This window comes from Tetrao urogallus, assembly GCF_951394365.1.
Source record: "Tetrao urogallus genome assembly, chromosome: 11".
In the NCBI taxonomy this organism is placed as follows: Eukaryota; Metazoa; Chordata; class Aves; order Galliformes; family Phasianidae; genus Tetrao; species Tetrao urogallus.
The window spans coordinates 13,243,299-13,315,387 of record NC_136824.1 but is presented as its reverse complement, the minus strand read 5'-3'; the positions used below and the strand labels follow the sequence as shown (position 1 = coordinate 13,315,387).

Sequence of the window (72,089 nt, the reverse complement as noted above, 5' to 3'; positions counted from 1 at the left end):
AACATCACCAGTCCCAACAATCTCCTTAACCTGTTGGGACAGCATAACCCAACCAGCAGCTTAACAACACTGGCAGCCATGTTACACTAAGTCTCCTTCTAATAACATCTAGAGTAGGAAAGAGTGGGAAGGTGTTGATGTTGACAGCTTAGGCTGTGCAGAAGCATAAATTAAGCTGAAACTGGTAATGAAGATTATTCTGAAATTATTTTCTGAGGAACCTCTCAACTTGCCCAGGGTCACTGGCAACAAAGATACCTCAATATCTCCACATCTCAAAATAAAAAGAGGAAAAAAATGCATGAACATGGTCACTTTAACATAATGAGTAAAGAACGCCCACCAAAAAATGTGGTTTTGCAATTATAGCCTGCATTAGAAGCTTTGATAAGGAATACAGCACTTGCACAAAAACTGAATGAGCATGCACTTCCCAGCAGCTCCCTCATCACTGCTTTAATATCAGGATCAGATCTGGAGTTGCAAACACTGTTCCACTTGGCCCTATAGCTTTATTGCTATCTCTCTTAGATGTTTTAGTACATATAACCATCTCTTCAATGTCTGCAAGGGATACCATATTCTTAGCCCTATCATATACAGGGAAAGAATCTTTAGAAATACTTAGCTTTTAAAAAACATGTAGCATTTCTCTTCAGCGCAATTTAAGTGGTCTCTATAGATGGAATGAATTACAGCATGCTGTCAGGATTTCCAGAAAAGGTCCTTCCACTCCAGGAAAGTTCAGTTGCATTCTGTTTAATTGCTCTTGGCAAGCTTGCACTATTGTTTTTGTACAAACAGAAGTAAATTTGCTATAAATAAAAATGGAACTTTACATGAATGAAGAAAACATCAAATTCCCTAATCTTCAAAAGAAATTCTATCCCTGAATAATTAACTATGATATATTTATAAAACTAGAATAATTGAAAACAGGATTCTAAGTTGATTCATGTAGACTGCGCTGAAATATTTATTATTGCAAGTCCAGAAGATCTGTCTGGGTTTTGTCACTGGAAATGTCTAAACTCAGTGTCCAGATGTTTATTTAAGTTGCTCCCACATAGTTCTAATGTCAATTACCAGGGGTTATCAGAGAGCATCACTGTGTATCTTCCTTGACTAATATTCTCATTTCTTCTGCATCTTTGATGTTTTCTTTCATTAAAATTCCTGGCTCACAGCCACAAAAATCTGCTGTGCAGGCAAAAAAAACCTAGTCTGCAGACATGACATATGATGATGCCCTATGTCTGTGCAAGGATAATATTTATCATCAGCTATCATTCAAGCAGTACTATAATCAGTACAATGCCAATATAAAGCAGCTCAAACCAATAGATGTGAAGTCAATGAAGGAACACTTTTAACTGATACAAATCAATTGTGTCAGTAAATAAAATATTATTACTTGAAATGAAGACTTTATGAATCTGTGTTACCTTCTCCCCAGCCCCCCCCAGCCCCTTTCAGGAAAAAGCAGGGAGAAGGCCAACGATAAAGTAATTTCACACATAATTACAACTGGAATTGATGGATCTGTAGCTCTGGAAACCACAATTACACTGAGACTTTTATAGTAACCAGGAGACAATGCAGGACACTCCTAGCTGACACAAACAGAATGAGTTTATCACACAGCTTATGAAGATTTCCTACATTCAAATATAAACACTTGGTTAACAGCTCATTTTTATATAAATCTGTTGCCCAAAGCCTGTTGGTTCATCTTGATTTGTAGGCGAGTTATCAAAGAGTTATTGTTACTATTTGTAAGAAAACAGAAGAAAAAAAAATCAATACCAATTCAATAATTGGAAATAGAGACACAAGATGCCTGGAAAAAAAAAAAACAAAAAACAAAAAACAAAAAAAACCCCACCACCTCATGTTTTCATGCCAGAAGCCAAATAAACCAGGTTCCTCCCTTGGGGAAGAATGGTACTATTTTAATTCTCCCAGATCAGTACAAGTGGACACCTCACAGCATTAAAGGATAATGGTCTAAATGACTTCCAACCAAAAATCTCATTGATCTTGTAATTCATATCACACCTTCCAGAGTTGGTTTGGAAGAAATGTTTCCACCTATCAGGTAATGCCCAACACAGTTGAGTCAGTCTGTTCAATTGAGACCCCCAACAAATACTGTCATCACACCTCCAGTTGCCGTTGCAATTCCACGTGCATAATAAGAAAATCCCATGGCTTCTGCCGAAAGCAAGTTTCTTCACACAACCACACACAGCTGGCACTGCACACAGCCTGCAGGTCCCGGCCAGGTTGGGTAATGCCCTGAGCAGCCTGATCGAGTGCCTGATTTAGTGGCTGGAAACCTTGCTGCTGCAGGGCTGGAACTAAATAATCTTTGAGATCACTTCCAACCCAAGACATTCTGAAATGATTCTATGGTAGAGGTGGATGAAGGGGACCACGTTACAACCAGAGCAGACCACTTCCACTGCCATCTAACTCAGCGTAAATTAAATATACACTACGGGCAACAAATAACAATAGGGAAAACATTTTGGAAAAAAAGTTAAGAAAGACACAGACAAAACTCTGCACATGAAGTTCCTATTCAGCAGAAGCATATTAAAAAATACCTCCTACAAAGTGCTCACCTTCAGAGACTCAGTAAAAGCTCAGACTGCCACTACTTGCCATGCTATATCACTGCCTCAGTCTGATAAGTATCAACATCAATATCAGCTGTGTGGAAGTAATATGAATATGTTCATTAAGCATCACAGCTCCACTCATTTCCCTCACAACTTCAGTGAGGATGTGCCCATTGGTGCGTGATGCAGCTATGCTCCCAGTATCACAGTCAAAAGAAAAGCAGTGAGGCTGTCACAGTACAAGTTCTTCTAAATTTCCCTGTCAGAAAATCATCCTTACGCATAATGCTGGAAGACACATTCGCTCATACCTGGATGATGAAAAGTAAAATCCTTAGTTCAGCATTTCTGGCAAGTTACAAATCAATTTGCTTCCCATACACATTTCATTGTGCTTGTTTGTGTCATTGCCTCACAGTCAGTAATTGCTTAACAACTGTTATCCACATTTCCCATGAACAGAGAGATTAAACAAAACACAGAGGCAATATCCCAGCTCAACAGAGCACTTGCATATAAATGTTCCTAGAGGAATGACGCCTTCTCTTCAGTATATGCTTTTACACTTCAACAAACCAAAGGCCCACTTAGTAAAACCTTATTAACAAAATGATCAAACAGTTGCTTTAAATAAAAAATAACATCTCCAAAACTTTGCATACATACATATGCAATAGCAATTACAGTATTTACAAGGAGTCAGCGTGCATCCCATGGAAAGCCAATATGAATAAAAGATATTTGGACTATGGTCAGCCAACATTTGCTGGCCACAATGTCACCAGTGACAAAGCACTGCAGAAATGTGAGAATAAAACACAATTATCACCTTGAGAGGGGAAAAAAAAGAAACAACCACACAGAGCAAAATAAATGTTGTTTTCACACAGCTGTCCTTTCCACTTTCCCTTTCCCTACAAGAATCTGGGAGTTCATAACACTCCCCCCTCCACCCCCCCAAAAAAAAAAAAAAAAAAAAAAAAAAACCACACCAAACAGTACAAAATCAGGAACTCTCAGAGGTGATCTGATCTCCCCCTACCCCCACCCCACACACACACACACAGAAAACCCACCCAAAAAAAGAACAGAAAAGTCAAGAATTCGTTGCAATTCACCTGGCCCAGGGATACTCTACCTACAGCTCAGTCTTGACAGGATGCCCTCTGCAAGGCTGCTAAAGGCTGCCAGCTGGTGGTGTGTCCAGCACAGGAACTCCTGTGAGTTCCACACAGAAACCCCCAAACTACTGCCCAGAAGCTGCACATGGAACATGACAGCTTTTCCCATGGCTCCCACACAAGTTTCAATCAATCAGACTGTAGGGTGTGGGTGTTCTCCTAGCTGCTGATGCAGTGTCCCTGTGGCACGTTCAGGAACCAAAGCGCAGGGCTGTGCTTGTCACGTTCTGCGTTTGCAGGCCTTATTCCCTCCATACAGGGACCCAAACCAGACACTTGTACCTATCTCAAAGTCCACAGAAGCAGCCCACAAGCCATCAGACTAAAAACTGCTGAATTGAGTCTAATTATAAAAAACTGGGTAAGCCTCTAGACCCTTTCTAGCCTTTAACTATTCTTATACTCAAAAAAAGTTAACGCACAGCAGCATTTAGATCTTCAGTTCTCCCAAAAGCTATTTTTCAAGTACTTAACGTTATCTTTTAGGCTGCTAAATCCCCTAGATCACACTATCCACACAGCTGGCAAACCAGACTCCACCTTCTCTCCCTCAGGAAAGCTTCCACCTGTGAGCAGAAATTGGCCAAGAGGTACTTCTGCAGGCAGCTGGCAATCAGGGACTCCTACCACGTCCCAGGCCATGCAAAAAACAAGGGACTGCAGGTGCTGCCACACAGACACCTCTCAAGTACTGCAGCTATCAGATTTGCAGCACACCATTTAAGCACTCAGTGCTACCTTCCAGACCAACACGATCGTCCAGCTTCAGGTCTTACAGATCTTATCAATTTAAATTCCTTTTAGTTTTCTTTCCATTCATAACACCTGTTTCTTAACTCCATCTCCAGTGTCTTTCTTGCTAAGCAGCAAAAAAAAAAAAAAAAATTCTCGATTTTCCCCCAGCTTTGCCTACAAACTTCACACGGCCAAAACAACACATTATTCACACGAGGAGCTTAAAAAAAACACAATTTTGATTCTTTATTTTCTGCCAGGTTAACAGTTCACTCCCACAAAACAGAACAACCTCCTCAATTCCCAGCGTATGTTTTGAACTGTTCCAAACTGGAAAACAGTGAAATACAGAATACCACACCTAACCAGAAACTTACATATGGCTCCATCATTCCACCACTCACCCTCTTGATCAAGGGACTCTCTTTATACCTGACTCTTTAACCAACCATGAAATCTCAGCATAGAGAATACATCCGCATTCAGAATCCAGGATGATCCCCCTACAAAAGTATACACGTTTGGCAGCAATTTACGATTTAGTTCTGCATTCACACAGCTCTCCCTCCACAACACTCCCCAGCACTGTGCTGAGCAGCTGTTAGTTGGGCAATCCACTTCACCTGTTACAGCAGCAATTTTTTTCTTAAAGGCAAGGTTCACCCATTGGAGGGATTCACTTCAGCAAGTTCCAACACGTTAAGCATGATCAAAACACAGATCAAAAGCTGTTTCTGCTTCACAGTTTAGAAAGCAAAAGTAACCCTTAAGAGCCCAAAAAAGAGAATGTAGCTTTTGTTATAATCAAAAAGCAGTCAGCAGAAGCCTACATTGAACCAGACATCAGTAACCTAAACCAAGTTCTTCACTGTGTAGCTTTAATTCCTTTAGCACTGTGTAGAAATTGGACAGATCAGTACGATGGGAAAGGCATTACAACAAAAATTTGACGACGGAAGGTTCAGCATGACAGAAGGATGCTACCAAGGAAGGAAGAAGATTGCTTACCCATATCAGAAGATTCTAGGTTCACAGAGGAAAGCTTCACCAAGGAGAAATCTCCAGAAAGACACCCTTCCCCACTGGGGGCCAGCCCTTAAGTGAGACCTAAGAGAGGTGCAGCCAGGCTCCACCCCTCCCAGTCACACAGCTGAATTGCCTTCACCTGTGCTCCCAGGGCTGACCGGGTCCTTTCCCAGGTGCTCAATCAGTGGGTCAGGCCGTGACTCAACAGTTACCATAGACACTGGAAAAGCCACACGTGGTAGCATAACAGGGTGGAATAATGCAGTCAGGAACAAGAGGGACACAAACAGGCCTGGAAAGGTAACAAACTATGCTTCAAGGTTCACCTATGCTGGTGAGATGCTGTGTATAGAAGCACAGAAAAAGAAAACAAAACAAAGCACACAACAGAGAGGTAAGGATATAGGAGTGGTAAGGAGAAAGAGATACAAGGCCTGAAAGTGTCATACACCTGTACAGTATGCAGTCTGAGCTTTGCTACAAGGGTAGCTACAGCAAAAAACCACATTCATGCCCCTGCAGACATTAGAGTGAGGTATGTAGGTGTTCAGGTGCACGGCTGGTCTTTAAATCGAGTTGCAGAAAGCAAGAGGAGGCTGCAATGGCAGCAGGCTGCAAGGCATGTGGCAAAGTTAATTGCAGGCACTGGAGTATCTGATATGAACACTGGAATACATATGAAAGGGAATGGGTTGCATAGAGATGTTCTTATGAGAGTGGAGTCTCAGAGAAGGAAAAAACACACAGCTGGTGAGAAGCCAATAAATAATTGAAACAAGAAACCAGAGAGAGGAAAGGGTATGGGGATGAGGTATCACAGATGAGGAACACATTACACAATTTAAAAAAATGCCACATACAAACTTAGCAGCAGTTCTGCCTGCCAAACCACATTCCCAGGGAAAGGACTGTGCCACGCGGATTATCTGAGAGCTCACAGAGCATTAGGGAAAGAGTATCTGCCTGCTAGAAAAGTACTATTGGTGGCATTAGCTGCTTTATGCACTCAATAAGTGGCAGAGACTTTCAGCTCTCTTTCTCAACGTGAGCTTTTTGAATGACTCACATCTTGGTTGCTGGTGACATGTGCAGTATGTACACACCCAGGGAAAGCCTTGCACACGCAGCTGTCCTGTATGCACTGCTGCTGGAGCATCTCAGAAGGTAGGTTATGCCAGGCTACACAAGGGATCTGAGGTTTGTTTCTTAAAGCTAAAATAAACTCACAGCAGGATTTGAATACACTAGTCAGTAGTGGAATATCACTGAGAAACATTTCTCATTTGTGTTCTGTATATTTCAAAATTCATAATAAAAGAAGAAAATGTTACTGTAAGAAAGATTTGTTTTTTATCTTCAAAGAACAGCTAAGTCTGTAAAATACATAGGACTTATTTTCTCCAAGAAAACCAGAGGCAATCTTTTAATTTACAGTACCAGACTATGAAAAAATAGCATTCCAAAGTTTGAAAGCACTGTACAAAAATATGGAAAAACACCAAAACCTTTAATAAAAATACTGAAGCGTTCAGATTAATTTAATCTCTTGAAGTGCTTTGCAGTAGTCTCCAAATATGAAACAGCAGAATCCCTTAAAGCACAAACAGAATTAAGTTAGGTAAAAACTTCATGTTCTTTTCTATTTACAGCACAGTGGCAGAAAGTGTTACTGGAAGCTACGGGCATAGAAACAAGTTCTCATGATAGGAAGAAAATGATCACAAATTTATTGTAGTCATTTGGATGTGTACTGTCACCATATGGTAAAAGACAGATGACCTTCATAGACTATGCCTCAATAGAGGTACCTCACATTTATACAAAGAAGAGATTTCATAAATATAGTTTCCACCCAGCAGCTCATAGGCACCTTAGCTAACTTTACAGACTTGGATGATGAGGCTCTTTACACTTACATTTCCCAGCAAAAGAAACCTTCTCTTGTAGATGATTCATCATAGCTTGGAAAAGGAGCTCACTTCACTGTAGTTGAAAACTGTTGGGCTTTCCGCAAGGATTAAACGCCATAAGTGTTCCAAAACCAGTCTTCAAATAATACTGGGGTTATCACTTCATAAACCTCACAAGTACAAGCATTATTATGAACCCTTCCCATAGCTGTAATGTTAAAATGTTCAGAAACAACTAATTAGATCAATATTCACGTTTGGGTTTTAAGTAGTATTGCATAAGGATCAGTTACGTGGCTCATTCTCTGACACCCCTTCCTGAATTCAGTCGTCTGCTGAAAAATCATCTTCATCTCTCACTTCTCTGTATTGCATTGCAGCCTCCCCCTCTGGTTCAAAGCTGGTCATTTTTATATTCAACCTCTCCGCAAGCTTCTGTGCTGCAAGTTTGGCTTGCATTTCCTATTAAAAGAAAGACACAAGTCAGAAAAATTGTTTTCGTCATTTTTATCCAGGTTGCAAAAGACTCAACCAACCAAAGAAGAAACTTGACACAATAAAATACTAGTAACTCCAGACTGGATTTAATTAAAATATCTAGTAACTAATGAAAAAAAGATAAATTTATTTACATTTAACACTTAACTGCTCTGTTAGTGTGAAGTGAAGACAGCTTTGTTTTTTGAGTTGAAGACCTGAAATTCCCCCTCTGACAGTTCCCATCTCACTTTTGCCAGAACAAATCAGTCTACATATCAGCCTTGTACGTAACCAATACCAATAGCAACGCTATTCATTCAGCAACTCAGCAATTAAGCAAAAAAGTCCTTCATTTTACAAATAAATTAGCTTCCTTCAAGTGTCAAAGACAAAATTAGCAAAGTGCTTGTAAAATAGTAATTAGCAACAAACACTTTTACAGTAGCACCTAGTTTAAAACATTAGCTCTGCATCATTTGGGAAGTCAAAATGGAAATCCATTACAGAAGAATTTAGTAAGCAATTTCCTTAAAGAACTTCACAACTTGGCACAGAATAAACTAAGCCAATGGCAGCTACTTGTGTGTCTTAAGATCACTGAATACCACAAGGCCTTCATTTATGGAAGGGCCAAAAAATGAATTAAAAGCTAATAGACAAGATCCATACTTTTATTTCTAGTCAGAGATGAAAAGATCATAATGAAGTTAGCATCACTGCACAGAAGAACAACACTAGATTTTGTTTAGTGCAGGAATAGCCATTTCAGAAGAGTTTCACACATTGTTGAATCACATCATTAAGAGACTCAAATACAGTCTTCTCAAAGTCTGGCAATCTCAATTTTATTATCAAATTCAAAAGTATCAAAGGATGTCTTTATGCTTTCTTCTTGTTTTGGTGAGTTTTTTGGTAAGGGTTGTAGTAATTAAATAATTATTTTTCCAGATAAATCAGAAATTCTTACCTCATAAGCTTCTTTTTGCTGTATCTGAATTGCTATGGACTCCTCAATAGACAACAGCTTAGCAGGGGAGTGGTGAAGCGGTGGTAGCCGAGCTGCTGTGATGTCATTCAAATGTTTCTTATCTCTAAGTCTTCTTTCTTCAGCAGTAATTGGAGAGCCAGATCCCCCAGGTGACTGACTGGGTGAGGAACCACGCGATGATCCACTCTGCTCTCCTGATAACCTGCAAGTGATCAAACACAGAGGTTGTAACCAACATTTGAAACACACGGCTATAAAGAGCATCTGAAGTGTAATGATACCGTTCTCAAATAAACAAGCATAGGATCACAGAGGCTGGGAATGACCTCTAAGATCATCTAGTCCAACTGTCTGCCTATTACCAACATTGCCCACTAAGCCACGTCCCTCAGTACTACACCTACCCTTCACTGTTTCACCTCCAGAGCAAACTAAAAATATTAGCATTCTCCTCACCAAGTAGGATACAGCTTCTCTACATAGAAACAGTGTCACAATTGTTCCTCACAGCAGACAAAAAATGAACACCAATTAATAGGCAACCACAAAACAGCAATGCTTTGGGAGCCAAGAGAAACAGAAATTGTTATTATTGCCAATATTCACAACAAGAATTGCAGATTCACAAAGATGCAGGAAAAGCAAAGGGCCACTTGCTGCTGAAATCTTACAAGTTCTAGAATTAACCCAGAAGAAAGTTCTACCAAATGTCCAGTAGTTTTATAGCTTAAGCTATGAAATTTTATGAAGATTACGACTTCTTTTTTTCAAACTGGTAGATTCGGACCACCACTCAGCACTGAGATTCTGCAGTACTTAACAAAAGAGCCAATATATTAGCACAGCATGTCATGTGACTTTAAATCTCCTAATTCACCAGGAGAAAATAAACCAACCTTGCTTTTTCTGCAACATTTTCAATCTTAAACAAGTTGATTATTCCTGTCTAGAACAGATTCCTGTATTCCGTAATACTTACGCATTTGTTTTGAATTTGCTTTTTTTTATGACAGGGTTTTTTGCTCTGGACTCCAGAACTTCAATATAATGTGGTGTCCTGGGGTGCAGGCTTCCAAAAATATTGCCCTTATGTTTAGACACATTCTGCTCTTTTTCCAATACTTTTTCACTATTCTCCCCATCTCCAATGGTAACTTTTTGAAAAGCATCAACCAACGTGTCATTACAGTTGTCTAAAGCACTTTCTGTGCCACCCTCAGTATTGTTCCGAGAGATCTGCTGATCACTGTTCAGGTGACTGCTTGGGGCTGATTTGGAGATAGCTTCACAACAGAGATTCTGATCTTTTATGACAGTCCTTATTTCATCATTTTTGCTCTGAGTCCTCTGATTTTCCAAAGCCATGCTTATGGTATCTTGCCCCAAACATTCTCCCTCCTGTCCTTGGGAAGCAGTCTTAGGAACTTCTTCAGCACGAGAATTGGCACTGAGGACTGGGGGCTCCTTCTGGTGCAGCGCGTGTTCGCCCAGTGCGATGTGCTGGTTGCTGGTACGAGCCTTGTCCTGTTCTGCCTGGAACTCCAGCCTGACTGCGGACAACAGCTCTGCAGTCCGTGCCAGCTCTTCCTCTTGTGAGATGGCACGCATCAGCTTCTCTGCAAAATCGGAGATCTTCTTGCCCTTATCTGGGAGCTTATCGATGAACTTCCTAAAGTGGTAAAAAACAATTAAAAAAAAATAACAACACGAGTTGTTTAACCGTGTCTGAGCAATCCTATTTCATTCTGGCACACAAAGCTGTTCTACCAGAGCAGCTATCCCAGGCCTCAGTTCTGCCAGCAAGCATCTTCCCCTACTACGAGACTTCTGAACGCTGCTAATCCAGACGCAGAGCACCGACAGCCTCGGCCGCTCACACCGACGAGGCTCTCACCCCCTTCTTCCCACCCACGCGCTGCTGTCAGGCTCGCACCCGCCGTCTCTCAGCTTTCCCATGCGGCTGGCACGCGGACGGCTCCCAGCACCAACTCCGCACCGCGACAGCGAACGCCCGCAGCAGCAGAACCGCGCCGGCCCCGCCCCACCGGAGCGGACAGAAGGCGGAGAACAGCCGCCCCGCCGGCACCGCGGGCCGCGACCCCGGGGCCTTCGCTCAGCCCAGCGGAAACACGGGAGCGCTTTCGCCGCCGACGCCCGCGCGGAACGTGGCGCAGACGGCCCCGAGCGGAGCCGCGCTTACTGGTCCGCCAGCAGCCGCTCCTGCCGCCTCAGCATCTCCCGCAGCTCGGGGAGGCTCCGGCCCCGCAGGGAGCCCGCCGCCGCCATGCCGCTCCGGCCCCAAGCCGCCTCTCCGCGGGGCGGCCGCGCGGGCCCGGCGCCACCGGCACCGCTTCCGCAGCTCCGTGGGAGCCGCCATCTTACCGGAAGTGACGGCGGCCGGCGGGGCCCGGCGGGGGGCGCTGCGGCGGCTCGGCCGGGGCGGTGCGGTGAGCCCTGCGGGTGCGGCGATGAGCTGCTGGGGGGGCTGCTCTGCAGTCGGACTGGGTGATCTCAGCGCTCATGTCCAATCATTCTGTGATTGCCTTGGCTGAGGAGCCTCTAGCAGAGCTCAGATTCCTGTTGAGGTCTCAGCGTTCAGCTTTCCAGAGATTCTGAATGGTGCCGTTGACCTGGGAATCCCAGGCATCCATGCAGACTGGAAGGAGCGGTCTTGAGAGCAGTCCTGCAGAGAAGGACCTGGGGGTCTTGATGGATGAAAAGCTGAACATGTGTGCTCTTGCTGCTCAGAAGACAAATGGTATCCTGGGCTCCATCAGAAGAGCGGTGGCCAGCAGGGGCAGGGAGGTGATTGTCCCCCTCTGCTCTTGTGAGGCCCCACGTGCAGTACTGTGTCCAGTACTATGGAGACCCCAGTACAAGAAAGACAGGGAGCTGTTGGAGAGGGTCCAGAGGAGAGCCATGAAGAAGACTGGGGACTGGAGCAGCTCCACTACAGACAGGCTGAGTGAGCTGGGCTTGTTCAGCCTGGAGAAAAGAAGGCTGCGGGGTGACCCCATTGCAGCCTTTCAGTACCTAAAGGGAGCCTGCAAACAGGAGGGGAATCAACTCTTTTAAAGGGTAGATAACTGCAGGACAAGGGGAAATGGTTTTAAGTTCAGAGAGGGAAGATTTAGGTTGGATGTCAGGGGGAAGTTCTTTACTAGGAGAGTGGTGAGGTGCTGGAACAGGCTGCCCAGAAAGGCTGTGGATGCCCCATCCCTGGAGGTGTTCAAGGCCAGGTTGGATGGGGCCCTGGGCAGCCTGGTCTAGCATTAAATGGGGAGGTTGGTGGCCCTGCATGTGGCAGAGGGGTTGGAGGTTCATGATCCTTGAGGTCCCTTACAACCCTGGCCATTCTGTGATTCGTTACAGTTTCTCTTTTTGCACCGCGCTTATATTTACAGGTGCTGAACAGAGGCTGAATGTAGGAATGCAGACCTTAGCACAGTGTGCACACATTGCTTCAAGCCTTCATGGCCACAGAAGTGCTGAGTGCAGTGCTGAGCACTGCCCAGCAGTACAGCCTGAGCTGTGTGCTCATTGCGGGGAGCTTTGGTGCAGCCCAGTCCCTTGGTGCACATAACGGGGAAGAATTGGATTTCTCAGACTGTTAAGCTGTTGTTGTATGAGCAGGATGGCCGGCCGGCCCGCCCTGCAGGAGGAAACGTGTTGAGATGGCTGCATGCCCCTCTGTTTGTGCAGCTGGGAGGTGTGCGGAAGGGCTGAGGGCCCAGGGAAGTGAGAGGAGCCAGGTGGGCAGCTGCCATGGAAAAACAGCATGGAGGGGCGAAAAAAGCCAAGTGCCTGGCTGCAGGGACCACCTCACTGCCTGTTACGTACAGCTTGGATCATCTCCCACAGAAAATCCCACAGGAAACTTTTCTCAAGAGCTCAGGAAAAAGGAAAACACTTTTTGTTGCCAGGAGATCACTTAATGTTGTCAAACACAAGTTTTCTGAATTGTAATGCTGTCTTGTGCTGTCTAGCACTTGCAAGAAGCAAGAAGGAATGCTGTAACTCAACGTTCTCCTGTGCAGATTAAAAAAAAAAAAGGTTGGGCTTGGAAACGGATTCTGCCTCTCTGTAAGTGGCAAAGGAATAATCTCACTAGTCTGCTGCTCTGCACTTAGGTGATGATGGCTCATCTCAGTCCACCTGCTGTAACTACATATGCAGAAAAGTAATTCTGGTGAGTTTCAGCCTATCTCCTCACCTGTGCAAAAATAAAAAAATGAAACAAAAGATGAAGAGAATAAAGTATTCTAATAACAGGACTGTGGGAGTCATGACTGGTAGTTTTGCTATCCTTACTTGGAACACCATTCTGCAGTCCTCTTTTGTCCAAGGTCACTGGGAAGTTACATTGTTCATCTTTACAGTTGATGGGAGTTAAATTTTGGAATACCATAATCTGTTTTTGGATGACACACAGTTCCATAATGATGAACTGATGGCTAACATTTGACAGGTGCTAGAATGAAAGATTTCTTATTTATGAAACAAGGGGCAGCATCTAGATGCAATGCAATCTAGACCATTGATTTAGATTCAAATGCCAGGAAGGAAAAGTAGATGGATGCTTTCTCAGTCGATGAGAAGTAGAACGGAAAAATTACAAACTATAGCCTTGTTTGTCCTGGGCAAGAAGAATCCTTACTAGCCACACTCTGAATGTCAGTAATCACCATCCAGCAGTAGCTAGTACAAGATTAGCCTTAGCACTTTGCTCTTTTCCTGTGGGAAACTGATACATTGCCACTATTTGCAGTACTCAGCAATATTTTTTTTGTTTTCTCCAGACCATAAGTGGCCTTTTGATTTTAGGCTTTATTTTGTATCATTTATTCCAACAGTCGATCAACACTCATGTGAGCTATGTATATAAAAAAAACTATTATTTGTTTTTTTTTTTTAATTATTTCCTATGTAAGAGTATGCTCTTAGGACATTATTTCAAGAGCTCTCATTAGGCACTGTTTTCAGACGGTCTGTTTTCTGTCACATACTTAGAATTCAATTTATTCTACAATAGCATGCCTGTAATTAGTATGCAATTTAATGCTACGTCTATGAGAAAATTAAATCATTAGAATAGCAATGAAGAAAATCAAGTATATGAACAAAAGAATGAACTATGTGAAGAAAGCACAAAATGGGTATTCTAGTCAGACGGCATCTGAAGAGAGGTAGCCATGACTTTTTTACAGGTGGGAAGACTTCCTGTCAGAAGTACACAGGTCATAACTGGTCTTAAAGCTAACACTACCAAGAGCGTTACTTTATCTGGTAAGGGTATCATTTTCATTGTCCTTTTCTCCTATCTCCCATTTTAATAAATAGATCATTATGCTCTTCACTAAGAAATCCTAAGACTTAAGAAATTAGGCTCTGATGGGAGAAAACCTACTTTCTGTTTCCCTGCTCCTAGATGGAAATACTGGGGGCAAGCAAACTGGAATCAAGTCACACACACAAAATAAACCACTCCTGACATAACAGAAAAAAAATTGTATGAATATTTAGGACTAAAATGATTTGTTTTCATTAAAAACAATAAATCATTGTCATATGTCATTATAGTAATTTATCTTCCCATAACCTTATTTCTCTAAAGCACTGCAAACAAAACCTACGCACTTCTGTACTTTTTTTCAATCTCCAGGTCCCTTTTACTTTGGGGAGTTCTCACATACCTCAAGTTGTGGATGACTGCCACAACCTTGTCTTTTTCTGCATTTCTTCCCTGTTCTAGTGCTGAAGCTTAGGGTCAGAAGGGCCTTAGACTCATCAGGTCTCTTCTTCTTTTACAAGTGTAAATATCTCCAAGAGCTGAATAGGAAGGAAATAGGATGCAAGTGGAATGAAACTGTCAGTGTGTGTCTCCGTTCTGTGGAGTAAGTATTTTCTGTACAGAATTACACACTTCACACAATACTTCTTACCTGTTTGCTTATTTATCCACTTCTAAAAGTCTCCAGATGTCAAAATGAGGACTTAAAGCCTCTCCCAAAAACTTGAGAAAGCAACTCACAGCATCCTATTTTGTAGTACCACCACTGAGAATGATCTCAGTATGATTTTATGATGTTCTTATGTCAGTCTCTGCTGAAGAGACATACATGGGAAGATTAGTGAGATAAAAGCTTCACATTCTACAGTTGAGTACTGCAAACCACTAACACGGTAATTGTAATGTTTGAAAAAACTATTTGTAATTAGTTGACATAGAAGATAAATTGCTGTTATCAGTGAGTGGATATAAACTTTAAAAACAACAACAACAACAAAACACAGGGCCACATTCATCCCAATTTCATTCTTCTGAAAGCTGGAGGGCAACATCCCAGCTGCAGTCAGATGTTATCTGTGGGAACTGATTTTACTGATTCATTTGTAAGTGAGAATGTTATGTTGCCCACGTCTTGTTTATCCTCTGCAAGTCAATAGTTCTTTATTCTACAAAAGAGTTCATCTACTTTTGTTACTTGGCTTTGAGAAGAGTCTTTAGTCTTTAGCTAGGGAGTGTCTTCCTGTCTCAAGAGCACATCTGCCAACAGAAACACTGACAAGGATTCCAGGCTGCAGAGCAACCACTTTTGCATTCATACATGTTTTGAACAAACAAGAATATGTAGAGTAAAACTTGCAAGGTTTTAAGGTAAGTTTATTTCTGAATATTTACACAACAGAATAGAAATTTTAAATACAGTATTTATTACAGTTCATCCTTTTCAAGTCTTACATACAGGATGTTTTAAAAGCATACAGTGTAATTGCACTATTTACACAGCGTATATGAAAACTGTATCCCAAAATACTTTCCAGGAGATCTGGAATAAATCACAGAATAACACTTACCGTGGTACAAATGAAGTCATACAATTGACTTATATTTGATGTACTTTCTGGAACCTACCTATATGGCTTTTATTGATGTTTACAGAAATTTTACTAGTTTCTAATGTTATAGTACTAAGCATTCCAATCTCAATTTGACAAAACTTGTACTGAAGTGTTAAAGTCTTTTCAGCCAGATTTGTTATTATCTCTGCTAATTTACATTGCTATTGATTTGACTGGAAAGCTCTATATTTTCATGTAACACAGTTATACAAATACTGTTCCTCTCCTGCTCTTCACAGCTACCGAATTTAGACCAATAGTTCAATCAATGGTCATCCAACGCACTGAATATCAAAATACAATACAGCATAAATAGAGTTTACATGGAAAATTTGTGCGGGAAATATTTCTGCAGTCTGGGTGCAGTTTTGAGCAGGTGATCACCATTTTGCAAGTCTCAAAGCTGAAGTATTTTCAGAGATATTCTCAGAAATATGTTAGAAGCAGAATGAAGTTCCTTTTGAAGTCTGAATCAAAACCTTCTGATATTTCACCCTGCTCTCCACTTCTAAAGCCAGAGCATTTAGCTATGAGACTCTGTTTTCTGAACTCTGGCTCAAGCCAGACAGATCAATGAAGTATTTTTACTTAATTGCACTTTATGATTGATGTCTTTCTATCACAACAACTTGCATTTCCTCTTATCTATAAATAAAACCTTCATCAGTTAATCTGTTTTTGAACATAACTCACTAATCACAGTTCATAAATACAATCCTGAAACCAGATTGTTTGGGCACATAAAATGGTAACAGGCTGATAATGAACTGAGGCTGCATCCATAATGGATATTAGCATGGCCATTTGGGCATAGTCTTCAGTATTTTTCTCTTCAAACCACATTGTCCAAATAACAGCTAATAATTTTTGCTGCTATGAGCCACTAGAGGGAGATATGATTACACACATACAAACATTGTGCCTGAAATACCGGTTGGGCCATTACCTATCATCTTTTGTGCTCATCAGTAAACACTTCCATTTAAAATGTTTTTGTATTTAAAGTTCCACTTCAAGATCTTCATTGTACACAACCTAATTAATTAGGTATTGATCAAATTAACTGTTATTTGGGAACTCGATCTCCCAAACACACTCAATCATGAAAACTTCAATCAAGAACACTCTATGTGGGGTTGAGGCTACAGCTTCTGCACCTGTCAGCTGGTTTCTCATCTTTGATATTCCAGTATTTGGTATTCCTCTGCCTTGTACAATGAGGTGCTTTGCCTGAGGACCTTTTAAAGGGAGTAGAATTCTTAATTCTCAGGGACCTCCCTTTCAAGCCCTTTCCTTCTGCTCTGGGAGAAGCAACTCAAGTAAATGTGTGTTATAATTTCTATTCACTAAGGCAATAGCTATTTTTGTTCCCCTTTTGATATCTAGGAGTAATTATTCACTCCATCACATGCATACTAAACATGAGTTCCCATTTAGAGCTATTAAGTTAACTTGGTAAAACTTTGAATTTTTCTTTTTAAAAGTAATACTGAGCAACTGTTAATGTATGTGACTTTTAGTCCAATAAGGATTACAGGCTTACCTCAACAGTAGATAGATTACGTTTTTGTCAGTGGCTTTGACTGCAGTATTTCTTGAATTCTACACATAAAATAATCCACAAGACTGCATCTGACTTTTTAGGAAGAATGACCATTCTAAGTTCTCAAGAGTTGACCAGGTCATAAAGAAAAAAAAAATAGCTTACATGCAGATGGATGATGATCCAAGCATAAAAGCTGGAGAAGTTAGAGTTTCCCGTTTTATTTTGCTTTTGCTTTAATTACACCAAGCAATTTACGTTTCTGTGAGGTACTTGTACTGCATCAAGACATCCTCCACTCCATGCTCCAGTACAGACTTCTTTACTTAGTAGCTAAACAGCACAGTTACAGAATAAACAAAGATTTCTAGCAAGTTAAGAAAACCATGAAAGAATGCAGAAATAAGATTGGGATTATGAGTTAAATATTATTATTTTAAATACAATTTTGAGTATATTAATTGAACAGAGAGTAGTGAATTTAAAAACTTGCATTAGACTGGAGATAAAAGCAATCATTTTATGCAGCCCTGCGGCAAGATGAACACCTCCTGGGGTTCATATTCAATATGGGAATTACACAAAACACTTGTTTGTTTTCTACAGCAGTTGCTGTAATAGAAAAAAACTTGCCACATTGATGGCAAAAGGACTACAAGAAAATACTAAACTAAACTTATTTCAATAAAACTGGGAGATGAAAATAAAATGTAAAAACTAAGACTATATAAATAAATTCAGTTGTTAGATGCAGTCATTCTGCTGGTACTCTGAAGTTGGGGATAAGATTTTAAGTGTTTGTAGGGAATGAAAGCATACTCAAAATCAAAATAATCATTCAGGATAGTTATTGATGTGGGAATGGCAGGAACTGCAGAAGGTTACTGAAGGCAAAATGCTGTCCAGTGAGAATTCCTTCCTGTAATGCAAAAGCAATTTTTAAAAAGCAACGGGGATTTTCCTACCCCGTCACTAGTGAGTGTATCACCAATGGTCACTGTGCTCTGTGACTAGGAAGTACAAACCACATACTCAACCAATAAAGCAAAATCCATCATAAAGCTGCTATATCGCTTAATATTTTGAGTGACAAACACAACATTCATCTGCATGCGTAGAGGGAATTTCCTGAGAACATCCCAGTTGCATTTCTCCCTCCCAGCAAGAGAATGCTTGTTCCTAGTCAACTTGTTCTGTGTGAATGGAGCCCTAAGTCACTGCCGGTCTCTATGGTACGCATGAACAGCTCTCACACTCTGTACACAAAGGAGGAGCTTTGAGATTAATGCCCCCTGCCAAGGTAGTTTTAGATTCTGTTTCTGGTAGTATTGAAAACAAAATAGAGATTCATCGTACAAATGAAATTAGAACACATTTGAAGAAAATCTGTACAGCTATACAACCCCTTCCTTGTAGGTATTTGAAATGACACATTGCACTAGACAGCTTCTAAAGAAGCAATATAGACTGCTGTTTCGTTCATCCCGCTTCTTGCCTATCTCCCTCACAGTTAATATCAGTAGTAACTTCAGATAGGAAGCTACTAAAAAGCTGCTTTCAGGATAAATTTAGCAAGAGTCCATGCTGCTGTTCTTCTCTATGACTTGATAAAAATTTATCTAATCAAGCTGCAAAGGCGCAAAATACTTGTTTGTATTTAGAAAGCACATTGACTTGGATGCTCAAGAAGTACTGTTCTTTGTGCTATATTCCAACACTCTCTTGAATGGGGTGTATGTCCTCACTGGCCTTGTGCTTTCAGGAGATCTTCCGTTATCATTATTTGTACTGTTGAGGATACAAGAAAAATTGCAGGGTTAACGTCACAGCATCAGACAACTGGGCTGAAAGTGACACTGCAGTAAACCTGTGCCTTGTTATTGATAGGCTAAAATTAAACTATTCAAAGTGTTTGGTACCATATTTATTTTATATAATGCTGCAAATACTATTTGATAAAAAACATGCCATGCAAGTATCAACTGGAGCTCATATTGGAATATCCAGCAATACAGCTGCTTAACCTAAAGATCCTAGAGACCGCAAAATCAAATGTAAGGACACAATTAACTGTGAAGTATAATACCATAGAATCTAAACAGTATAGAGGTCAAAGATAAATATAAAAACTAGGAAAAGCATCAGATGACTGGGGCTATGGTTATGTGAAAGAGGGACCCAGAGGGGACAACAAAGATGTTGGTGTCCTGGTTGAAAAACAACAGTCTGTGACATTTCAGAGCCATTACAATATGCTTTAGGCAGAACACTGACATGAGTGTATTTTTAAACTAGAAAGGAAAATTTTAGCGTGCATTGCAGCTTTCTGATTTTATATGCTAATTTACATCGAACAAAATAATTCAATTTGCAGGGCAGTTGAGATGAACTAGTTTACCTGCTGGTAGTTAAAGTAATATACAGTGATCCTCCTTACCTTACTGTTTTGCCCTTCCTTGTGGTGATTTTCTTGGGGAGAGATTCAAGCCAAAGTTGATAGCATTGCTACCAGGTCTCAGTGCAACCCTACTGCAGTGTTTGGAATTAAGGAAGGGAAGGTGGAGAAGGGAGGCCTAAACTTCACCCATTGTCAGAGAACAGAGAAAGGCATCCCAGTGTGCAAGTGATAATCTGTGCTGTTTACTTGGCAGTAGTCCACTTAGTGCTAGGACAGTTCCAAAAACTTCTGCAGTTCTAGACTGCTACTGTTGGCGTTACCTCCCCTTTAAAGTGGTCACTGATGCATCTTGTGGAATATAAACAATAAAGCATTCATGAAGCCAGCACTGAACAGGCTCAGGGCCATGCTGATCGTTGTCTCCTGCTGTGGTGCTGGCAGACACAATTCATCAATATTTTCCACATTTCACAAAGTCAGATATCTTCACTTCTAGCTGTTCACATTACTGCAACTAAGCACCAAGGGTCTGTAATAAATTCGCATCTAAAACTGCTCGAGTCATTGAAGTACATTACATCTTGTATCTACCAGGTGCTCTTTGAAAATTAGGAATGTTTTGCAGAACTCAGCAATCCACTCTAACAGTGTACCAACATAGTGCTGATAAGGGACATTGTGAAGAAGTTTGCTATGAACAAGAAAATTGAAATACCTATATGGAAGATCACATCCTACACCAGCATCTCTGGTTTCTACATGGGTCTTTGGTTGATTTTCCATTAAATAGTCCAATTTATCTTGTAATTCTTTATTCTGGAAAACATTTTCAACACAAGTTTATTTTAGCTATGTTAATTAGCTATGTCAATTAAATGAGAAAATAAAATTCCAATCTGGCTTTTCTCCATAATAAATAATGTAAAAGTATTCACTGAGAAAATAAACACTCCTTATTTCTGGGGAATACAATAAATTAAATCAACCATCTTTTTTCAGCAGCTTCTGTTTTAAGAACTTATGACACTTATAAAATTGTATGATAACAAAGCTAACATGAAATTGTACATCTATTCCCACTCATTGGGTAGATAAAGACATCACCTGGAGCATGGGTGTGGAAATACAGTGGCCCTCATAACCACCAAAACCCCAGGCTACCTAATACCCATTCTTCTTGTTATCTCCTGCTGCTTACTGGAACCTACTTCCCTCTCAGCCCCAGGAAGCTGAGAAACAACACAAACTTTGTCTCTATAATGAAGTATCCAGACTTTATATTACAAACATTCATCTTGTGACAGGTGTTTAATTTCAGCAAACTTTTGTTTACTGAAGAACAGCAAATATGAGAAGTAAACATGCATTTAAGCAGCATCAGGTGACACCAGATCCAATTTTATTGGATTTCAGAAAACAATCACAATTATATAATGCCTTACCTCACATTCTAAGAAAGAAATCTTTTCTAAAAGCTGTATTATAAATAATTCCTTTTCTTTGACTTTCTTTCTTAGCATTTCAATCTGCGAAGAAAAATAAAGATATTTGGTCTAATGGGGTTGGGAAAAGGAGGAAGAAGACTTGATACTGCAGGAAGAAAAGATATTTGATTTTATTACATATTTATTAATATTGTTTGTTTGTATAAATATCATACATATATACCAACATGAATTTTACCTGCATTTAGCTGGAAACAAAATGTAAACTCAAACACTGTCATGTAACAAAGCAAACTTGGGAAAAATCCATCTCTGATTTAATGGCCTTTGCTCTAAACAATTTTAACTAAACCCAAAATATGGCGCATATCTGATAGTTTCTTGAAGGTCTTATTCGTTCAGTTCTTTTCTGGCATACTAGACTCACTGGAAAAAAAAAAAGTGCATTTGCATTTTATACCTAGGGAAAGGAAAGCAGTTATTTACAAATGCTCATTGAAATTAAAATTAGCTGCACCAAAGCTATTGCATCTTAGTGCAGCTCTTTAGGGAAGAAAAGATGACCAGAGTATATTCTGGGATTTTTGCTAATCAGTGTGTGGCACAATAAGATCTTCCACATTGAATCTGTCCTTGCTACCAGAGCAGGCAGGTAAGGCCAAAGAAATGGGGTATGCCCTGGGTTTCATAACAATCCCAAACCCCGAGCCCAAAGTTGGTCTCCTTGCATGACAAGAATTAAAAGATCCATGCATAATAAAGAATAGGCATTCATTTTTTATAAAACCTCCTGGAAAATAAGTTTGCTTTATTTTGTTAAGTTATTGTTTGGTTACGAGTTTCCCAAACTTAAGGGAAAAAGTAAAAGGCATTTTTAATAAAAACTCGGTGAATTTTACCAAAACGAAATCTTTTATGGGATAGCCAAGTTGAAATAAAGCAAAGCTCATAATAGTTTTTTGGGTTTTTTTTCTTACCTGGCAGTTACAATGTTACATTGATACACAACACAGTTTGACCATTTCCAAATGCTAGGCCAGATTCTCTACGTACTCTCACCAATCAATAACTTTTTTTTTAAATTTTGTGAAAGCACATTAAAAAAGACCTTCCAAAATCCACCAGTGTAAAACTTTTGAGTGCATCTGGAAACAATGATTAGTAGAAATATTCTCATCCTGCTAAAAAAAAAGAATTATAAAACACTCAAAAGTACATTACTTAAAACTCTCAGTACTACTCAGAGTAGCACTTTCACCCTCCCTCCCAAAAATCTATACAGTGCAACAAAAAGAGAAAAAGCAAAACAGATGCATCATTTAATCCAAAGTTATAAAATCACCAAATCAACTTTACTTCTGTCTTTCTAATTCCCAGTAATCCTTGACACAGTTATCAGTTATTACTGGAAAAAGGTAAAATGTAAGTGTGATGAAGTATGTGCGTTCAGCTGAAGTCGCAGAATATCTGAGTGCTGTCATCATCCATCTTTCTATCTTTCCCAAAATCAGATATTCAATTTCTTTTCTTTGAAGTGCATGCAAAAATCATCTATGGCATCTACAGGTATTACTATTTCGGTCTTCTGATCACAGAAATCCAAAGCTTGTAGCATATTCAGAATTTCAGAGTGGCACGATGGTATCTCATTCTGATCTTCATAATTAATTACAATTTTGTTTAGTACTATGACTAAATTAAGTCACTTGGTGAACAGCTTCAGACTTACCAGTAAATTCCACTTGAAAAAAGACAAACGGTTCTTTTAGAATTTTTAAGTGGATCTTCTCCATTAATATTTTATTCTACTACACAAGAAGTAGATAATTTTAACACCAGTAATCAATACAACGCAAAGTTGACTGAAGCCAAGTGCAGCTATGGGATCAGAGGAGGGTTTTGTCCAGTTCTTCCTTTTGAATGTAATACAGCCCATTCTGCTTTTAGAGGAAGACTGTTAAATTGCTTCCTCCTCTTCCCAAACACAAACCCCAACTCCAAAAAGACATGTTGTTGTTTTGCAGGTGTGCTACTGCTTTTACTCTTCTTTTGGTGAAAATCCTCTGAGGAGTGGCAGAATTGGCAACAGAACTCCCTGCCTCCTTTTGATGTATTTATACAACATCAGTCAGAACCCACTACATCAATGTATTTTGGCGTTCTAAAGAATTTTAAAATATGCCTTCTCTTTCTAACATATTAAGGAGAGCCAACATTGTGCTACATTATCACACACAAACATATTCTAGCAGTAAAACAGAATGGAGTGATAAGACTATGTAGATTGCAGATACGATAAGGCTCTAAATTAAGTAGTTTATATAAAACCTTTTGGTGGATCTTTACAGCATTGTGAAATCAGTCCAAGACAGCTGTACAAATCAAACATATCTCATGGGAATAAATTCAGCAGTTGATAAAATTGGAGGGGCTCTTTCAGGGCCAGGAAAACAACAGTAATTCAGCCTCCTCCCCAGATGCAGCAGAGTGACTCTGTGAGGCCACTGCAGAAGGAATGCAGGCAAGAACACTGCAGGGCACCCCTTTTACATATAGGCACACTGCTGCCCCCAGCACTAGTTGTCTCAGCGCTACTGCTGACCAAGGGCTAAAACAACTCCCAACAAATTTTTGATGCACCATTAAGCCTACCCACAGACTTGATGTGGATGACACATCCCACCAGAGTAGTTTACTATAAAAGTTTATTTACTGAATAAAAATAAGAGCACACATTGTGTCCTGTCATTAGCATAGGGATGACCAAGAGTGAATAAACCAGATTAGATTACACTTCAAGGTGGACATTCACTTACAGAAAAGCAGGAATAAGTTTTATATTTATAGTTTATATACTTATAAGGTTTATATTATCATATTACTGTATTAAATAAAGTCCATATTCAGTTAATTTAAATTAGACACATTGCATAAAGTAAAAGAGCGATAGTTTCCTTCTAGAGAGGAATGTAAGAGGAGCAGTGGCTCAAAATGATGATATTGGGTAAAAGTTCTTCAAAAATAATATTAATGACTTAATACCTAATGGTATTTTGTTTTGTTTTCCATTAAAAAGATGTTATTTATAGTAAAATAAACTTAAGATAATAATGCTTACAGCACCATTAATGTATATTGCACAAAACCAAGTCTTGAGAAGGTCTTTGATCCAAGGAGTGAGAGAAAAACTAACAGAGGACAGAGCAATAGATTTTGACTTTTCGTTGAACGTAGGGTAAGGACAAGGAAAGGAGAAGCAGGATAGTTCAAACACAATATTGAACTAAGGGCCCAAGTGAGAGAAAAACTAACAGAGGACAGAGCAATAGATTCTGACTTTTCGTTGAACATAAAGTAAAGACAAGGAAAGGAGAAGCAGGATAGTTCAAACACAGTATTGAACTAAGGGCCCAAGTGGTGGCCAGGGCAGTCTAGCATTAGAAACAAAGTTAGTACAAGTCAAAGACTGAACTTCCTTGGACTGACTCATTGCTGGACTGACTCCAGTCCAAAAATATCACCAAGATCTTCCTATGTTTTCTATGAGCAACACCCAAAGCCTATAACCCACCTCATCCTTGCTGTGTCTGCAGACTTTAGCATTTCAGCTCCCTGCCAATTCAGCAACTTGATCCCAAATCTGGATTTTACAAAACTACCCTCTCAGATTTCGCCATCATTTTCTACAAGCACTACAGAAGTATATCCTTCAGTGTCTCTCCTTCCATTCTTGTCTACTGCCCAGACTGTTCCCTAGCACTGTTCTTCCTTGCCTTGCACTGCAAGATTCACTAGCCATTCTTTTCCCTCCAATTCTCCACCAGTATTTCTTCACATTCACAGTAAGCAATTAAACAAAATTTCCTTAACAACATAGTTTGTATTAATGACTCAACCATTCCTTTGGAGACAACTGTCCTAACAGTATAATTACGAATTTAGCAATCCTGGGATACGCCATCAACCTTTGATCTTTCTCTTCATTCCCTCTTAGCAAACCTACTCAACTGCATTTATTGCTCTTGCCTTTCCTTTTCATGTTGGGTGACTGCTGACTATTCCAGAAATTGGGAAGGGAACAGCAACAAGGCCCAAATGACAGTATTGTAACTTACCTGGTCTTCTAAGGACTGAGTGGCTCCATGTGCTTTTCAGCAATACCTTTGCCAACCCCATTTCAATTCTCCCAAACTTGGCACAGGAAAGAAGGGCACCTGATCTCTCTCAGTCATGGCCAGATCCATAAAAATCCATGCAGATTGTGTTAGGTATACAGCTCACATTACACATACCCAGTGCAACTTACAGTGATGTGAATCAGCACATTAAGACCCCATGGGCAATGTGAATGTTGCTGAATTTATCTAATAGCTGAGAAATATCACCATAGCACTTTTTCTCCAAACTCCCCCCACTCTTTATTATAGTCCTACTGCTGTTACAACCTCTGTATATTCTCCTTCTTCTAAAACCTCAAGGTCACATTGCTCAAACTCCCCCAGATTCCAGACAGTAACCTTTTCTTACAGTACCTCCCAGAAAATTCAATTCTTGTCCGCCGTATCAATGAAGATGTAATTATTTCTCACTATAGAACAGGTTTGTCACTATATATCTCCTCAAATACCAGATGAATTTGTCATGCTACAGAAAGGGCAGTGTAAATACTTTCTGGAATGAACAGCACATCTGAATTTCTCTTGCTCCATCAATCAACTTCAGTAAAGATGGAAAATTTCATGGGTAGAACAACTAAGAACAGTCAAGAGGAGATTCATGAGACTTAAAAGGAAATTCTGGAGAAGTAAGCAGTGTTATTAGAAAGGAAATCAAGAGCATTACAAAGCAACTAAGAGATAAAGTACTGAAAGAGAGAATTCAAGTGTTCAGTCACAGAACATTGATAAAGTCTGAAATAGCAAACCTGATTTTATTCTGCATACTTACTCACAGTACTAGAGGCTTGAAATATGCCTTATTGAATTATTGAATTAGAACAGATGCAGCTGTTAGGTAAATTCAACACTTACCACTTCATACTGCCAATCAATTTCAAATATTTCTCAGAACATGACAGTGCTATTACAGTTAAGTGTTAGATATTATTCAAGTATAGTGTATTTTCCTTATAACACTGATACAGAGACATTAACACACTGGTCATAAATATAACTAAGTACAGGACAAACACATATTACATTACATAAAACAAGACAGACAAGACACTGAAACAGCAGCCTGAACTCTCAAAGACAGCTGCTGTACAAGGAAAGCAAGATTTTACTCAAGACTCCAAAATTTTGCTGGAACTTAACTAGTATTTATCAGCCTAGTCTTCAAATTTTGTTCAGGGAATGTGATACAGCAAATAGGAATGAGCACCTTTTTTAAAAAAAAATCCTCCTTAGTTATGCTGTGTGACCCCTCAACACCTCTTGTGATTTTAAAGCTCCTATTTTATATAAAGAAGTAGCAACTGATTGATAGGAATTATTGCATTGTCTAAACTAGTCAGCTGTATGAAAACATCATAGCAGTCTTTGATGTGCATCTACTGCTGAAGTAGGCCCACAGGACCAACATGTTCTAAAGGACTATAAACATCCACATCTTGTCTAACACTTCAACCCAACTATTTAGGAACTACTTCAGTAGTGCTTAAGTCTCCTAATTAATGATTTGGCAAAGCAGTTTCTAACTGAAAGCACTGGTAGCATGCAGATATAAACACTCCCACCAAACCACAGTTGTGCTTCTTCTTTTGCCAGTAGGCAAGCAACGTATTGCATTGCTCAAGTCCACTGAGATGTGCCAAACTCATGAACAAAGCAGGGCAGGAAGGGCAGTATTATATATATTCTGCCATATATCTTCTTCTTCCAGGCTCTTAAGGTGGCTTTCTTTCTGCATTTGCTCTTGTGTCTTTTTTCTTTTTTCTTTTTCTCTTTGTTGTTTTGGTTTTGATATATGTACTATATAAAGCAGATTTTGGTTAATAATAATCTGGCATCCGTCTGTGGCTGATAATTCCATCTTCTCATACTTCTGTGTGTCTTCCTTTACGTGACCTAAAATTAAAACTGTGCTTCCATATTGAAGTTGGCTATTTTTCAGTTTGTCTGGAGCTCTTGATAGAGAAGTTTTCAGCTGGTTATTAAGTCTTTAGTGGGAAAATTTCTTCTTTATTCTCCATTTGTGCAACATAAAACATCACTCACTCACTAGTACTTTGTCCTTTCATGCAAGTATCTTCTGCAACAGAACAGGATACGGCTTCCCTCTGGTGTTTGGTCACCTTTTATTATCCAACGAATCTGAGACTAAAGCTGGAGAACAGCTCATGGGCCATCACCTAGAGACAGTTCAATTCAGTAGTTAGGGAATTCCGTGTGAAATCTGAGTTCCGTAGATAATTTTGTGCCATGGAATCAAATATCCTTCTCTCTTTTCAGTCCCCTTCAGAACAGCTCCCTATATTTGCATCAATCCATTCACATTGCCTACAAATCTAAATATTTATTTTCTCCCCTCTACTCTTCTTAACTATGTAATAATATTACACATAAAGTAAGTTTTCTGTGGCATGAAACTGCAATCCATTTCAGTTTCATTTGCACAGATATCAAATGAAAAGATCTAATCTCACCAGGTTTGAAATGGAGATAGTGTCAATAAATGCTTTTGTTGCTTATTTAAATTTTGCATTTAATTTGAAGATTTTTAGCTTTATTATCTTAAACTAAACTGCTTCCTATTTCCTACACTGGCACAGATTGGAAAAACTGACCATGTAGAATGGATAACTGAAAAGAGCAAGCTTTCACCTCTCCCTGAACTATTTCTTAAAAAACCTTAAAAAACAATGCCCTTAAAAAAACATTGTGGTTGCACCTTCCCTTGTTTTCCCATAGTGTCCCTTGTGCCTGTATCTGCCTGTCCAGAATAGTCTCTGCACTGAAGACTCCTTAGCAGAATGGTTTGAAGTGTGCATCCTTCCAACTTCTGTACTGAGACTCTCCCTGCAAGTTCTGCCTCTGGTAGAACTGCCTTTTTCTTGGGTTGTCTTTGAAAGCCTCTCTCTGCTCAGCCATAATTTCAAAAAGGAAGAGATAGGGGCTGGATTTCTGCCCTTTCAGCTGCCAGCATTCCACCTAAAATCTGCACTAAGCTGGGAACAAACATTTATTTAACAAACAAGTTCAACACGGGGAAAAACCCATCAGCCTTAAATCTTCTGCAGTCTGTCCAATGAGCACATCAGGCTTCAAAGCCAATGCTGGGTAACTTTCAGATCAACTCTTGCTCTAATGGGCTTTCATCTTGGTTCTCACAGCAGAGGATCTCTATGAGGCTGAAAAACAGGTGTGTGAGTGATCTTAGTTTTGTGTTTTTGTTGCTTTTTTTTTTTTCCTCTCTTCATCTTCTATTTTCTTCTCAAAGTCGTTTTCCATGCTCCTGCTTAATTTATGACTAGTTTGTCTAGGTCAAATTGAAGAGGTTTCTCTTAATGCCTGAGATGGAAGGATTTATTTTCAGAGAGAAAAATCAGAAGCAAATGATTTCTTGGCTGAGGAGCATAAGTACACTGAACCATGACTGTTCTCTGCCTGGGCTCAGTTCCACTAAAGGCAGGTTGCATAACTACTGCATTCACTACTAGCATGACGGCTTCTTTAGAAATGAAGACTTGTAGTAGCTACGAAAGAAAAGAGTATTCAACTAATGCTTTTCTGTCAGTGTCTCCTTTCCTGCACGCTGAGATTAGGACTGACCACAAATTTCTAATACCTTATATAAATGCCATAAGAAGAGCAATGAAGGGGTTAGAGCTGCCTGTTGCATCTAAAAACTCCACTATTAAAGCTTTTTTCCACTCTCTCTCAGACTTCTTGCTCTTCTTTTACAGAAAGCCTCCCTTTTATCAATTGCACTTGGTCCATCATCTCTACCTAAAAAAGGACTGAATAGCAATCTATTTTGTGATTTCTCAGCCATCAGATTTGTCTCAGTACTTCTTCAATTCTGACATTTCTCTGTATGAATTCAAAGCAGCATATTTTGTTTGCTCAGCATCCCTTTGAAATGGTATTCCTTTCTGTAGCTGCACTTTGTCTAAATTTAAGATGCTAACAGCACAAATCTGTTGTGGTTTACACTGAAAGAATAAATCCCCATCTACACTTCAGAGCTAGACCTGAATATACCAAGATGAATACTGTAGAACTGATTACTAAGTGATGTGCTCATCCTGCAGTCAAGCAAGTACTTACACATTTTTCTTGCCTGGTTCATAATCTCCTTTTTTTCAGCTTCTAAGAAAAGTACTGCTGATAATTTTGACAATTTTCTTTCTTTCCATTTCTATTCTGGGTTAGCGAGTTAGCCTGTGCTCAGTCTGCTCTTATGCATCAAAAAAAATGAAGTGTTTCAGAAAGTATGCTTTCCCAGCTCTTAGGTTGTTATCTCTCAATTATATTATGTAAATACAAGTTATTGATAGTTATAAACCTTATTTTATAGATACCAGCCACGAAAGTATTTCAATAACAAGATACATGGCAGATCTGTGTGACATTTTTCTGGACCTCGGTAGCCACTGCACTCTGCATTTCATTAAATGTAATGCCAAGAAGATATGTGTTCAAATGTACTCTGATGAACACATTTTCTAGGTTTCACATAGCAGAGATTTTATAACTGTCTCTTTCAACATCCTGGCTTTTAAGAAGTATATACAAAAGTATAAAAAAATACTACGTGCATGAAAAGCTCTGTTTTTCAAAGTGCACACACATCTGCAGTGCTGATCTTCCCAGTGGTGGACAACTACAACTCTCTGCACCCAGATATAGCAGCTATTTTTAAGCCTTTAATTAAAGCAGCATGCCAGTAATATGCTAGATATTTACTGAAACGCAGTACAAACACACACCACAGACACCACCTAATTAAAAACACTAATTTGGCACCATCTGACCTGATCAAATATCTGCTACAAAAATCTTTACTTAGTTCTCTAATCACAATGCAATTGCAAGCACTCATGCAGCTCTCAAGTAAACTATATTAAAAGAAAAATTAAAACATACAAGAAATACAGAGAGTAAAAAGTACATTCTCTGTGACTACATACAATAAAGGATCATTTAATTGATTTTGAAAAGCAGGTAGTCAGGCATCAGATAAAATAGATATATTTGGCGACTGAGTAGTGAGTTAGTTGTCTCACATTCTGCTCTTTAAACAGGATGACAAAAAAGATCTTGAAGAGCTTTCTGTGTAGATGAACATGCCAGTAAATACATGTTACATGATTCAAAATGCTAAACTCACCAATTAAAACTGGCATTTATGATATAACTATTATTGGCCCATGATTTAGACATGTTTTTGCCAAAACACACAATGGAATTGAAAATATTTGCTATACCAATACAGCCCACTAGAGGCCCGGTTACATGGAGTAGTTTAGAATATACTTAGAAGAAAAGTAATGCAGTATTAATAGAATCATCTGGATTGCCACCTATATCCCAAAGTGTCAAGTTCTCTAGTATTTTTAATTGCAAGAAAAACAAACAACTTCATAATATGGTGGTTAGCTTCCTGAGACTTCAGGATAGTAATTGTTCCAGTAATGCTTTGAGTAGATAAATTAGATTATTAGAGATATTTTCCTTCATAGAATATTGTGGTAAAATAACCACTTGCTGTGATGCTTGAGAATAATAAAATTGGCAAGCTGAACTAGATATGATTTTTCATCCCACTTCTTTCCTACTCACTTGATGTAAAACAGGATCTCTTAGTATCACACATCAGATCATACATCAGAACTCCATCAGAATCTTGTAACCAACACACAGACCAAGACAAATATAAGCAAATATCATATAGATAGAGGTATACATAATACCATCTTGATAAAAATAGAAAAACTCCATGTCTAATCAGCTAACCTCTAACAGTACATTGCGAATGTCTTAGATTAGAATAGTTGCCAAACGTTTGATTTGGTAGACATGTGATATCCAAAGACAGAAAAAAAAAAAAAGATATTTCATGAACGTCTCTACTCTGTGAAGTAGCAAGGCTTAGCATAATACTGCTGTCTGTCTGCCTTCTACTCACATATAGGAAGAAGACCCTTAACTGATCTGAATGCTTCAAATTAAGTTATATATGGTATGTTTAGTTCATGGACTGACACAAAGTGTTCCAGAAAGTCATCCTAAAGTATATAACCCAAAGGCATGGGGTTAAACTGCTTTTACTGTGCCCTTCTGCTTTACTAGTCCCAGATGTTTAACTCATCTTCCACTGCGTTTGTAAGTAAGGTGGCATAAGGAAACTGCACAGAACACAGCTCTCTGGATAATGTACTAATTGTTTTACTGGTTCTCACCTCCTCAACCATGTGCTTAACTTTCTTCTGTTGGCAGTGGACCATATCATCCAGATGCTTTATTCTCTCCCTTAGGCTAGCTGCTACCTCCTCCAAATGCTGTGACCTAGCAAAAGATGGAAGAGTTAAACGTATAAGTGAGAAGGTATGCAGCAGAAGCAAAACAAGAATAAACTGCCAGAATCTCACCACAAATCAAGAAGATCCGTACAGAGGTAGGCAAGTCAAATTCCACTGGCAGATGTGTATTTTATTTGTCTAAACTACGTCTTACTGGTAGTGTAGTAGTCTAAGTAGCTGTCTCCGCCCAAGTTCACTCACCTTTCTCTGGCATTCTGGCACACTTACTCATAGCCCAAAGTGCTGACAGTTAAGCATAATAATAAAGCTCATCTTCTTGAGACATCTGTTTTTCCTTGAAGTAAAAGGCATTTAGACAACTAGATCTTTATCACCTGAAAGACACATTTATCCTGGCTTACAATCACCTGCAAACCTTTTGGAAATATAAACTAAATAGAATCCAAGGAAGCACATCTGCAGCTGTCCTTTTAAGTGCTCTCCTACTACGGGGCAGCTGTGAATCGAGTATTTGGCATAGTTGCCAACAGTAGCAGAAAGCTAACTGGAGTAGAAATAAGTCAACAACAGTCAGCAAGAGTTGCTGCGGATGTTTTTAGTTTATACCTATGGCCTTGTATAGAGATTCTGTTTTTCTTAAAAGCCATTTAGCACAGAAATACAACATTCTTCGAACTCCTACCGAAAACTGAAACAGGAGGGAATATTTAAGAGACTATAGGCATTTTTATCTGAATATACAGTTTTCAAAATTCATAAATAAGAGCAATTTGTGGCTTGCAAAATAAGCTTCTGTACTGCTAGGTTCAGGACAGATTCGAGAAGTGGAGGAGGGGAATCAAACACAAAAAGAATTTTTTAATCTTGCTCTGTGCACAGCAGAAGAAACTGCTGAAGTCGCAAACAGAACAACCATTTTAAGGAAAAGCAGCAGATGGCAAACTGTATGACATGATTCTATTGAATGTCTGAATTGCATGCTGTTTCCCCTCCATAAAAAGCTTCTGTTAACAGCACTCTATGGAACTGTAACCTCAGCACTTGGACAAGGACTCAAAAAACAAGGCATTACTGCAAGTTTTTTAGTCATGCATGTTAAGGTCTCACAGAGCCGCAGTTTTCATTTTGCAACTGTAACACACATCTTGCCTCATTAAAAGATTTTAAATTAAAGTACTACAAGTAATGGAGAAACAGAAGAGATAACATTCCTCAGGTGGAGAACTTCAGAACAGACCTCATCATGTGAATACAGATTCACTGACTCATTGCATAGATTGCTATCGTATGCTTGCTCACTCTGCACTGCACAAATTCCTGTCTCTCCTTTACCCTTTTTACTGCAGCATAACTTTTCATGCTGAGTGGGCAGAGCAGGATTCACTGAAGTGGGAAGAGTATCATTTACACAGTGGTAAAGGAAAGAAGGAAATAGTTTTTCATCTCCATATTCTATGTTGCGTGGAACATCTATACATTTTAAAATGTTGTTTTAACAGACTGACATGAAAAGCCATTATTTCCCTGAAACCAATAAGAAGGTCACAGATCAGTGCAACTAGGCAATAAGGTGCTCTGGGCAGAGACTTCCTCTTGCGTTTGTGCATCATATAGAAGAATAGGATGCCAGAACTTCAAAACTTTAAAACTGAGTTTCTAGGTCCCCAGAAATATCAATAGTAATCAAGTATGATTGTTCAGTCTCTGCTTATAAATCATTTTTACCCACTCTACTAGTGTCATATAAACATTTGAGAGTAATAGACACAATTCTCACTCCAATGGTAGTTACGCTACCTTGGTGCTGGATAGATTTCTCTTGAAACCGTAATTCTGGCTTTGCATTAAACTTTCTTTTGCCTATTTGTGATGCTGCATTGGTCTCAAAGAAGTAGCAGTGGATGCACATGCCATCCTTGGGCAGAAGCAGCACACCCAGGTGCCACCACGCCATTAGCTCTTCCTTCTTTGCCTCATGCTTTCCAGAACAACCATTCACAGAGGTCTCACTGCCAACAACATCACTCTCACTTCCCTCAAATAACTTCACAACCTATTTCTGCACTGTGATGCTACAGGACAGATTTTTCCACACCTTCATTTTGTTCATGTGCATACGTTCCCCACATTTGTAGACCTGCTCCTCCAAACGTCAAACATATTCACTGTTTTTCTTTTATACAGAAGACAAGTTGGCAGTCAGATGCAAAACTCTTGCTCTCTTCATCAGTTCAAATTATCAAAGACAAACTTCTTTTTTTATCCTACAGCTGATTTTATCCTATAGCTTCATATTGATACAGAATATATTTTCTTTTAGAACCATATCAAATGGTCTAGAAGGTGATGACCAAAGTGTTTGTAGTTAGCATTATACTACAATGAATTTGGCAATGCAGATTTAAGAAAAATGCAATCCATTAAATATGTTATGTTGCACATATTCTGCATGTTTGCAAACAACTTTTCAGGACAAATGTATGGAAGCGATTTGTGATTAATCCTCTTCATATTTTTTTTTATATTTGAACAAAGAACTTATCAGATGGACAATGTCTCCTAAACTGCAGATTTCAAGTTAGGAAAATAAAATTCGGATGTCCAAAAACAAACCAACCAACCTCTAACATTATCTAGCAATACTGTTCATTGACGAAACATATCTCACCTCTCACTGTCAGAGTTGCTTTCAGATTTTGCTCCAGATAGTTGTATTTCATTTAGTTCCAGTTGTTTTTGCAGCTGGTGACGTTCCTAAACAAGAAATGCAATAGCCTCCCTCAGTTTTCCATATGTCAAAATGTAAAGACTTCACTGAGAATAATATTTCATTGCAATTCAAAAGACCATTTGTGAAATGAAAATAGAAAGTAATTAAACAAATTTACAGCTGCTACAGAGGATTCATTCATCGCCTATATCCACAGAATTAAATAATAGAATCAAATTCCAGCTATCCAGACTTATCAATCATCCATTTGAAGATGTGCAGTGATACTTGAAACTGACATATTTGAATGAAGAAATGAATCATCACTATCTTTAACTACATAACTGTCTTATTTTCCATGCTATCCTACCAAAAAGATTTCTCATTTCAAGGCAGAGATACAAGCTACTCCTCTATTTCTTCCCTCCAAAAACATCCTTTTTCAGTCATCCACAAAGTGCTTGTGAAAAATCTGTGAGAACTTGGGAACTGAGTGAACACAGATCAATAGAGGAATCTACTATCCAGTTTAATGGGAATTTAACAGAGCCGTTCAGTTTTACTCTGCAAATATCAAGTAGATGAGAGCAAATTAAATAACTAAAGAAAACAAACTCATCCGTACTGTAAGAACGGTGTTACAATTCCTTTATTCATTGCATAATACTTATAAGCGATAGGCTGCAGCCCAGATGAAGTTAACAGAGCTGCTGAAGTGGCCTGTTAAGCTGACATGATTCCTCAGAGTAATCTTTAATTCTACTAATGAGACTTGTAAGCGTTAGACAAAAAAGGCTCAATATAAATGCACATCAGACTAACCAGTTAAGCCAACAAGACTGGCCATTAAAAATATATTCCTCAGCAGTAGCAAAAATGTACTATATCAAAGTCCATACTGAAGTAGATGAAAAAACATTTCACTTGTAAAACACAAGATTATATTATCTTTACTTACTAGAATTTCTCAGTACATTCTCTGTTTCTTTATTCTAGATACAAAGACCCAGATCTCTAAAGATAATGTCTGCTATTTAATTAAATGGGAGACACCAAAGTACATCCTAGAGTACTGAAGACTTTTAAAAGTGCTGCTCTTATCCCTTTTAGCATGACACCATACAGTCTAAGGATTAAACAGTAACATTCATTCTTAGTTCAGTGAATGATACTAGAAAATGAAGAAGAAATTTCACTGTAACTGCTGGAGACAGAGGATATATAAAGCTTTCAGCTTTCAGTTTCAGATATTTGAGAAGGTCCAACAGATGTGATTGAGAAAAAAAAAATACCAGGCAGGAAAAGGTATTGTGATACTCACAGACATAATCATGCATTAGAATAATAATAATCTGAATACTACTGTAAATTTTGTCCCAGAGCAAAATCCATAGAAGAGAAGGAAGGGTGGGAAATAAAAAGAAACAATACAAAACTGCTGAAACTAGTTTTACGGTAGTGCTGCCAGTGTAGCAAGAGATAAAAGTCTCAAAGCATTTCTGCTTTCAGAGATTTAAAAGGCAATCATCGAAGAAACAGTTCTTAATTACATTTTAGTAGGGATTATTGAGCTAGGGGGAGAAATATTTTTTTAATACTGTCAGAAAAGAAAGAAGGTAGATTTTAGATTGAAAAGCATTTTACTCAATCTTTTCTTCCCTTCCCAAAATATTCTGAGACATCAAAATGAGGTAGAAGTCTACATGGAAAAATGAAGCGGCTGCTACATATCCACAAAGAACATTCAGAACCTTTTAGTTTGAAGCCTTCAGATTAGCATTGTATTCAAATGAGAAGAAATTTGGAGATACAGTTCCAATCAGAACTATAAATAGTTTAATAACAAGGCCTATATCTTACTAAAATACATTTTATTAGCCCTACCAACAAAATTTCTATGAGCTTTTGGGTCATTTACGATTAATTCATTAGGCTTTGGAAACCATGTGCACAGCAGGAAGACAAAATGTTTTTTTAAAATGATGGTTTACTACATAAAGCAGCTCTGACCACCAAAAAAGTAGAAGAATCACTTAGTCACAGTATCTGCTTGATAATCTAGGTGCATTTATTTATATGGATGCAATAACAGAAGTGGTAAATCACTTTTGTATGGTACTGAGTATGGTACTGAGCAACAGGCAACTAAAAAATAAATAACATTCCCTTCAGGTACTTCTCCCTTGTCTTTGAATATGACAAGCAACTAACTCTCATACCTCTTCCATGCGTTCAATCAACCGATCCAGCTCACCAATTCTCTGGTCTTTCTCCTGTATACTTGTTTCTGTAATCTGCATCTTCTTATTTGACTCCTCAATAGCCTTCAGAAGCCGGTTGGTTTCCTCCTTCATGTAAGAAGATTTACAGTCACAACAACATACAGTACATTAATGAGAAATGAAACCATTCTTAGGCTGTAGCATCAAGACAGCAGTTTGTAAGCAAAGCTCAAAGCTGTTCACTTACCTAGAAGTCTGGAAGAGTTGTGATCCCAAATGTGTATAGAGCAAAAGATCTGGGGCATTTTGAAGCACAGAGGTATTGTAAAGTATCATTATGAAAGTGTGAGAAAAACACCATTTCTTACATATTTGTTCTCCCTTCTGAATAGCAGTGAAGAAACATCATGAGAAACTACGCTATTCCAATTGACAGCTTTTATCCTGTTCAGCTGTGTACTTTCCTCACACATAAAACAACAGGAATAGAAACAGGCTAGGGAATCTACCTTCAATCTCAATCATCTGTCTTTAGCAGTTAGAAGAACATGACAAACTGTTCAAAAAAGGTTTTACTTGTGGGTGGAATGAGACAAGGAGACACGAAGAATTACTGTCTAACTAATGTCCAGTGAAATTTACCCTTCCTCCTTCCCTCTTCTAGAATATCACTAAAATTGGACAAAAGTGGTTTGTTTGTTTGTTTTTTAAAGAGGATCAGAAGCTAAAAAAAAAAAAAAAAGGCCAAAATACTTAATTTTAAATTTTGAAGCCTATATTATCATTACTGCTGCTGCGTTTGAATATACTTTTTTCTCAGCCCTAAAACCCCAATAGCTTTGAAAACTGTGTAATGGTGGTTTGACAAGTCACAAAGAAAGAAGCATATGCACACTCTGGACTATTAGGTGATTGAGAAATGACACCCAAACTGAACACCACTTTTACAGACCAAATATACATACTAGGAGAATTTCCTTCTCAGCTTTATGTTTCTGCTCCTCTTCTCTCAGTTTTTCCTCATACTGACTGTACAGTTTTCTCGTCATCTCTCTCATGACTTCAGCATTGGCTTCTTGTGATGATTCCACCTACAACAGGGGAAAGGATGAAAGTTACAGTTGACCCATCAGTCAGTAGAGCACAGATGTCTGCAGGAGAAATGAAACTCGCATGATATGAAACGAACACCTTGAATTTTAGCTCCATCTTGCTATAAATTTGACATAATTGAAGCAGATTTTCATTCGTGTCAAGATCATTTACAACACGGCCAATGTAGAACTCATTCAAATTTGTGGAAGTTACTATTTCATCAAGTTTGATGGTGCCTGAATTTAACCAACCATTGCTTCTCCAGGAACAGGTCATGACTCTTTACTGAGCCCTTCCATAAGAGTGTCCAAGTCACTGGAAGACTCCTGCCACTTTACAAAAGTGTATTTTAGAGAGAATAGATTTAACTCCTGTTTCTAGATGGCCATGAACTCTTAAAGTAGTGATTACCTTAAGCTGAATCTAATTTATGTGTTGTTAAGCAGAAGACACAGATGCACTCTCCTCTCTCTTGCTTGTTCACGTACTACTCTTTGTGCAAGCACAAGAAACAGGGTGATCATGGAGAAAAGTTCATCAGAGAACAAACCAGGCTGAAAATTAATAGACCCAGGGATTGGATATGGTTAATTTTTAACCATAGGATGAGCAACTCTATCACTGCATCAAGGAAGAGGGCAAGAATGGCAATTCAGAGACAGGATTTCCCCTTTAGGGTGGTTCAAAACACTCACTAAAACACACCCTCAGTGATTAAACACTGGATAGGACATTTGCAGCTTAGTCCATTTACTATGTAAACTCCAGTAAAAGCAAAGTAGAACAGCTTCTCCAGGACTTAGTTCTCTTACTAGAGATGCTATAAATCAGAGAAGGTTATACTAAAATACTGTGAGAGCTACAGCAGGGAGAAGAATGAAGTGATCCCTATTGATCGCACAACCACAAAGCCCCTGGTTCTGATTTCAAGGTTTTGTTTGTGTGGGGTTCTTGTATTTTGTTTTTTACTTCTTTGCTTCAAGGACTGAAGGGTTTATTAAACCCTTGTGTTTATCTTGCGTGGTAGGAACAAGTGTCCTACTGCCCTGTAGGATAATAATATATTTCATTCCCTGCAAAGGGACTAAGCTCTGAAGGATTCCACTTGTACTGCAATTTCCCCCTGGGCACCTCACCCAAACAGAAACAGGGACAGAGGTAGTAATTTGCACTTTTTGAGAGAGACTACTTATACAGCCTCTAAAGCTTTATTATGAAAGGAAACTAGGAAATGAATTGTAAGTTGAAGTAAACTAATATTATTAACCATTCATCATTAAGCATAAATACAGGTCACTAGAGAGCCAAAAAGAAACATCTTCTATGAACAAATTAGACATGAGTAAACCAGACAGAAAAAGGTTTACAGAAGAGGTGCTTTTTTTTTTTTCATTTAAAGGAGATTAAAGGAATATTTTCGGCAGACAAGCGAGAAAATGGGCAAGCTTTCTGCCATATGAAACTATATTCTGCATTTATTTCTCTGAAAGAAATAGCTTAGTTGTTTTTCCAAAAAACTTGCTGTTACAGTACATATCGACTGACTTTATGGGTCATAAAACTGAGGAGATTACCTGTCAAAAATTTGACAATACCATGTAAACAAACTCAACATCAAGACATTCTTACGGCACTGTACAAAGTTATAAAATCTCTTAACTTACATCAGTGGACATTGATTACTACTTAACAGTTTGAACTTCCACCTGCCAACATGCCCTGATAGTAATCCCATGTTATGAGGAGTCTGACTGTTGCCAGCTGAGATTCTTTGTTGTCAAAACAGAATTCATTTAATATACTTCTAATGCTCTTACTGTGCAATGTTTTCAGGGGAGTTTATATACTGCACCTTTAATTTCAGTAACTGATTTTCAATTTGTGCTGTTTCCAGTTGTTTTTGCTTCTCTCTCAGCTTTTCCATAGATTGCTCATGTGTGTGTTTTAAATTCCTTATTTGTTCCCTTATATCAGTGTTCTCCAAAGTAACATCCACCAGAGTTTTCTGAAACAAAGAGGCAAACCACATATTAAGATTCAGAAATAATTCAGTGAGCTAACATAGTCAAGAAAGTGTAGAACAGGAAAAAAAAAAAAAAGAAAACCAAAAAACCAACCCACAAATATTTAAGGCAATCCTGATTTGTCAATGTAGTGTGTGAACAGTGTTGCAAGTTTTAACATTTAAAATTGTTTTTTGTTGTTTTTGGTTTGCTAGAGGGTGTTTCCATGAGGAACATACTCACTGAAATCAAGTCCTGGAACATGACAAAAAGAGGAAGGAATATGGATACATTTAAGTACAAATATTACTCCCAGTAATCCTCCTTTCTTCTCTCCAAGGGCCATATATATAAATATATATATTTTATATATATATATATGTACTAAAGTGAAAATAACTATGACATACAAGAAAGCAGGAACTTTTTGAGTTTAGATACATGGAAATTTGGAATCCTTTAAAACAGAAAACACATCCCCACGTTCTCCCTCCCCCAAAATTTTACAACTATGTAAAGCCTCACAGGTATTTAGCATCCACACGTGCCACTTCCATCTCTATTAAATAGCAAAGGTAGGAGAGCCAGGATGTGCTCTGTTTTGCACAACACAGAACAAATCACATTTTTACCTTAAGACATTTTGTAGAGACATGACTAGTGGCATTAGTCTGCAGCAGATTAGTATCTCTTGATTGTACAGTCTTTTAATGTTGGTTACAAAGCAGTCGCTGTATTCTTTTCCTTAGTGTCACAAATTAGTTGCCTCAGATATCCAAGACAATACTTTATGGCTTGTTTAGTGTTAGAAACTATTTTTGTTATTCATGTTTAACATATGCTTTTAAATCCATGTCAGAAAAGGAAGTTGTCAGCTGTGAAACAGCTGTTAAAATGTACCTGCAAGTCTATTGATGCTGATGTCAAGGAGCTGTTCATTTCACTAAAGCTATCTAAGGCTGCAGCCTGCACTCGCACATGATTCTCTAAGGATTCCTGATGAGCATTTGTCACCTGAGCAGGAAAAAAAAAGAAGTTTTATATAGAATAATGATCAAGTTTACCTATTCTCTCAAAGGGACCTACAGAATAGATAGATCCCATGGCTAATTTTCACAGTACTAGGATGCTTAAAATATATAGACCCCAAACCACATGCCTGTACCTCAAAAACAAACAAGTAAAATATATAATTCAAATATGCTAGCAGAAGTGAACATAAAGTGAAAGTGGCTGTCTGCTGTTGAACAGTAATCAGTGTAAAACCTTTTCTGAAAGGACAAGAGGACATTTGACAAATGCCTATTCAGAAAGATGATATGCATAGAGTGGGTAGGTTGCTGGTGAAAATCAGAAGAATGCAAGAAATGAAGAAATCTAGAAAGGTTTGGGTGAAAGGTAGAATAGCCTTAATTGAGAAGGAAGTGACAGAGTATGTAAAGAAGCAACATCAAGAGCACCAAAGAATCAAGCAGAACGAAGCAGGCAGGAGAAGTCAGCAGAGAACTATGTTGTGTGAAGATCTGTCTTTTGTTGTGCACACACATACACACACTTGCATGCTTAAAACTTGAGGAAATAAAAGCATAAAATGACACCATTGAAGAGGTGACAGAAACCCAAACTGTAGAAATGATCAGGAACCATTTAGTAATAAAGAAGAAAATTGTTATTAATGGAAGCCAGCCCAACTTGGATTTATGTCATGGACCAGACAGATGTGTTTCTTGTGAAAGCAAAAGAGCACCACTGATCGATAGGAAGATCAATTAGTGTTTAGTAACAAAGTTATAAATAGATCAGGTCAGCCCAGGGAGCAGAAGTTATTTAGTTACTGCTAATTCTATACAAATGTGTGCTCAGTTAAAAACAAATGAAAACAGAAATGCTTTGGATAAATTAAAAAAATTACAAGATAAGAACTTTTGTGAAGAAACTTACTGCCCAAGGTAGAGTATTTGAAGTACAAACTTCAAACTAACTTAATGAACAAAAAGTAGTCCTTGAAACTGATGGGGAAAAAAAGCATAGTGATTCGAAGCTGAAGCTAAGAGCGTAGAAAGGATTTTAAGTAGGATCCTCAAACAGCATGGAAGGTGGCAGTCATGTAGAAAACAAACAAAACCAAACAAATTTTAAAAAGCATATGTTATTAGATAGAAGAACACCTGTGGTTGTTTTTTTTTTTTCAGGCACTCTCAATTATTAAGAAAGTGTGTGTGTGAGGAAGGATGTCTCAGTGTGCCATTAACTTCAGAAAGAATCCTTCATAGACGGTTTATTTGCTTCGGAATTAGAGATTCTGTCAGAAGTGGTCAGAAACTATTAAGAGAGATTTTCGGACTCATGAAGGATTTCTACTGGTCCAGTGGAGGATCTGGAAGCATAGAATATCATCACTGCTGTTCAGTAAGGATCAACCAGAGAGAAGGCAAAGCTGCATCTAAGCCAGCGTTTGCCTACGTGGTACTGGATGGGGGCTGCTTATCGTCAGCATCACAAAGGCTATTTAATTCGTTTCACAAAAATTCAGTTCTTCCCTCCCTCCTCTCAAGTTGGGGTGATTTTTAAAAATTTTTAATTTTTATACTACTTGACACAGAATTTTGTTCTGTGCTCTGATCTTATACATAAACTGACAGTCTTCAAATGAGGAGGTAAGAAAGGCACAGAGTCCCACATCCTTGAAGTTAAATATGTTTAATTATCAAAGCTTCCTCTGAACCAAAGCTGTGAATAACAGTACTGAATATAAAATCCACAGCAGGTTGTCAGTGATTGTTGGACCAAAGAACTCAGCAGTTGAAGACAAAAGGTAAATCTACAGACTGCAGCAGGTCTTACTGAAAAAGCACAAAGAAAGAGTTCATCAAATGACCACCAAAAGGTTCATTAAGAACCACAAGGTAAGTCATTTTAGGACTGTCATGCATTAAAGAATGCTGCTACTTCTTTTATTATCATGTTTACACATTACAGTCACTAAAACAGAGCAGTCTGATGAAACCACAACTCTAAGTTGCACAGATCACTCCTAATTATATATAATCAATATTTTTTTCATTTCATATGGCAGCTTAGTGCTACAAAGATCTCCAATAATTCCCAGATTGTCTAGAATGAACACGCACCCAGGCAATGCTATCAAGATTATCTTTCATTTCCAATAACCAGGCAACTAATTCCATATACGAAAGCATCCCTGTCTTACTTTACCTTCCTGGAGGGAAAAGGTAAATAGATAATACAGGGACAAGTTATTGTCATATACTTTCCCTACAATTGAATGCATACTTACTTTCAGTTCATTCGTAAGCTGCTGTATTTTTCGTTTCATTTCATCATACTCCCCATACATTTTCTTTCTTACTTTTTCCAGAGTTGCTCTCACCTGGTGTTAGAAAAATCACATGCCTTTATCAACCAGACTTATTGATGACACTGTTTGTACTGGGACACAGTATTTTGCTTCTGTGTTCTTTATTGTTACTTTTAGAATTGCCCTTTATTTATTAATTAATTAAAACTTTTTGTCAACAATAGTTCACTCTTAAGACTAGAACTTAATTCTTAAGAGCTGTCCACACAGAGATGATATAAACAAAAATGTGAGCAATTCTAAAATTCTCTGTACACTTAAACACTAGTAAATTAATAATTTAAATAACAAATTTCAATTAAACTTTCCAGAAGACTAACTTATTTAGTTTATTAGTTGAATTAAAATTAACTTGAACATACAATGTTTTCTTTCTAAGAAAAGCATCCAATATGGATTATGAAATCCATATTCATACATTAATTCTGTTACAGCATTTAATTAAGTTTTCACCAAGTGTCCTTTGAAAATAAACCCTTTAGTTTCACTGAATTTGGACTTCCAGGCTCATATCTAGTTAAATAATGTATTAATTACCAATGTAATTACAAATCTGAAGAATAGAGTACCCAATCTGACCTTGTTTAATACCTATGGATGTAAACTATACTTTGCCTTTCTAAAAAAAAACAAAAAAACAAACAAAAAAAAAATTAAAAAATAAAAGAAAGGAAAAAGGGAAAGAAAAAAAAAAAAGGTATGTTAAAAGCCAGCTTGGGTTTGCATGCCATTGAGAAACATGCAAAGAACCAAATTTTCTCAAGAGCACACATTGTAAACCCTCATTAAATGTTTGCCTACAGTTTATCTTCCAGCTACGTAGCTCAAATTCTTTTTCTTCCCTTCCCCTCAGCTGAACACACACTGGTTGCAGATTATCTAGGGCAGTCAGCTTACCTTGCATCTGCATAGCTGAAGTGGGGCTTGGGAAGGAACAAGGGGAAAGCATTAAAAGGGGGAAGTTTCTGGGAGTTCTGCAACATATGCAGTCCCAGAAAGAGGACACTGGCCACCAAACCTACACAAGGAGTGGATGCAACCCTATCCCAGACTGCATGTTTCCTTTGTGATGAGAAACACGGAAGGAAGCTGACTCCTGCACTTCTGAAGGAAGCACTCCTCATCCTGTCTCTACTCACACACATGCACCTGCCCACACACACACTTGCAAGGTGCAAGTTTGACACCGGTACAGGAAAAAGAAGCATCAGTAGTTCAGAACATGGCCTTCCATTTCCGGGCTAAGTCAGAATTTGTGGCACAAGCTGAGGGCTCTGCTTATAAAGATGAAACTTATCTGGCAGGCCAAAGTTCACAACTAGCATAGTTGGTTCACAGCCTCCACTTCTTCAAAGGTTTTACCCTTTTTATAACCAAGTACCAGCGCAAAACATGCTGTCAGTCTGGACTGACGTTTCCCACTTTGCCACAAGCCAACAGAGAACAGAGAAGTGCAGGGACATGCTCCCAGTTCAAGCAATCTGAATCAGGTACCAGAAGCAGTGCAGCCTGTGCTGTGTACCAATTCATCCATATTCCCTGACAGCACTTCAGATAAACTGCACAGGCAGGAAAACAGCAGCTCATGTTCCTTGCCTGCGTAACAGTAGCAACAGACCCTAAATGGCGAGTGCAGGTACTGGTGTTAAACACTGGGAGCTTGAAATCTGTGAGTAATAAAGGAGAAAAACTAGTGCTGATAACTGGAGACCAGGCAGATGCTAAGAGTACACATAATTACAGTCTCTTAGACTGCTGGCTTGACACAGTGTTCCTCCCTTTTATATCAACACAGTTCTCCTGCACTTGAGTCATTGCAAGATGATAACCATTGACCAACAGCTTCCTGGGTGGCAAAGGAGGATGGAAAGAGGTCAAATTATTCACTCTGGGCTAATTAGAAGGTTATTGCCAAAGCCTGAGAGACAAGGACTGACAGGCAAAGAGATGGTGAGTCTTGAGCACAAAAACGAGCAGCATCAGAAATTCATTTTATTCTTTCAGTACAGTTTTTGCCAATTATGCTAAATGAGCATGCACAAAGAAAGTAGTACAAAGTCATCTTATTAGGCTGACTATTTTAAGGCTGCCCCAAAACATACCCAAGTGATTTTACTATATCACCTAATTTGGGAGCCTTTTCAAAACTGTGATGGAGGAGGGGGAAGCAGAAGATAAGAGAGAGTTCATCCTTTCATGCTTACAAAGTTCATCCTGCATAACTTTGAAATTATGAAGGCTTCAGAATGGGAACCTTAAAATCAGTTAGGCAGCTTGCTTGTCCAGCCGTAAGCCCCCCCAACAATCACTAAGCATTACAGAGTATCATCTGGCACAGAGGATGTGAGCTTCAACCATGTAGCTTTTAGGTACTTCAGTTTTTTTTCAACTCAAGAAATAACAAGGCAAACCATTAGCTTCAGAATGGGTTCTCTATTCAAATTTGAGGTTATTTGGTGTGACATCAGTCATCCCGCATGCACTCACAGCTCGACAGAAATATATGGAAGGTATATCTCACAAATTCTGAAGGTGAAAGCATAACTCACTTCTTTAATGTAATTCATCTCCTCTTTCAGCTGATCAGCTGACCAGCCATAAACCACCATTTCTCTCTTATGGTTGTTGTCAGTCCGGTGCACAACGCCATACACCATTCCATGAGAGAGCTTCCCCGGAGACATGCCATTTGGTACATGGTAGAGCTCCTTAAAAACAAATCGTATTTTATTTCAAACAAGTTCTAGAATGATTCAAAAATTGAAGGCAGGAACATAAGACAAGCAATTATAGTGAAAGAACAGCAGTACCTAAGAACACTAGACCCCAAATGCCTGTGGACCAAATTATCAACCTTCATATTTTGGGATGATCAATGATTTCTATAATCAGCTTAGAGGTCAATTCTCCACTAGCTTTAATGAAAATGGTATGTGTACAGCCAAGAGCAACAGATGGATTATTGTAAGTAAAGAGACATGAGAAAGAATGTTTTTCTGGCTTATATGGTACTTTTCTGCATTCTTCCAGAGGACTATTTGCTCTTACAGTTTCCTTTTGAATTCTTGCAAACACAAAAATCCCTCCATCCTGTCCCTTGCAAAGTCTGTGCTGTGCAAAACATCAAAATTCACAAGTTTAATCTAAATGTTTCAACAGTTCTCAGAAGAAAATGAAACTGAAACTTCAAAGCTCTATGTGAGAGTTCAGAAAATACCATTTTATCTTGTAGATAAAGAAGCAATAATCTTAGTTTTCATTTTAGGATAAACACCTCCAAAACAATCAAAAGTCCATCTCAGTCTGTAAATATAGAACATGTACAACTGATGTTATAAGAGCCAAAGCAGTGCTATGAAACAGCATTCATGTGAGTGTTTCAGTGTTATGAACTATTATAGAAGGCCTTGATAGGAAAGTGAAGTGGCAGCTTTAGTGCTTGTGTTTGATATTTTAGCAATCTGCAGAAATTTCTAGAAGCATATTTGTAATAAACTTATGTCTTATTTTAAAGTGCTCTTTGCAACAGACTCCACTTCGTCAATGTGCCTTGTAAGAAAAACATGTATACAAACAGTGGGAACCATTGCCCTTGAATATAAATATCTGCAAGGTCAGAAGTAGCCACCCACACCGACTACGCACCTGGCCTCCCTTCTGATAAACCCAGAGAAACACACTCCTGCAGCAATTACCTGAAGTGAATCAGACTCCAGAAGTACTAATTTATATTCCTGAATACAAAGAATTTGAGAAACTAGCTCAGACAGACGTCCATGCTTTTAAAATGAGAAGAAAAAAAAATCATAGCATTTAACTTTGAATATCTGCAAACTGAGATCCTAAAATGAGCAATTATTTCGAGCATGAAGTTAGAAAGACAGTCTTGAAAGAAACAGCTGTTACTGAATAGTTTTGTGCATTGTCTTTCTTTTAAAAGCCAGTGATGGGGACAAATCACTCACAGGTAACTTCACTGAACTTCCTTTTGCACACCAAATTTACTAAGATGTCAATAGATATGAGATTACTTTTGAAAATATTTGAGTTTGTTTTGTTATTCAGTAATGACACAGTATTGAAACTCACAGACTTTTGAGACTCTTTATAGCATTAGTAGCTTAAACAGTACCTAAATACTCTCCTCCATCTCAGAGGCAGAAAGAGGTGAAACTTAATAGTTTACATCCACACGCATCCCAGCAAGTCTTTAGTTCTTACCACGACAGGTGATGGTAGTAACTGTAGTCCAATGCAATAGCTCTTTCTGTTTTTAGCAGCCAAACTTACACAACTACAGTGACAACATAATAATAAATATTTCTTTGGGTAGGGTGAAAATGAACAGGATAATTTGTGTTAAAAGTAATGAGTAAAAACGCAAATCTGTTGTACATACTATAGAGCAAAATAAAGTTGTGTCCCTCCTGCATTGGCATTGCCTAATGACACTAAAATGGCTTTACTGTATCATTACTGGCTTATTCATTTTGCTGAAGCTCTGTGTGCACGCAGGGCTGGGAGGGGAACAATCCTGACACCAGATAAAGACAGTTTCAACCATTTAATAGAAAAATACTGGTCAACTAGCCCTATCTATACCAGATATTATTTTGCATGTTGAAAACGCCATATGCAGAGCTTTGTATCCTGATAACCAAAAGTTACATAGTTATGATTTGCTTGTTTTTCTCTTCTCTTTACATGCATACAGACAAAAATCCTGCACCTGATTACTTGAGAATAAATACAGGAACTAGATGGGGATATGACTCAAAACTTTTGCATCTGTTTACTTCCAGGGTTGTACAGTTGCTTTGGTAGTTTCATTTCAGCTCCTCCCCCGCATCTGGATGAAGGGATTAAATACAAGTTTCCATCTTCCAGATAACAAGATGAATAATTGCTTTGATTGTTTAGAGGTTACTAAGGCCCCAGACATTGAATTCATAAATCCATAACCTTTACCCACTCTAATCTATATTTTATGAAGTGAACAGCAACTACTAAGATCTTTTGTGCCTCGGAAACATTAGCAGGATTGTTTAAAGTTCTGTTTGCAGAATTCTGTATGAAGATCGTGATCAAGTTCCTTATTTTTAGAACATTACAAACACATTTCCAAGGAATGCTTTACAAGACTCACGCCTCTCTACCAAAGGAAGATAGATTCAGACCACTGGTTTTGCAGCAAGGGAATCAATCATCCATGACACTTCAATATTTCACAGATGAACAGATTTAAATTTACATCATAATAGGCACATAATGAGCACCATAAGTATGCATAAAGCCAGACTGGTCACACTTCTCCAGCAATGATGACACAATTGTCTGTCATCTATATTTGCACAAGCCTCCCAAGATTTCTTTGTCACTTCTCTTTCAAAAGATTAAAGGAATCTCCATCATCTGTTGAGAGTTCCAGTTCTGCCATGTGCTACTTACAATACAGGATACTGCTTTTACTTCTCATTGTTTTGCTCTGTCTTCCATATATATCCACTCTGAAAATTCAATTTTCTGACAAGATTCTCACCCCTTTCCTTTCTGAGGCATCTCAGTGATGATAACAGAATAAGTAAGTATTATAAAATTAACCAGAAGAGTAGGTGAAGCTGGAAGGTTTCTTTAGATTAGACAAGCATTGCTTTTAAGGTCAAATTATCAGCCAAATCTAGAGCATTTTTTTCACTCCCAACTGCCTGTGCACTTCCAGCACTGGAACAATACCTCTTCCAAGTATGGTTTGTTTCTGCAAAATTTTCTTGAAACCCCTTATCTGAAAAGGCTGGCTAACCTTAAGAAACTCATGAATATTTCTTTGTGGCTACAGTCAGTTATATGACAACTCAAGTTAACCACAACACATTATGCTGATGTACATGAAGGCAGCTTCCAGGAACGTGCTTCATCTAAGCTGTAGCAACAGTCATGTTGCAGTTGGTGTGATCGCACAACATATCCTAAAGAAAAGCAGACTGTGTTTACTTAATAAATATTTAATAAAGAAGCTGACACCCCAACGTTGCAAAAGTCTTAATAATTGTCATGCATCCTGTTTATATCTGTCCAAGCACATAGCACAAGCAAGGTCTGAAGACAGTATAAACTCTGAAACGAGTACAAACTCATATTTAAATGTGATTTGTGAGCTGCTTTTCATACTGCCCATGGTTTATCAGTATTATGTAAATGTGGAAAATATGCTAAGACATAGAACACAAGTGTTCTTAAACTCATGACACTAAATAAGAAGCATCACTTAACACATTTCCACTTCTAAGCTCTTTGAAATATTGTAGAATTATGTGCCACATCTAATCAAATAAAACTGTTTCTGTAATGCCACTCTTTATACATTAAGAAAGTAAGACAAATACACTAGCTACCAGAAGTAGCTACCACTGGAATTATTTCTGAGGCTTTCATTTAATGCTGGTTTTAATAAAGAGCTGCTTAAATAGCACATAAAAAACAGAATTAGTGCTGGAGAGGCTGAGAAACAGTAACATCAGCCACCTGTAGCAGGTGAACCACATTCTTTATGTCACAACTCCTGCTATGCTGGTGGGAGTGGGCTGGCAGCCACAGATCAGCAGAAAAAATAGGTGCTGTCCTAGATTCAAAGTGCACAACAGCCTCATATTCATTGCACTCATGTTCCTTGATCCAGGTCTGACATGAGTTTCTCTTGATTATCTGCATCACACTGTGGAGAAAATTCCACTCCTGGCTTCTGTATAGCCTACATTTTGCTGTGGGAAAAATGTTTGCTCTGCTTTTGTATTTCTGCTCAAGAAGCAATAAGGATTTCATCTCTAGGATGTGAATAATTTAAAAATGTAAATTAAAGAGTTAGAGGATATACAAAGCAAAAGTATTGGTTGAAGGTTAAGACTGAATGCTGTTCAAACTCTATTGAAAGCCTCAAAACCAGTAAAATAAGACAAATTTATAAAGCATTATCTCATTTTCATTCTCTGTCCACTTGCTCAAAGGAAAAAAAGAAAAAATCTCCATATATATCTCAATATTCTGCCCTCGAATATCCAGTTGCAGCTTCCAATGACACTTCCAAATTTAACCATGACAGTGAGGAAAGGGCCTGACTGATAAAAATAAGCCCAAGCCCAAACAGAGACAATACTATTGTTCAGTAGCATTTTATTATGCAGGGCATGGCAGGCTTCAGAACACACAGATATTGCTTATGATCTGATCAGCACAGTAATCCTTTGTACCTCATGGTGAAGTAAACAGCCTCATACTACTTTCATTTATTGCCTATCAGTAACAGGAGCAATGGAACAAAATTATGGTAGTTGCAGACACTCTCAGCCTGAAGTGCTAACAATTCAGATATTTAGCTTTTTGCCAATGAAAGAAACCACCCAATCAACTTGTATTTGTGTCTTCAGTTCTCACATGTTTTTTTCATCACAGGCTAAACAGGAATACAGACATTCAGCCTGACACACGCAGCACAAGTTCTCTCCCTTCAGTTTTTGAAATCATCATCTGACCGGGTACCACCTTTTACAAAAGTCAGGCAGAGGCCATCCTCTTGCCCTTGTAACAAAACTGCCAGCTCTGCCATTTTGTTCTATTTTTTACACTGGCTCATTTTTATTCCATATCAGAATGACAATAAATTAATCAGCCTAGAAACATAATGCACTGACAGAGATTTAATGAAATACGGCATATATTTTCTGCTAAAATTGGACTGCAGTGAAAAAATCTAAGTTACCATCTATTGACATAACCAATAAAGCATCAGTTCTGAACTGTCAGTGAGCTCCAGGGCAAGATGCTAGCAGGTTCAGTGCCAGCAGTGGCTCCTGTACAGCTGATTTTGCAGCTGCTACACTTTACAACAGTATCCAGTTCCAGAGAACACACAAAATAAAGAAATAACCAGCAAGCCATTGCTATGTCACATCAGGGCAGCTCAAAATCACCTCCTTCTAATGAAAGATTAGAAAGAGAAGATTACAACTAAATGTCACGCCATGGTGTATTTATAGTTTTCTGGCATTCCCTTTGACACAGCAAGCTCTTATGCTCTCCTCCCTCACTTCTTGTCTGCCCAAAGAGGAGACAGCCATGCAGCCATGCTCAGATCACCCAATCTGCTGCAACTCTTCAGTAAACACTGCACAAACCCTCTGGTTACCCTCGCAGTTTATTTGTGTAAGTCAACAGTTGTACTACTTAGATTTTTTTTTTCCCATATGCTTTTCTTTGCACACAACATTAAAGACAGCACAGAACTCTAACTTTCAAGTCCTGCTGTCGCATTTGATTCTTGGTGAAGCTGTGTGTTTTGACATTAAATTGCAGACTGTAAGGCAGAAAGGTGAGCGCTTCTCTAATTTCTCTCTATTAGCATTATCTCCAAAAGGGAAATGCAGCTCTTATAGGACCATATGAGAATTACGTAACATTTGTAAAATTTCTTATTCTCAATGTGATGTATGGAATTTCATTAACACTGACTGAGCTGAATATGGGTGGATCAGCAGAGATAACTGATCACTACTCTCAGAATTATTTGGTGTAGGCTTTTTTGTTGGTTTTGGTTTGGTTTGGTTTTTTAAAGCTTACAGTAAGATAAAACTATCAGAGTATGACAAGTCGAGAATCTTGTGTGTACTATAAGTTACTGTGTAACTAAATCAAATATTCAAAGCAGTATATTACATAGTCAATATAAATCTACAGGTAATAAATTCCTGTCTTGCTTTAGAGGCATGAAAAAAAAAAAAGTTCACGTTCCGTGATTTTTTTTTTGTAGTTGCTTCATGTTCAGTGTATTTTTTTGAATTACACAAAAAAAGTAAAACAAGTAAATGACACAATTACTCTGTTGTTCTTCTTTAATTGCCAAGACACTGAACAATTACAGCCCAACCAGTTCTAAAGATACGCTTTCTAAAAGTCTACAATATAGCTCTCATTAAATACAAAGTCTGGCAGAGAAAAAGAAGTCACATAAGGAAGTGACCAAGAAGCCCTGCTCACTGGCACTTCTTTCTCATTATTACACTACTCAGCATAGTAAAATGAGTAAGCCATGAGTCAACACCTGTCCTCCTCAAAAACAAACTTATAGTACTCTTAGGGCAATAGGTCCATATGTGTCAGCTGGACTGGGGATTTCTGCAATCAGATACAAACTGACAGAACTCTAAGCAGTGGGTGACAGTACTTTCATTGCTACAACTAAACACCTTCTGTACACATTCAATTATTACAGTGTACTGGCCCCAAAATCAGCTGATGCAGAAAACTTCCAAGTCTCAGGCAAACCAATTCACACACACAGCAAAGGCTCATTTCTCACACACTTAAGCCTATAGGAAACGTAAAATTCTCCACTTCAGGTGAGGATCGAGACTTTGTTTAATGAAAGACACTGCTGCTTATAGCAATCCAGCATACAGATTTCAAATAATCAAGTTCTAAAAATACTTTAGTCACACATTGCTGTCAATCTCTGTGCTGTTTGTCTACTACTACCCTTCCACTTTGCATGATGTTTTGCTGTTCCCAACACCAGAGCTTAGGCTCAAAGTTTACAGCTGACTTGCTCAGCATCCATATGCTGTTCAGTCTTCCAAGATGATCCAGTTACCAAAACAACTAAAATCAGCTTCCACAGATGCCAGTATTTACTCCTTGTTTGTACAGCATTTGATTAGAATTGCTAAAACTTACATGTTTCTTTCTTTCAGGTTCTTTTGCTCCCTGCTCAGGCTGTGAGACTTCATCAGGTGGTACTGTTAAACGTAGTCTGCAAACATTCATCTGAAAGAAAAACAGAAGTTTGCTTTTAGATTCAAGCGCTACAAAAATTAATTTTAATAACTTGCTTTGCAAAATGAATTGTGCTTACATTCAAGTTTTTATTCATTATTTTCTAGATTATTTTCATCCAATCAGCTGACAAAAAAGTAAGCTATTTGTAAAAGGCTAGAGGGTTTTTTAGCTGGCAAGAAATAATTCAAGGGCATCCATAATTACAAACCTGAAATAGCAACAAACAAACAAACAAAAAACCACAAACCTTTTCAATTAACAACATGTTCTTACATACTTATAAATGACATTGAAAGCTCAGATATCAGAACGTGAACGTAATTTCCTAGTTTCTCAGCTTTGTTTGCAGATTTGGCGTACTTTAGTCTTCAAAAGGGATGATTTAGAAACACAAAGGTTATTCTGGAGTGAATATCCCTTTCTTGTTCAGTATTTGATCCAACAGTACATAAATTCCACTAAATTCTAACAGAAACATTATTGAAATGTTATAAATAAAATTGCAAAATTGCTTGTAAAAGAAAAGCCTCAGAATTATTCACAGAAATTTTAAGAAACAGGCCAGGGGGGCTGATACTTTTTTACCCCCTATCACTCCTGGCCATGCTTTTGGCTGAGATCTTTGCTGCAACAGTATTTTTAAAGCATCATTTCTCATACAAGAAACTTGGTTACAAACATTAGTCTTATCTGTACACGAGACTTCTTTGTAGAAAACAATCCTAAGTCATAAACTGAGCAAAAGATGAAATGAGAATTTCTTGTCTAAATTCAAAGCTTCACAAAATATTCCTGTGAAATCTCAGCTATCTGTTGACAAAAATGACTCTAAGCTGTTCTTCAAACAGCTAACGCACCTCTTTCATGGTTACTGTGGGCCATCACCAGTGTTGTATAGTCCAGTGTCTTTTCTGATCCAGATGTCTTTAGTTTCTCCTAACTGCCTATATCCAGCCATGCAGAATCATAGAATGGCTTGAGCTGGATGGACCTTAGAAGCTAGTTCCAAACTCTCTTTTTGTGCAGAGTTGCCACCCACCAGATCCTCGGGCTGCTCAAGGTCCCATCCAACCTGGTCTTGAATGCTGCCACGGATGGAGCGTTAACAACTTCTGTTCCACTGCCTCACCACTCTGAGTAAGGAATTTATTCCTAACATCTAACTAAATTTCCCCTTTTATTTTAAAACCATTTCCCTTTTCCTATCACTATATGGCCATGTGAAAATTTGGTCCTCCTCCTGTTTATAAGTTCCCTTCAACTACTGCAAGGTTGCAATAATGTCTCCCCTGAGCCTTCTCTTCTCCAGGTTAAACAAGGCCAAGTCCCTCAAACTTTCTTCACAGGACAGTTGTCCAGCCCTTTGATCACCTTGGTGGCCCTCCTTCTCCAACAGCTCCACATCTTTCTCATACTGGGTGCCTCAGACCCGGATGCAGTACTCCAAACGGGGCCTCAGAAGAGCAGAGGAGACAGGAACAATCAACTCCTTCCTCCTGCTTGTTGGTCAGCAGCCTGGGATACAGTTGGCCTTCTAGGCTGCAAGAGCACACTGCTGGCTCATGTCCAGCTTTTCTTCTATCAGGACCTCCAAGTCCTTCTCCGCAGAGCTTCTCTCATTAAGTTCTTCTCCCAGTCTATACACATGTCTGGGATTGCCCTGACCCAAGTGCAGCACCTTGCACTTAGCTTTCTTGAATCTCACTAGGTTCATATGGACCCACCTTTCAAGCCTGTTCAGGTGTCTCTAGATGGCATCCCTTCCTTCTATTGTGTCAAATGCAACACTCAGCTTGGTGTCACCCACAAACTTGCTGAGGGCACTCTTGATCCCACTGTGTCTATGTTGTTAATGAAGATACTGAAGAGCACCAGTCCCAAGACAAACATCTGGGGGTCACCACTCATGTCCAGCCTTCAGCTGGCCATAGAGCAATTGACCACAACTCTCTGTCTGCAACCATCCACCAAGCTCTACTGAATAGTCCAGCTTTCAAATCCATATCTCTCATTTAGAGATAGGAATGTGGTGTGGAATCATGCCAGAAGCAACACACATTCTTGCTCTTCGAAGTACAGCTTTCCATCAGTCTTGCCCAAGAAAGATCACAGTTCATGTCTTGATCATTACAGCATTTCCTTTTGCTTCAAAAATCAACAATCATGCTCTATTTGCTGGTATTTACAGCATAGCAGCAAAATACTACTCATAGACTCCAAATTTCACCATTTCAACATCAAGTTCTTCAAATAGTCTCTCATATCAAATAAGTCTTCACTTTCGAGACTCTTCAAAATGGAATCTCTCTATAGCACCACTATTCAGAATTTCTGTAACAGAGATTCTCATTCTCCCTTCTTCCAAACAATTGATCCTTTTCAAGTTTTAAAACTAGAAGCATTCATTTTTTCTTCTTCCCAAGCAAAAAGATTAGAAGAACTATCTGCAAATATCTGCATCAACTCCAGACTTTCTTTAAATCCCATCAAGATGACCAATCAACACTGACAGAACACCAACTATATTACAAAATGCCACTTTCTGCTGCCTTCCATCTTCTTTTAGGTCTCTTTGGTCTGCAGTGCCTTCTATCAATAAGAAAAATGTTCTGAGATAATGTTTATGTAAAACGTGTGATCCATATTTGTATTATAAAAAGGGGGAAAAGTGTGCATAACAAATTCAAGCTAAAGTACAACCTACTATTTAGATACATCTTGGATGGTACCTTCTGTGAAATGAGCTCTTACTGTTATTTCATCATTCAGCCATATGCTATCAGCTCAAGAACAAAAAGCCACAGAGAAAGTGATAGAAGAAAGAAAGTTCAGCACAAAAGTGGGTTATGTTTCAATATTTCCTAGATAATTCTGAAACAATGAAACAGGTTTGAAAAAGATGGGTCCTTGCACATTGGCTTTAGACTCTGATTGACTGCTATCTGTGTTCTTCTGAGAACACCAGACTCTTCCCTTACACTGCAGAAACTGTCAGTCCTTTCTGCTTACAAGTTATCAAGATACATTAATAATAAATTCCTCAGTGCTAGAGCTCACTGATTCATAAAGTAATTACTACTATGCTTTATCACCTATTTAATTTCCATTTCCCCCTGCTCTTTCTTCTCATTGGCTTAGCAAGGCTCTTTCCTCTAAAACAAGTGTGTTTACAACAAAAAGGGAAAGAAATACTGGCATTCATCCATGTAGTCTAACAAAGACCAGACCTGTAAATAGGAAACAGTACTGAGTTTGTGCTGTGCAGGAAGTGACAGATGAGGCCAACTTTTTCTTACAGGGGTTTCAAATGAAAGAAAGTTAAGTTAAATCAAATAAAAAGACTCTTAGGAGAAAACATGACAAACACCTCAAAGAAACAGAAACGCATGCTAACGGGCAACTCAATGTCAGGTGAAATGGAGTTGTGTAAGTTTTTCTGAAGCTGGCAAATGGTTTGCTTGTCAGTCAGCAAAGGACTAGTTATAGCCAACACATTTATAGGTTCATGGTGCAGTGACTGTAAATAAGTAATTATGTGTATACCAGTTAGTGAATCATGGCTGCCTGTCACATTACAGCAGTGCATGTGTTACAAGGTTACTATGAAGAAAAATCAGAGAAACCCAGAAGGAAAGCAGGCAAGTTGTAGCAAGTAGCTTGGAAATACAAATCAATAACAGTAATTTGTTGAGACTAAGAACACTGTATAAAAGGTTGATAGTATTTAAACTATTTTTCTTGTTCTGTTTTTGTGTGTTTGTTTGTTTTTTTAATTATTTTTTCTTTATACGTCTTCTCTATTAGCTCCCTAAACCACACTTTAATTTCTTTTCCACTTCCTTGTTTCCAAGTTAGCTCCAAACTACTGAGATACCTCAAATCACAACCATAGTTTCAGCAGTATTTCTGACAAAAAATGAAGACATAATGCTTCACTTTGCTGCCTGCTGCACATAAATACCATTCAGAGGGTGGTATGAGCAGTCATCTGACAATTCCAGCCTTGAAGTCACGCCCAGGGAGGCTTGTATCACAGTGGCAAAGTGCCATCCAGTTTTGAATTCCTTGCTGGGACAACCTCATACAGGCTGTACTCTTACCATTGTTTATAACAATTGCACTTCCGTAACATCTCTGAGGAAACAGCAGAAAATGTATAATGTAGCCACTCGCTCCTATTCTTCCTGGACCACAGATGATGCATGCTACCTAATGACAGAAGTACACGCCAGTATGTTAAAATTCACAAACACTACAGAGATTAGAAGGGAAAAAACAGCAGGCACCACTTTCCCTATAATCTTCAGAAGCAATTATGGATGCTGTGTCTACACTGTCTTTGCTATGTACTGCTTCCTAAAGAAACAGCTGTCCCAGCCATTTGTCGGCAAGGTTACTTGGCCAAATGAATGAGCAGGCTCATACAGAAGTCACAGCCAGCCCTCTTCCAACAGCAAAACATGGCTGTAGTGATGCCCTAACATGGAAATGAAATCATAACAGGAAGAGTCTCAACTCTCTGCCAAACATTGGCAAAATAATATGCAACCAAGGATGAAGCAGTAATTTCCAATTGAGAAACAATTGAGTTTTGTAGGGAGAAACCCAAGAGGGGAATGAAAGAGAATTCCACAAGCAGGAAAAAGAATTTAATTTAATTTCCTTCAGTTGGCGATTGACAGTAAGAACACGTGATAAAACCTGAGGGACAGATGTTGCTTCCACCATACTTTTATGTCATCAAAATTGTGAGTTTATGAGTATAACTTTTAAAAAGGAATAGGTGTGCAGGTATCAAGTTTCCCAGGCTATGAGATTTTAGTTTGGTTTGCAGCAAGTATAGCTTTCACAAGCCAACAATACACATAACCTTCTTTGTGCCAACATTTTATGCTCACTCCCAGATTTTGACACCAGCAACCCACAAGCAGTATTTCCAGAGCTCATCTGACATCATTTGTAGAATGATTATGCTGACAGGAAAACAAAGGCTGATAAGTTCAACCTCCACAACACTAAACAGAAAAGTTTGCTGACTGCAATGGAAATTGACAGGTGAAGACAAGCTCTTCTACCAAATTTCTAAGAGGCTAAAGGGACAGCATAACTGAGAGCTACTGCAATACAGTAATTAAGAAAAAAGCCAATCTAGGTTAGTTAAAAATGTTAAGAATTTATGGCCCAGATCCACAATCCACACTCATGTTTACCATCCTACTCAAATCACTAGGGTGCAACTTAAGACAAAAACAGATGACAGATTCAGTTTGAGTAGCGTTCTTCAGACTCTTATTCCTCCTTTATAAAAACAAGAAACATCCAGTAAGGGACTGACTGCAGCTAACTATGTACTGAAATAACTGTAGAGCTAGCACTAAAATAATGAGTAAGGGTCTGATAGAATAACCAAGGTTACTAGCATAGTGGTAGAAAAATACAAGCTGTTCTACCAGCAACCAGCCTCAGTCTTAGATTTTTACAGTCCTTCACAGGGAAGATATGGTTCAGTTTTGATCTAAATTCAAATCTACTTTGGAGTTAACAAAAATCTAATTTTGCTGATCTTTCCAATGCCTCACAATTAAACAGTTTGGGATAATGTGTTTGTTGAGTAACTACCTGCTATCCAAACAGCTCAAGGGCCAAAAATTTCTCCCTTTGCCCAAGACCAGGTGTTACTTTCAGAGTTTCGAAGGTGAGAGCAAAAAACGAAGCAGGTTTTAATTTCAGCCTCCCCTAAACATGCAAAGAAAGTACTTTCATTGGTCATTTATCTGGCTAGTTTTCTTCATTTATGAAATCTCCGCTATGAGATTCCCCACACCACCACAATTAAAGGGCACCTTTCCCATGACCACAGGCACACAGGAATGTGACACACATCTTCCATTTATTTTGCAGTTATTCTGTCTTCCTCCTCTCTTCTGACAACTCACGGTAAGAGACTTGCATTCCACTACAAAAGGAACTTTTTTGCTGTGGGAGAGCACAAGTTGTGTGTTACCATGTACAACATGTGTTAATTTGTCATTCTTCACTGGTTTTATAAGCACAAAAGTTTGGATCGACCGACCTATCCCAAAATATTTTGAGATTTGTTATGATTGCACAAGTGTATTTCTTTGTATGGGTGATCTTAGCATTTGATTGTTTTGATTTATTCCTTCATGTAAAACATGTCCCCCCAGTGATAACATCGTGGCCACTGCAGCACATAAGGGCTCTTTCAATCAAGGTGGCTACAGAGACATTGCTATCATACCTGCCAGAGTTCTAACAACTTTTAGGACACATTCTCCAGTGTGTTAATATAGCACGGTTTGTCTATGAAAATTAAAAAGTTTAAGAGGTCAGTAAGTTGTATTTCTACATCCATATTTTAAAAGAAATTATCACTGCCATGCAAGTCATTTTGGTAAGCTTCCCCACGAGGAAAAGAGTCTCAGGGGAAGTTCTCCATTGTACATATCAGGAAAAAGTCTCCACCACAGCAAAGCTTCCTCAGGGCTGTCCAGAGAGCAGCCAGGAAGTAGCACTAACAAAAGCCCTGCAGGGCACCCCAAAGCTCTGCTTCTCCCAGCACCTACACAGACCTACTACATAGGTTCAAACAGATGTTTTCGCACACCGCACACTTCGCCTGAAAACACCAAAACTAAGCAAGCCCAAACGCGCTCCGCCGGCAATCTGAGCGAGAGGGGTCACACCGCCCCACCGCGCGGCCCGCGGGACCTCCCCGCCGCCCCCTCCCTCCACTGCCCCGCGCACCTTCCGCCGGGCACGGCCGCCATCGCCGGCCGTCCTCCTGGGGGTGGTGGCGGTGACCGTGAGCCCCGAGCTGTAGCGCAGCATCCCCGCGGGCCGCCGTGCTGGCGCTGACTGCGGCTCCCTCTGGCCGGCGGCGCCGCTCCGCCCCCGCGCACACACCGCGGGCGGCCGCAGGGGCCGGGCTGCGCAGCGGCTGCCCCGGTGGGGCGGGCCGGCGAGGGGAGAGCCCGGCGACCGTGCCGCGAGGGCGACCGAGAGCCTGGAGACGGGTGCGGCCGGGCAAAGTCACTGGGGGCGCGCGGCTCCCGAGCAATTTGCCCTTGGGACGCCGCGGTCCCCGTGCCGCCGGAATTTCGGTGCACGTTGGGAACGGAGCTTGGAGAAGGCGGCCGAGAGGGTACGTGTGGCACCCAGCCACCTTCCGGGCTTGGAAAAAAGGAGCTGGGGCTCAGAAGAGGCCTCTCTGATACACACTTCTGAGTGCTCTAATGGGATAGAGCTGGCACCGTCCCCCCCTCCTGCTGCAATTCCTGAGCCACCCTGGCCTGTCAGCTTATTAGCCGTGCTCCGGGAACGCACAGCAGGCTGGGCAGAAACGCCCCGACTGCAGGCAGCCTCAGGTGCGAGGCACCAGGCTGAGGCGACTCAGTGTGCAGGTGGTGGCACAAGCTTTCATGTTGAAGGTCCAGCAAGGAGGTGAGGCTGGCACTGGAAGTAGCTGGCACTGAGCATACATTCTTAGATTGCAGGTTTGGACTTCAACATTTCCTTCAGAAGATACTTGTCTCTTACAGGACGTGGCTGAAGGGGAACACTGTAACCCTCCAGCACTGTGCAGGCCCAGATAAGCACACACCACGTTCACCTGCATCCCTGCATCCCTCATAAGCAAGCAGCATGTTCCTGAGTAAACCAGAGAAGCTACAACAAAAAGAAATGCTTAAGCACAAAACAAATTGCAGAAGAAATATGTACCCTTTGTCTCCATGTAAATACCTTTAAATAATTAAGACCACAAGAAAACACAGCTATAGCTACATGATGTCCTTGCCCATTACGATGTTAATGAGCACACTGCTGTGGCTATGAGCTGTTTGCTGGTTTGGAGAATGCTGAAGAAGAGGAAGTAATTTGCTACCTACTGAGGGACTGGTGCCTCACCCTCTGTGCGAAGTGTCTATTCTCTTCCGTTTCTCAGATCCCTGTCTCTAGAGCAAGATACTGAGCCATCAGGGCAAGATGCTGAGCTATCAACATGACATGGATCTGAGGAAGAGAGGAAGAAAACATTGCCCAGGCCTGGAGGAGAGAAAAAAGGGTTGGTCTGCATTGCTGTTCAGTCTTTCTTGTTGTTTTCCCAGCTTCTGTTCTTTTCTCTCTTGAGGAAGGCATATAGCCCAAGGCAAATGAGACAGAGCAACCACTTGTATTTGGACTTCTCTCAAGACTGACTGCATGTTATACCTGCTGTTCTGCCTGAAGATGCCCCAAGCCCACTATCAAATTTCCAAATGAATCATCCATCATCTTAACTCATGGCAGTAATCCTGCTCTCAGAGGGGATTTCCTGGTGCGGAAAAGGTTTATATTCAACAACAGGGATATGGTTCCTCACATGTCACTTAACTGTTGGGCTGTGCCTTAGCAGTGATCATTGCTTGTTCCTGGTCCTTCCGGTGAGCAGAGATGTCTCAACTTAGATGCTAGCATACAGCCTTTGTGTGGTTACAGCTGCCAACATCACATACCTGTGAGATTCTCCTGGTCAGTGAGAAGCTGTGCCTTCAGGACTTCTCTCTTCTCTGGAGAAAGGCATGCACAAAAGGCTGTAGTCACTGCAAGGCACAGACAGAAGAACTGCTTTTCCAAGGGCAGGCACAGAAACCAAACTTGTGCCACACTCTGGTAAAGGACCTCCTTTCCGTGGCCTACAGTATGACAAAGTCACAAAGGTACAATAGTTGGGTCCCTGGGAGAATTTGCATGACTGACTTTGAGAATTATGATAAATTTGATGGAAATCTTTTTTTGTGTGTGGATGGAGGAAATACCTGTCCATAAGTAATACAACTAGTACAAATGCAGTTTTCTATGTTTTGTCTTCTATGTTATGTATTACGAAGGGCCCTCCTCATTTCTTAGAATATAATGGCAAGACATGTTTATCTGATACAGCAATCTCAACAGAAACATCTACTTCTGGGCACTTTCTCGAATTAAAATTGTCCTAGAAGGAATAACCTGTAAGCATACTTAGTCTGGTTTTTTTTGTTTTTGTTTTTGTTTGTCTACTCTATAAACCATCTCCTTTCCTTTCCCCTAGTCAGCAAACTGCAGCATTCAACTTGCTTTCCCCTTTGTTAGTTGTCTGTGAATCCTTTAAAGTTTCTTCAGCTGTTCTGCAGGCTGTGAGGTTCTACGTGCATAGTAAACATCTGAAAATGCCTAATAATCTCTAAGCTCTACCAAGGCTGAAAAGAATGTGTAAAAGAAAGAATCAAAAACAAAACAAAAAAATCCACAGAACCCCAGAACCAACCAACCAACCAAACAAACAAAAAAACCCTTCTCTTTGTATGAAAGCAATATTTGGAATAATAACTTTTTCTCCCAACCACAGCTCTGACACGTTACAGAGATTATGGAAGATTATGGATGGAGTGCTGGTACTGAATGAACACTTGGTACCCCCAGCTATAAAGTGAGACACTCAATAAAAGATGTTGCAGAAATACGAGTCATATATAGATGGGCTGCAAAAACGCTCAGAGTTGTAGAATTATTTCTGGATGAAGACAGGATAGACAAAAACAGGGGTAGGAAGAGGGCAGTAGAGGCTTAGAAGTTCATGACTGGTATGTGAGGGGGGAATAGCTATTCAGTACTTCCTGCCCTTGGGAACGACAGATTTGAAATGAACGAGGCACCACATCTATGTGTAATTTTGGCAGAGAACTATGGCAGAAAATATTATGATTATGAAAGGTATACGTGCTCTCTAAAAGCAGCTCAATAAACTCTTGAAAGGAGCTACAGAAACTGTAAATCACGAAGGGATGCACAGAATTGCTGACTCAGGAGGTCCTTGAACTGTGGGCTTGCTTTCTCTTTCACTCTCACTGGAGGTTTAAGCCAAGAAGTAACAGTCCACTGATGACCCACTTCCTCTTTCATTCCTTGAGAGATTAGGGATAAATGTCTGCTTGGTTTTAGCTTGGACCTATGACCCTACCTGTCTCGCTCTGATACCATCTGAACTAGATCTGTTGGAATTTAAAGCTCTTATTCCCTGAAGGAGCATAGCATCCTTCTATAAACATCTCTTGCTGTCTTTGCGTTGGACGTGGTGCTAATTTACAGACACAGAATGGGAGAATAGAAAGTAAATCACACTTGATTAGCTAGACTAAAACAATACTGATGTTTATAGCTGTACAGACTGCACATAATGTATATACAGTCATACAGATTGCTCACAAACTATACAGAATGTGGTGGCAGATAATAATCTGACCAGGATGAGCTTTTAGTTCAAAACTTGCTAGTGTTTTTGTGAATGTAATGGTACAAAGGAACTGCAGGTTAATTATAAGATGACGCTATAATGTGAATATCTGGGGCAATAGTTGTTGTGAAAGAGCTAATAAAGATTACACAAAATCTGCAGCAAATTTGAAACATTGGAAATGTTTGTACCTTTTTCCCACTCCCCCAAATATCCTTTTTGCCACCACCAGCATCACAGGTCCAGGAAGACCACAGACCACTATGCTGTGGAAGAAATGAAACAATGTCATAGAAACAACAGGCCTTTATATTAAAAGTCTGTGGTCACAAGATGAATAACAGAGCATACAATACACAGAATGGAAAATATGTCTCCTGTCACAAAACAGCAAATCACAAAGGCAGTACTGCAGGAATGGGGAGCCTGGCCTTAACAAATTTCCTCATTACGGCCATGTTAATTCTCTTCTCCATCGTCAGACTAAATGCTGACAGAGTCCAAAGGAAGGGGTAAAGTCCTAGTGACACCTCATCAGCTGCAATATTAGCCCTGTGAGATTTGGGAATAATTGCTGAGTTACAGATTGTGCAAGAACTCACACAAGTGGTCATTAAGGTTATAAAATCCCAGTTGAATTGTTACAAAAATGAAGTGTTATAATTAACTTCTAATAGCCTTCACTTTCCAGTGGGATTACAATCCACTCTGTCTTTATCATCCCCAAGGCGTGAAGCCCATTTATAGCAAGACTGTCAAATGGACAAATGCATGTGAAATACTTCAGAACCAGACTTGGCAAGACCTGTGGGCTAGATCACCTATTTTTCTTCAAAAACATTTATTTTTCCTGCTAGCATTGACGTTTGTATTCCACAGACATGTATTTAGCTCAGCACCATGTAAACAAGTCTCAAACAACCTTTTTTGGGCATTATAGCTAGCATGAAAATGTCGTCCTGTTAACTATCATAAAACAGCTTGTTAGGGGACGAGCACCTGAAATTGAGTCTCCAAATTCAGCAGCCATAGGTCACCTCATATGCAGTATACAAACCAACACGTAATATTGTACAGTTCTTATCTTGAGCAATATTTTCCTTTTGCACTGGGAAATACACCGTTAGCTACGTTTGGAGTTAGTCTGGTTCACAGCTGGCCTTTTGAAGGAACATGACACGTACAACTATCTGAATATCCAGCTTGGTTTAGCTACAAGCATCAAATCACTTCTCTAACCTATTGGCATAACTGTTTTCTGTCACTTAACACTCCCAGTTTACAGCTAATATAGGATAGCTACAGAAACTCAGAGCCTCCCCTGCTGACCTCACGTAGACAATCTATATTTAGGAATGCCCATACCAGGAGTTTAAAATGCAGAATAAATACTTTGTTTTGCAAAGTTCTCAATACTCATTTTATGTTATTATTTCACCTGGTTTAATTAAGTAAAACAAGGAAATTCCTGGAGTTACCTGCAATAGCAGTTCGATTCCACATTTGAGGTGGGTTCTGAGAATAGTTTCAAACTAATTCTAGATAGCTCAGTAAATAAATAATACAAGGCAATTTGTACTATCATTTCCTGTGGAATAGACAGAAAGAACAAGTCAGAATGGATTAGTCTCTCAAAGTCATATCCAGACAAGAACATAGAGTAGTCCACCAAAGTTTATCAGATAATAATAACAGCAACATTTTGCCATATACCCTTATGGACATGTATGTATCTTGGTGTATTTCATGCTGTTTGTGTGCCTAGTAGCTAGTCAGCTAAGAATTGCAGTCTCAGAGTGCTAAAATGCAACTTAGAGTAGAATAAAAATTATAGTTAAGATTTTAAAGAAAGATGCAAAGCCCTAGAAGGACACATTCTCAGCTTATTGTGGAGGGGGTTTTGACTGAGCATGTCTGTAAGTCATAATGTTTACACAGCTATAGCCATGGACTTCATTTTATCAAAATAAAAGCTTGTTCTTCACTAAAATCAACTGTTACAACAGATATGAAAGGTATAAAGACAAACTGAGGAAAGTTAATCATGAATACACGGCTGCCTATGAATGGAAGAGAACAGTTCCGTCATTTTTCAATCACCACTTCTTAGGGCTCTAGATAGCATCACCTCACATTATGTTGAAGCATATAAGGCATCAGTCCAGTTCTGATTCAGCAAAAACTGTACCACCCCTTGATTCACCTTCACCATTTCCTCCTTCATGTAAATCTCCTGTTCAGCATATGGTCACAGCCCACAACAATGTGCAATTCTAAGTCTATCATTCTTTCCTTGGCAATAGGCTTTGTTTCAGTCAGTCCGTGCCACACAAGAAGGATGGTTCAACATGAATGTCATTTAAAAATAATGCAGCACAGGAGTAGCAGCATTGCTCATCAAGGGGTGTGACTTGGCCAGGCCATATAATTGAACTGGTTAACTGGTATGCAGGAGAGCAGAGAACAGGCACACCCACCATTAGTAGATATATTGCTAGGTGCTTGCATTTAAATTATATTTCACTCCTGGGAGATAATACTAAAGGATAGATTTCTTCTAAAAGGCTACTATTTAAATATTGTTATTCTTGCAGGAAACAAATAAATTTTAGAGGCAGAAATAAACTGCAGTACAAGTTCTTCTGTAGGAAAAAATGAACAAATTTCAAGGAGTGACAGCATTAATTAGACAATTCTAGCTCACAGAGGGGAAGATTTTACCTTAATTTCACCACAGGAATGAAATAGATGAGGAAAAAGGGTAAAAACTACATTCTGTTCTATCTTATGATAGAAGACTGGAATAACAACTAGTGGATTTCAGTCCAACTTCAGGGTGGTATTCCATCAGGAGTATGATGGAATATTTTTTATATTAAAAAAAAAAAAACAACAAAAATAACAGGCACTTGTCCAGAGCATCTGAACCAAAAGTTCTTGGTCATTCAGTTGTGTCTGGTCTTAGACCTGGTTTAAGACCTGTTCTTCCATGTTCCATCGCAGAATGTTGCTCATAGAACTTCAGTAGTTTTTAATGACTCTCCCAGCACACTGACTGCACACACCCATAGGCAGCACAGAGAGTTATACACAAAATCTGTGAAGTACTAGTGGAAGATCTCATTTTCTTTTGTTTCTTAATACTATTAAGAAAAAAGTTAATTAGAAGTCATATAAAAGGAAAGTAAGGTTGGAAATGGAGGTATTTTAAATCATAAAAAAATAGAATCAGATTGTACTGACTCTATCAGGGGACTTTCAACAGGAAAGCTTTGTTCCTTCCAGTCCTAAAAAAACATTCTAGTGGACCTATCTGTATTTAAAGTGTAAGGATTTATTATTATTTTTTTGAATCTTATCAACAGTCTCCTCTCTTCTGCACCAAGCCATTAAAATAATCAATAAAGAAGTAAAGTTATAATCAGTGCAGAAGATACTGTTGGGCCTAACTAAGGTAAAGTAATTAGGAGGGAGTATAGGGAGGATTAAATAGGTAAGGGTACTTACTAACAGCTCAATCATAGCAAATAAATATTACTTAGGGAGATGCCCCTCTAACAAGCATCCCAGTTCTAGAAAGGAAATGGATTCACCCACCTAATCACTTCCACATTTGGTCATAGCCTGTATCCTGGATGGCCACTCCTCAGATTTCTCTCATGTCATCCTTCAGGCCTCTTCAGCCCAGATTTTTTTTCCTCCTGCTGCACATGGTGTCTCATCTGGTTAGCAATAGAGCTGAGAATGAGCATGGTTCGGGTCCTGATCACAGAGAAGGAGATATGTGCTATTCCTGGAAGTCACCTTCAAGAAATATGGCAGCCTTTGAAATAGATGAAACCAGTAACAACATCTTGAAATTGTACAGCTGGAATTCCTAATATTCTGCCTGCTTGATGATAATGTGAAATTGAAAGGAATGTGTGGCTTTTGGATGATACAAACTTGTCTACAAGAGGAAGCTAACCAGTTTGCAAGACCACTTATAATTTAGAAAGCTTGTATTCTGATATTAAACTCCTCCCACAGAGGAACTATTCCTATCAGGAAGCATAAAGCATAGTGAGAACTCTATCAAAAGACCTTTGCAATGACTTGTTTCATTGACCCACTCATTTCTATTGAATTTTTATTTACTCTGTAAATTTATTCCAATTGTGAGATTTAGAAGGAAGTCTCAAAAAAAAAAACACCTTCTTTTTCTATGTTTAAAAATGGGTCTACAGTTTATCCCTACTTGTACCCAAGGGAAATGCTGAAAAAAATACAGAGAAAACTGCAGAGCAAAGAGCTCCACAGTATGACAAACTCTTCACAGGCTCCAGGGAAGGCCTCTCCTCTTCTACATCACTCAGCTCCACTTACTATTTCTCTTCAGATGCCTGAGCCTTTTCTGTAGTACTTCTACCATGTGTCTGTAAAGAGATTTCAAACTATCTCTGCTGAGAAAGTCTTTAAGTTCTCCACATTAATTTAACTTTAAAAAAAAAAAAAAAAAAAAAAAAAAAAAAGGAGTCAGCATTAACTGTACTGCCACAAATGTTCAACTTCTATCCTTTCTCACAACTTCGCCATGCTCCTTTTGTTGCACTTCTATCCAAATTGCTTTTTGAACAAGTTTATCTATTATATGTTAATAGAGCAAATCCCTGCCTCTGGAATTCTTCCAGAAAACTTCACAAGCTTCCAGACTGGCTGGACTGAATAACACAAAAATTCTATCAGGCCTTCTTGAGTTGGTCTATAGGTTTATTAAGGCAGAATCCCATCATCATCAGTTGCAGGCTTGTTTTCTGCATAAGTATTTCAGCATGGAAAACTATAGTATAGGCCTGCTGTATTTATAATCAGAATGCAGCTTCAGCAAGGAATGTCCTTTTCCCATTAACTCAGTCTAACACAGGTTTTTTTTTAAATACAACAACATATTTTAGTTAGTACAATTTAATCTTGTTGACTTTGGAACTGCAACAATGCCATGTTAGCAGACAGAGCAGAGGTATGAGGGGTATGGAGAAAAATGAATGCTTAAAACAGACCAGCCTGGAACGCCTGGTTCTCCCCTACGAGAATAGAAAGGTGTGCAAATTATTACTAAGAGACAATTGCCCTACTTTTGGTATTTGCCTGATAATAGCCAAGAAGCAAATGGAGGTGCTCTGGATATTAATGTGGGTTAATAGAATTAAAATAGTACAAAGAAACTATCATATTGATTTTCATAATTAACCTGAAGATTCACTGCCGCTGCAGGTCACTGAACAAAGAAGTTGCCATTACTGAAAGAAGAGGTGCATAATGTTTATGCATAAAGGACCGGGTTTGGGTGAGCTAGTTATCATGAATTCTACCAGAGCTATCAATCAGGTTTACCCACAATGCTAGCAATGACTGACGGACTGACAATAATCTCCTCTGACACAAGACATCATGGCAGGAAGGAGAAGAAGGACTTTGTCCTCCTGTGGGCCACTGGGAATTGAACTCTGCTGAAAACAGCATGTTAGTCCATCACTCTGCCCTTGGAGATCTCTGTATCCTAACTTACAACAAATGACTAACAGGAACCCAAGGCTCAATACTCCTGCCTCTAAAATCAATAGCAAAATTCCCAGTAATTTCTACAGATGTTGGTCAGAGGTTATAATATATTAATACAGTAATTGCATGCACTACATAGGAAACATCTTGTGTCCATTCACTTTCTAGCTTGGTTTATTTTAGTAAATAATTCAGAGGGGTAGCAAACACTTCAGAAATCTTCATCAACCAGCTATTTTATGACACATGCTGTGCTTTTGTTGATGTATTGGAATACAAAATACATCAAAATATTCTGACTGCAGACAGGCTAAAAAGCTCTTAAGAAAGAATTTTGGTACATTTCCAACTTCCCATATTACTGGAGTTACAGTATCTCTACGAATTTTTGGGTTCTTCTGTGTTACTACGTTTGATATTCTGATGAATATATTTAAATAGAAAGATTTTGTAGAATTAAACACTGGAGATAAAAATGTTTGAAATGTCTTCCAGAACTGTATGCCAACTAAGTACTTCTGCCTCTGTCCTTAAGGAAACAACGCATTTTCCATACATCCCCTCAAATACTCGGGAAAATTTTCAGTCCATTTAGATTGCTCTTTGTCTGATAGTACCCAGAAATAGCTGCTGTACAGAGGTTAGATTCCTTGGCCTCCTTTAAGTTAGCATATTCAGCTACCAGCAACAACTTTGCCACAGCAACACAAAAGTTAAAATGCACTGACTTACTCCATCATGCAGATAAAACTTGAAATTCCAGTGTTTCTGTAGCCACATATAGTCCAGATGCTTATAAAAGCTGTGGCTGAATTTTTAGCTGTCTTTTCTGGTCAAAACCATCTGATCATATTAATATATAATCTTCAAAAAAAGACGAACTTTTATCTTTGTGGCGATTCTGAGGTTTCTCTTGGACAAGAATAGCATGATTTTGTACAGAGCTTGGTAATACAGAGGGACCTTGACAGGCCTGAGCAGTGGGCCCAGGTGAAACTCATGTGGTTCAACAAATTCAAGTGCAAGGTCTTGCACTTGGGTCGAGGAAATCCCCATTGCCAATACAAACTGGGGGATGAAAGGATTTTTCAGCAGCCCTGCTGAAAAAGACCTGGGGGTACTGTTGAATGGCAAGCTGGACATGAGCCAGCAATGTGCCCTCACAGCCCAGAAAGCCGACCATATCTTGGGCTGCATCAGAAGTGCGGACAGCAGGGCAAGGGAGGTGATCCTGCCTTTCTGCTCTGCACTGGGGAGGCCTCACCTGGAATACTGCGTTCAAATGTGGTGTCTCCCCAGTACAGGTGAGATGTGGAACTGTTGGAACACTTCCAGAGAAGTGCCACAAAAAATATCCACGGAATGGAACACTTGTGAGGACAGGCTGAGAAAGCTGGGGCTGTGCAGCCTGGAGAAGGCTATAAGGTGACCCGATAGCGGTATCTAAAGGGGAGCTACAGGAAAGAAGGGGACATACCATAGAACAAGAGGAAATGGCTTCAAGCTCAGGGAGGGGAGATTTAGGTTAAATATAAGGAAAAAATCTTTTACAGTGAGGGTGGTGAGGCACTGGAAACAGCTTACCTAGTGTTGTTGTTGATGCCCCATCTCTGGAGGCTTTGAAGGCAAGGCTGGACAAGGCCCTGGACAACCTGATCTAGCCGTGGTGTCCCTATTCATTGCGGGGGAGTTGAATTGGATGCGGCCCTCAGAGGTCCCTTCCAACTCTAAGGATTCTATGAATACAAATCGAGGGAATCTGCTCAAGTAGAAATTATGGTCTTGTTAGCCTACAAAACATGACTGTTGACATGGCTAATCCCTGATGATATGGCTAATGTGGGCACCCAGTAAATAAAATCACACAATTCACCACAGTTCATAACTATCCCATGTGAATTTTGGAAAAGTGAAGACATTCTTAGGTAGACTGAAATTGCGACTGCTCAAAATTCATTAGTTTCTATGAAATGGAGAGATGCTAAGATTGAGTCATGTCAGATTAAAACAAACAAACAAACAAACAAAAGAAAGGGGGGTTGAACTTCTGAGAAAAACCACAACAGAGTGCGTACAGTTCAGTCCTCTTAGAAATGTTCAAACACACATTTCTACTTTTCTTACCCTGCTGACACTTTTCTTGGTCAGTGCCTGAAAATAGGTGGAAAGAGATCAGATCTGAAAGGATGTTGGAAATCATTTCTTTGAGAATACCTTTAAGTGTTGAAGCAAAAGACAACTTGGTGTCTGAGAAATTCTCTCTCATGTTATAGTCCAGCCACAGCTGCTACCTCATTTTGCTTCCCAGACCATCACTTGCTCTTATGCAGGGCATAACAGATGCCAACACTATATCAGAGTTGCTGTCTACCTTGTTTGTCACTGGCCAGGATTTCCTGCTTTGGAGAGAGGTAGAAGAATTCCACCAGAGACAGACATTAATTATCCTCCCACTCTCTCTAAGTATCTCCCTGGATCCCTAATCATTAAAGACTGGCTTACTTCCTGAACAATAGGTTTAGTTAAACTCTGCCAACAGATTTTCATGAATAATGAGTATTCTTAACAGTTATGAAACATCTCTCTCATGCTAAACTGTCATAACCAGAGAGTTACAAACTCTAATCATGTTCTAAAAAAGTACATGTGTTATCCTCCTCGCTCCATTTTGGTGATCATCTCCTTGTCACAGGATTACAAGACAACGAAAGGAGCAGATGCTGATCAATGCTCTTTCTGTCCTTTACCACATAACATAAACTTCAAAACAAGTTCAGTATTTTTTCCAGTTCTTCTTCAAATTAATTTCCCCAAACCCAGGATCATCACCAGGTTTCTACGGATCTGTTCTGGTAATGCAATAGAACCTCTGAGTACTTCTTACAGCAGCAGCACTTTTACAAAGTGCATCACAACTCACTATTATACGGAGCAGTGCACATTAGTTCCTTGATTCACTTCAATTTCTTAAATACTATTTTGACTGTAGTTTTATACTGAAAAGGATCTTTCTTGAGCAACAGATCACTTTCTGTAGAAAATACTTCTCAGAATAGCAATCTGGCTTTATTCTGTACGGTGCTTCATTGTTGGACAATTCATACACCAAGAGGATTAAGTAATTTTGCCCATTTTTCAAGAAGCCTGTGCTGGAGCTCAACCTCAAGTTTACCAAGCTTCAAGATATACTTTAGCTTCTCAAGACCTCTCAGGTTGGCTTATAAATGATCTCCCTTTTTAGATGGAGTATCACAATTGGCTCCAAACCAGTTGCTTGCTGGGAAAGCAAGCAAAAGGTGTACTATTAGACCATAATTAGCAC

At 39.1% G+C, this 72,089-nt stretch overlaps 2 protein-coding genes across 2 annotated transcripts; both read right to left on the bottom strand.

The window, feature by feature from the left end:
* Positions 1 to 7,800: 7,800 nt before the first annotated feature.
* POLR2M (RNA polymerase II subunit M) lies at positions 7,801 to 11,230 on the bottom strand (the record flags this gene model as incomplete). Its single annotated transcript, XM_079540730.1, has 4 exons — positions 7,801 to 7,938; positions 8,924 to 9,146; positions 9,924 to 10,613; positions 11,145 to 11,230. 4 exons carry the CDS (start codon positions 11,228 to 11,230, stop codon positions 7,801 to 7,803), a joined length of 1,137 nt encoding a protein of 378 aa, XP_079396856.1.
* A 7,842-nt stretch (positions 11,231 to 19,072) lies between these two features.
* Positions 19,073 to 60,132, bottom strand: MYZAP (myocardial zonula adherens protein; the record flags this gene model as incomplete). The annotated part of the gene is made up of 13 exons (XM_079540729.1): positions 59,722 to 60,132; positions 52,852 to 52,941; positions 45,678 to 45,836; positions 43,048 to 43,140; positions 40,650 to 40,763; positions 39,599 to 39,751; positions 37,617 to 37,742; positions 36,649 to 36,777; positions 34,388 to 34,473; positions 31,639 to 31,744; positions 21,231 to 21,314; positions 20,504 to 20,604; positions 19,073 to 19,178 (listed from the first exon to the last, which is right to left on the bottom strand). The coding sequence occupies exons 1-13, from the start codon at positions 59,803 to 59,805 to the stop codon at positions 19,073 to 19,075; spliced, it is 1,431 nt and encodes a 476-aa protein (XP_079396855.1). The 5' UTR covers positions 59,806 to 60,132.
* Between the last annotated feature and the right edge of the window lie 11,957 nt (positions 60,133 to 72,089).